The sequence below is a fragment of the Thermobia domestica genome, chromosome 17 (genome assembly GCF_964235325.1).
Source record: "Thermobia domestica chromosome 17, izTheDome1.hap1.1, whole genome shotgun sequence".
NCBI lineage: Eukaryota > Metazoa > Arthropoda > Insecta > Zygentoma > Lepismatidae > Thermobia > Thermobia domestica.
This window is the reverse complement of record NC_137470.1, coordinates 161,174,973-161,230,052: the sequence shown is the minus strand read 5'-3', so window position 1 is coordinate 161,230,052 and position 55,080 is coordinate 161,174,973. Positions and strand designations below refer to the sequence as shown.

Genomic DNA, 55,080 nt, shown 5'->3' with positions numbered 1-55,080 from the left:
ATTCCACTAATTATTTCAAAGTCATTCACTTCCATTAATCATTCATCTTCTTTGCCTTACGGGGTACTAACGTGGGGTTTTAAACAAAAATATTTCATTTAATTTTTTGTTCTAAAATTTCTTACATAGGAAGGAGATAAACTGAATTATATTTTCAGATAACGTACAAACTCTGGAGTTAATCCAAACGTAATTTAAAAATTGCCAGTAATGCTGCCTTATTATTTGGTTCAAGGTCAAAAGATTATGTTTTTTTTTCTCTCACTGTTATCTTAAATGATAGTCAACTTTTCAATAGAATTAACAACATTAAACAAATATATAACCAATGTGCTTTAAATTTAATTATTGAAAGCCAGTATCAATTAAGTGCTTGGCTGGACTAGAAGCTATTAAGACCATACTAGGAGTCAGTTTCTGAAGCTTTTAGCTTAGCATGAGAAATATCAGCTAAAGGTAAGTGTATTTTAATTCATAATATTCAAATACCGGTATTGGTATACTTATATTGAAGGTTCACTTAATCCAAATTATATCGATAAAATCCAAATTAATTGATCTAACCAGTGCTGTAGTCCTAAAATTTTTCAGAGGGTATACGCTGTTTTGTGATCATCTATGATTGTCATAAAAGATATCGAAGGCATTTTTAAAAAAAATGAAAACGCATGTATTAATTCAAAAAAATATACAGGGTACATTACTGTTTTATAATCTAAATCATTTCATGTCATCTTCTTGATGACGCTTCTTACTTAAATCATCACATCCAAAGACTCCCACCAACCATTCACGGCACCATTCGATCCACTCCATCTCGTGAAGGGCTAAATGGCCTTAGGTGCCGAAAGCCCAGAAATCTAAATCCTAAATCCTAAATCCTAATCGATCCATTCCATGCGCTTCACTCCTCCGTCCCATGTCTCCGGGTCCATGCGTCTTGAAATCACAAATCCATTTATCATGAACAGGCCATACCAAAGTTGGCATCCAAAAACAGCAGTCCACATCCGAGGCTTATCTTTCTATTGTACTCGATCCCAGGTTTTAAATGTCGGGTGATTGGCTCGGCACAAACCCCAACCTGGAGGATCAGGCTGACTGCAGTTCCGAAGAAGTGGGCGATGGAGGCGCTACATCCCGACACCGGGTTATCATATGGCTCAATTAATTAAATAAATAAAAACGAAACAAAAGTAGAAAGTACTATACGCTTTGAAGCAGAAGGTACACTCTAATGACTACGATTAAGCAGAGGATATAAGCCATGTACCGCCGTGTACCCAGGGCGGTAGACAGCCCAAAAATGTAGGGGAGGGGCCGGCTGAAGTTTAGGGGACGATTCAACATTATTATAGTTCATCACCATATTATAGTTCCTATGTATGCCTACCGTGTAAATTCTAGGGTGGAGCAAAAATTTAGGGGGTGTCGGAATCCCCTAGACCCCCTGGATACGGGCCTGCGTGTACCCTCGACTACAGCTCTGGAGCTAACTACTATCATTCAATTTTAAAACTTTCTGTGTGCTACCCATTCTAGTTTCGGAGCCACGTAGAGCTCGAACAAAAATAAATTCAGATCAAAGCAAGAATTCATTGTTATTAATCTGTGTAAACAATTTCGGTATGATATATATCATTGCCTTCATCACACACATCATCCAGTGACAAAGACAGGTATGTGTTGCCGAAACTTTGACACAGATTAGTAAATACTAGTAGAATACCTGTTCTGGACACAGGGAGAATACGTTTCATTTTGGACATAAAGGGCTGAATTTTGATTTAAATGGCATCGGAAGTGTCACTATTCGTCTCAATGGCCCCAAAAACTATGGATTCGGCACTAATATCGGTCATTTTCAATCATATTATGTATTTTTCCTTCCACTTCTCCAAGTTGTGGGGCTGAATTTGGATTTAAACGGCATCGGAAGTGTCACTGCTCATCTCTGCGACCTGGAAAACTATGGATTCGGTACTAATATCGGTTATTTTCAATCATTTTTATGTATCTCCCTTTCCCCCAAGTTGCAGGGATGAATTTTGATTTAAAAGGCATCGGAAGTGTCACTGTTCATCTCAGCGACTAGGAAAACTATGGATTCGACACTAATATCGGCGATTGCCGATTATTTTTTAAATATCTCCCCCTTGCTCTCCTCTAAGTTCTACCGTCAAAGTGAAATGACAAAAACTATTCCAGGCGCGAACCTCATCTGTGGTGAAAATTTGAACGAGATCGATCGGGTGGTTCAATAGTTATTAAGTCACAAACATAGTCAATTTCATTTATATATATATATATATATATATATATATATATATATATATATATATATATATATATATATATATATATATATATATAGAGAGAGAGAGAGAGAGAGAGAGAGAGAGAGAGAGAGTATGGGAAAAGTTCCAGAACGGTCCAAAAACACGTGTTAAATAGTTCTGAAAAAGCTATCTAATTATACCAAATGCAACCCGCTATCCCCATCCCCTTTTCGGAGGTACGAGGGTAACTTTAAAATTTTAAATGAGAACCCCCATTTCTTATTGCACATTTGGATTCTCCAGAAAACGGGACTGTGTATTTGACCCAGAATTGAGAACAGCGCATTCACGGATGGCGCTTGAATCGAGACAAAAAAAGGGGGGCACCAAAACGTTATGAAAATGCAAATTGTCAGTCCCATACTCTGTGGCCGCACGTTTAGCATACTTGACTACGGTATCAGGGATCTTGAGTTCGACCCCCACTAAAGGCAACCTTTTTTCTCTTTTGTTATTTCCCAAAATAATGTGTCCATACGTTTTAATTTCAATTAGTACTTTCTTCAAGTTACTTATAATACAAATTTCGATAATCGTTTTGCAAACTAGCTTTATGAAGTGTTTCTTAGTAATAGGGTTATTAGGGTAGAGTTCATAGGGTTATTTACAACAAAAAAAAAATTTCGTCGCGATTTGTATTTTCTTGCAGGTTAATAATTTATGGAAAAATAGATTATTATTATCGAAGTTAAAATGTATGAATTCATTATTTGGGTACAAAAATACACACAAAAATGTTACTCTACGTGGAAATCGAACTCAGGACATTTGACTCTGCAGTCCAGTACGCTAACCGCATGGTCATAAAGTATAGAACTGATAATTGACATTTTCATTATGTTTTTAATCTCTCTCCTTTTTTGTGTGTCGATTCAAGCGACATCCGTGAAGGTACTATTCTCAAATCAGGGTCAAATGACGATCCCTTTTTCCGGAGAATTCAAATGTGCAATAAGAAATTGGTGTTCTCATTTAAAATTTTAAGAGGCTGGGTATAGGGGCTTGTTTTTGGTATCATTAGATAGCTTTTTCAGAACTTTTTAACATGCGTTTTTGTTTGTTTTGCTGATTTATATATTTCGCGAGATATTGGACCGTACCGGGACTTTTTCTGCACCGTGTATAATGTATGTATATATGTGTGTGTGTGTGTTCCACCATAACTCTGGAATGCCTGGAGCAATTTTAACAAAACTTGGTACACAAATTACCTACAGCATGGTTTCTCAACCTGGGGTTGCGAGAGGGTTTCACGCGGGTTGCGAAGATAAGCAGAAGAAATAAATATAATTAGAATCCAATACCGGAAAATACTTTAAAATATTATTTTGAATTCTGTGTTCATGGGCATATTTTTATTTTTATAGATACTGTTAAGAACAAGAAAAATTACGTCTAAAAATTTTGAACAGGTGCAGAGTTGTTTAAAAATGAATTTAAATGAAAGAGGTACGATATGAAACAAATGAGAACTGCACATTGAAATACCAGAAAAATACATATGCAACAAAACTTGCATATTGAAATACAATTAAAATTTAAAGCTATATGAGGATGGTGTGATTTCACTAGTGCGGCAATGTCCTATTCAATCTTCGAGAAGCATTTTACCAAGTCATTCAAAATAGTGAATAACTTTTTTAACAACTGCCCAAGTTTTTTTAAAAAACTAAAGTTAGAAATCACTATTTTTTTTATCATATGATCCAAAATTAAGGGAATTATGAAGTTTTAAAATTTTCAAATGGCCTTTATTTTGAAACAGTATGACGGATCGGATTCAGTATTTGTAATATGAATGAATTGACGACATTTGGTTTTAATCTATTCACTTTTAGGGAAGTTACTGTATTCACTATATACAAAAAATCGATTCTACTATTATAGAAATATATGGATATTGTGAGATCTCCGCAATAGGTATATTTTTAAAAATCCCACACAAACTTATTGCAAACCAGAAATCATAAGAGGATCGCTGGCAAGAGGATCGTGAATTTAAGCTATTAATTGCACAAATATGGTCCGAAGTTTTGGGCTGATTGATGACCAGGGTTGGATCTACCATATGTGCAACACGTGCATTTGCAAGGAACGGCAAATTTCAAGAGGAGGCAAAATCAGTCGTAAATATATTATTTAAAATAAATATTCCTTTTTGGAATCAGACTTCGTGGCGATGGTAGTTAAATTTACTAAGCTGACCTATTTGAATATTACATTCATTACTCACGTTTAGGTCGCATTAGTTTAAGGTCACATGGACAGTGTTAAATCAAATGGCGAAACAAATCCCATCATGAATTGCTTGATTGTTGTCAAATGCAAGAACTCAATTCTCGAACAGCAGGGAACACATGTTTCATTTATTTAGTTGTCACAATTTTGATATGAAAACCTGTCTTGTCTTTGTCACAAACAACTTTCTTATCATTGAAGGTGGAAACGAGTATTTTTTTTAAAATAAAAGATGTAGAAGGAAAATCAAGAAATAAAGATAGAAGAGCTAGTTGTACTGGAATTGCAAATTGATATATTGAAATGGAAGCTCGAAATTGAATCCTATGAAAAGAATCCCTCTGCATATGTGTTTGCTTTATCTTTCATTAACATAATATATTATTATTTAAAAAAAAAAAGACACCACGAGATTGCATTTGTAGTCTTTAAAACTTTCTGAGTGCGAGTTCCGTTTCCCTTTGTTGTTTATGATAAGGTAGCATAATTAAGATAGTGACTTTTAAGATTTTTTTCTTTCTGGAGAAAGGAGGCAGCAAATGATGCCATTGCACGGGGCGACAATTGACTAGGGTCGGCCCTGTTTTTGAGAAAACTCAAAATAATAAATTTATTAAATGTACAAAAATTAAAACTTTTAATAGAGCACAATTTTAGCCTATAGTATACAGGAAGCCGAATGTTTAATCGGAACAACTATGATACGAGCAACTAATAATGATAAAAATAGTCTGCGAAACGAAGTGCTTTAATACAACGTAAATCGTAAACACCGTCAGAACTTATCATACTTACTTCTTATGATAAGTAAATCACGTAGCGTGAAGAGTTAATACACCAGTGACAACAAATTGTGAAAAATGGCCTGCTATTGCTGACCAAATCATTTGCTGGCTTTGCCTTGAAAAAAGAATATGTTGTTCTTTTCGAAAAGAAAACAGTGAAAGAATATTTCCCTAGCAGCAGAGACAACCTGCAAATCGCTTGCTGTAAGCTTGAAGTGCAAGTCGGCAAGCTTGCATCCAGCTTGATTGGAAAACCTACGCACACGGTGTTTGTCCATCACAAAGTTTACTTGGCACGATCTGGGATCAAACCAAGGACTCCATGCACCGGAAGTGAACGCTTTAGCACTGAGCCACAGCAGCCCATTTTGCTGTAACAAAATAATATTTATACTAATTTAATTTTGGATATGCATTGCCAATGAAATTTCAAAAAAAAAAAAAAAAAATACTGCTTTCAGAAATTGCATGGAAGTTACATTGCTTGGTTTAACCCTTACTGCCAACTCTTACAGAATTTGTTACTCAATAATTTCACCTACGTAACATTGTGAGATTTTAAGCAAATTCCTGATTATGTGTTGTTAATCACCTACTATATTTTGAATTATAGGCTATACTCCCTTCCGGACAATTGATTTTTAGAAATAACATCAAGAAGAAGAGGATAAAATATTTTAATTCTCATTATGTGTCCATACATGTAATACACAGGGCAAGTTGTATACACACAACGTAAGACGATATCATGTTTATATAATAAACATATGACGCGTTCAGTGCACAAGCGAATGAAGTCCATTTTGGAGTCATTTTGGACGTATTTTGTATTTAAGATCTCTACCTGAAGACCCTTTCATTGCTTAAACGATTCATGTCCAAATATTGTATAAAAAAAAAAAGCTTAAGGAAACCATACACTACCGTATTTTTTCGATGTAACCATAAAATTTTATACGCTAGTCTTGCTTAGCATCTGTCAATACGTTAGTGTATGGGACGTGTTGTCATTTTACGTTCTCAGTTTTTATACGCTGGAAAAATCTGGTTGGCTTTAACTTTTAGAGTAGAATCCGTGCGTAAAATGGGCTCAAATGAAAGAGTTTTCGAATAGCAAATGGTCTCTTGCCCTTTCCTTGGCCTTCTTTCTCGGAATGGTATATAATGTGAATAACAGTGTGTTCCTTTTTTTATATATTTAAACGAATCGTACAAATTTAATATATCTTCCTCTCACAACTTTGGTAATTGTACTAGATTTCCTTGTACTCTTAACACCCCATACACGCACTAGATATATCAGATCATACAAAAAAGTACATAAATTAAAACTAAGTTTAAAATTTACAATAAAACTGATCAGTAGATCAATTATGTATATGTTAGAGATCGGAAAAAACGGTTTTTAAAAAAACCGGGCACCGAATTCTAGAAAAATCGATATAAGAAAAACCGACATTTCAGTTTTCTACAAATTCGATTCGGTTTTTCATCGAAACAGCTTTCAGTTTTCTTCAAAATCGGTTCGGTTTAGGAAAAAACACAAAATTATTTCTGTGGAAACGGAATATGTTTCCGGAGAACAACGAAGTACTATTCTCGTCAGAAATAGAACTAGTTTTGGAAAAATTGAAACCGGTTTTGAAAAAATTCCGAACCGGGTTTGAAGAAAACAGAGCCAGTTTTGGAGAAAACCGAAACCGGTTTCGGTGAAAAACAGGTTTTATAAAAAATTCAAAAACCGGTTTCGGTTTTTCTAAAAACCGGCTTTTGTGCCCACTACTAGTATATGTATATACTATATAAAAATCTTGGCAACATATTGATAATTTTTTTATCTTCTACCACATGCTTGTTTATGATATTCGATAGACTGCTAAATAATTTAAGAATTTATTTACCCAATCCAATATTGTGTAAATATACTGACATGTTTAAAAGTACTGGCTATCCATCTCTTACAAAAGAACGTATTCCTATAGTAGTATGTAGAATGATTTTGTATTCTGGCTTGATATAAAAAATTAACAGCTAAAGAAAATTCACAACTGTTTGACAACTTCGTTTATACGTAATAGTACAGAGCTTTCGAAAGTGTGGTGGTTTACCAGATTATTGGACCCAGGCTGTACATCTTGCTTGTAGAATATCAAGTGAATTATACTTTGTATGAAGTACCATATACACAACAGATATCCTGATCAGAGTATTTTCATGTAACCATAATATTGCATTCAGCCTTTCTTGTGGGACATTCAATTAAATAACCTAATATTTTTCTTTTGTACTAAAAAAAATCACTTACCAAACTATAGCGAGTTCTTGTTAATTCCAACTTGAATAATTCGAAATACTCGATAATTCGTACAATAATTTATTCCCCTTGAAAACTGTATTGAAAACAATAATAAAAATCGTTGGTAAATCGAACTTTCGAACTTCCTCCTTGTATAATTTGAATGAATTACAGTACTTTTTTTTTTCGTGCTACATTGCAACCTGAAGAACGCAGTTTCAACTGATTTTCAGTTATTCAGAGACAGCCGTAGAAAAAAAGTGATAGAAAAGCACAATCCATATGATGATCTAGGCGATGAAGTAGAAATGAGAAAAAGAAAACTTTAAGTTTTACATCCCACGTTTATGCCAGCTAGGCTCAAGAATGAGAAATGAATTAAATACTGGAATGAAGAAAGTGAGAGGAAACGGAAGAATCGTGAGAAAACCCAGGCACACGGTGTTTGCCCACCACAAAACTCACTTGGCGCGAGCTGGAATCGAGACAAGGACCTCATGCGCCAGAGGTGAACGCTCTACCGCTAAGCCACCACGACCCTTCGATGAAGTAGAGGTAGTGGAGACGAGATAGCCGATAAAGTAGAGAAAGTGAAGATGAGATAGGCGATGAAGTAGAGAAAGTGAATGTGAGACAGGCGGTGACGTAGAGAAAGTGAAGATGAGATAGGCGATGAAGTAGACATAGTAGAGATGAGGTGGGCAATGAAGTAGGGAAAGTGGAGATGAGATAAGCGATGAAGTAGAGAAAGTGGATGTGAGATAGGCGATAAAGTAGAGAAAGTTGAAGTGAGATAAACGATGAATTAGAGAAAGTGAAGATAAGATAGGCGATGAAGTAGAGAAAGAGTATGTGGCAAACTCATCTGCAACTTGCCAACAAGAGATGAGATAGGCAATGAAGTAGAGAGGAGACGGTGATGGAATGAGGAAAGTGGGAGGAAACGGAAAACCCCGAGAAAACCCACGCACACGGTGTTTGTCCACCACAAAGCTCAATTGGCACGAGCTGAAATTGAACCAACGACCCCATGCACGAGAGATTAACGCTCTCTCACTGAGCCACCACGGTCCCGCGATGAGGTAGAGAAAGTGGAGATGAGATAGTCAATGAAGTAGAGAAAGTGAAGATGAGGTAAATGATGAAGTAGAGGAAGAGAAGATAAGATAGGCGATGAAGTAGAGAAAGAGTACGTGACAAACTTATCTGCAACTTACTAAATAGTTAAAAATTTAAGTGAGAACAGATAATCAAGATTGTAGCTCGTGTTTGCAGTACTGTACTTAAATGTGTTATCCATAGTACAGGTGGCTTAATTTATATGCGAGTAAATGCTTGTTTGTTGGCGATATTATTTCATATAAATAATACACTGTGCTAAATGTATAGTACATGTATATTTTTTCACATACAGTAAGTTTGTTCACTTGCTCTTTAGATAACTCAAAATGCACCTTTTTGGATCAATTTTTGAATAATTCAAATTTTTTCGTGTCCCCTTGGACTTCGAATTAAAGAGTTCGTTATACTGATACTTAAGAATGTGATCCAAGTGCTACAAAATATGTCGATATTACATAATTATACGGAACAAGTCTTTTTCACATCTTATTAAAAATACAATCCTAGATAATTCTACATAGACACACACCTTTATTTGTAAGACTCCCATAATAACTGTCTGCTCGAGCTGATATTCAGATCTAACGTTATTTGAATTATCACTGAAGTACTCGATTAATAGATACTTACCTTTCACCTGTAGACACATCAGAGCTACAAAGTTTTCCCGATCATAATGTTTGTTGACTGTCATCTCGAGGTATGACCATACTTTATTTTCAAGATCATTTTTTGATTAAACGATATTATGTAAGCTACAAAAGTGTTTACATATATTTTCTTTCTCTTCACAGATTCTTCAATATCTTAAAGATGGATACCTCTTCTTGTGCTTCAATAGCTGCAAATCCCTGTCCAGGACATTTAACGGGAATTTCTGCAGTACTATTTATGAACCTCATTCAGTCTATTACCAAGGCACAGTGTGATCTTGCTGATCCTGAGCTGAATCCTCCAGATGTTACAGAATTCCGAGAGGAATATGATTTCATCGTGGTAGGTGCTGGCTCTGCAGGTGCTGTAGTGGCTAACAGACTATCAGAAGTCAATCAGTGGAACATTTTATTATTAGAAGCAGGTGGAGATCCACCTGCAACTACAGAGATTCCTGCGTTGTTCTATAACCTTCAAGGGTCAGAAGTTGACTGGAAGTATTTAGCTGATGGAAATGGTAAATCAGTTCTTGGAATGAAAGGTGAAAAATCTCGATGGCCATGAGGTAAAGTTCTCGGAGGCACAAGTACTATTAACGGACTATTTTATGTTCGAGGAAACAAACGAGACTACGATCATTGGGAATCATTGGGTAACAAAGGATGGGGCTACAGAGATGTGTTACCATACTTTAAGAAGTCACAAGATATGAAAAGCAAGGATAACATTCAAAGCGAATATCACTCCTCTGGAGGTTATTTAACAGTTGATGATTTTGGGGAGGAGAAATATCTTGACAATATAATATTAGAAGCAGCGAAAGAGGTTGGATACGAAATAAGAGATTATAACGGTGAGAAACAAACCGGTTTTCGCATTTCTCAGGCGACAATTAGAAACGGAACGCGATGTAGTACGGCTAAGGCCTTTCTGAACCCTATTATTGGTAGAACAAATTTGCATGTTGCAAAATTCGCATTAGTACATAAGATTTTAATAAACGAGGAGACGAAGAAAGCATTTGGTGTAAAGTTTACCAAAGGTGGTAAAGCGTACGAGATTAGAGTAAGCAAGGAAGTTATAGTATCGGCTGGAACAGTAAACTCTCCACAACTTCTCATGTTGTCTGGTATTGGTCCAAAAACTCATTTAGAAGAATTTGGAATACCAGTCATTAAAGATTTGAATGTAGGTCATAATTTGCAAGATCATGTAGCTTATATAGGTCCAACATGTTTCTACAACGATCCATCTAAACCACAGTCACAGATCGATAATTACTACAATTTTCTTATGCACAGGAAGGGCCCATTAAGTACTGTAGGGTGTTCACAGCTTGTTGCATTTATCAATACAAAATACGTTGATCCCGCAGTTGATCATCCAGACATACAATTAGCTTTCCTAATCTTTCCCAAAGGTGACATACAAGGTAAAGAAACAATGAAAGAGAAGTTAGGACTCAAAGATGATGTATTCAAAGCTCTGTTTCAGCCAGAGGTAGATCGCGATTTGTTTATACCACTGGTGCAATTACTTCGTCCGAAAAGCAGAGGGTATATTAAGTTGAAAAGTTCGGAATTATCAGACCCCTTTATTTATCCAAATTATCTTGATGACCCTGATGATGTAAACCGAATTGTAGATGGGATTAAATTTACGTTAAATATGAGCAAAACACAGTCATTAAAAGCTTCTGAAGTTGAAGTCTGTACAGAAACTATTCCTAGTTGTTCCTCGTTCAGCTTTGGATCTGACAGTTACTGGGAATGTGCTGTTAGGCATGCAACTTATACTTTTTACCATATTGTAGGAACTTGCAAAATGGGACCAACTTCTGATCCTGACGCTGTTGTAGATCCTGAACTTAAAGTTCACGGGGTAACGAACCTTAGAGTAATTGATGCGTCAATTATGCCAACTGTTGTCAGTGGTAATACAAATGCAGCTACAATCATGATAGGCGAAAAAGGAGCTGAGTTAGTGAAACAAACGTGGTTGAGTTTAGTATGAAGATACACATATATATTTGGTATTACTACCAATTTCTATCACGCAGCGCTCAAGATTTCATACGTTACATTAAAGGATTATTTAAACTTGTCCTTATTCAAGTGACTACATTTAAGAAAACTCTCAATACAAAATGTTGACACATCAGTTAAAGGAATAATGTTTATATCTTATAGAACATAAAAGTTTTATAGAAAAATTGCAGTTACTCGATATAGTTAGTACTCTAAGTCTTTGTATGCAATGCAGCGTTGATAATATGATTTTTGAATTTTTTAATTTGTGAATTTTGTCAACATTTACTAGGACTACTTCATCTGTCCACACAGAAAAGAAAAAAATCCATTGGTTTCGAGCTCAACCTATTAGCACAGACTAGTACGATTCATGATGTCATCATTCAAGTATGTCAGACATATTGTCTTTAAACTAGGACAGCTTAAGGGTTGTGTGTGATACCACGTAATCACGATTGTTGGAGTTGAAAAGTTGATCACTTAATATACCATTATTACAAATGTTATATGCTCAGTGTTAAATGTACCACCATTAGGAAAAAACAAGCATCAATAAATACATTCTCCTCCTATTTAACAATATATTCTGTTTGCACATATATCACATAAATAAATAAACAACAAAATTAAAACTAACAGTTATTATTGGCAAGAAACGACAAATCTCCTAGAGCCATAAAGTTAATTTTATCGATTTTCTCAAATACTGCATATGAGAATTTATTCTTAAGAAACTCATATAATTTTCAGGTATATCTCATTAGCCAGTGTACTTTCCTCTTGCTAGTGCTATAATGTAATGCTTTATTAGGATATATAGGTAGTGGACATTGAAACTGAAACACTTGCGCAAATGGCATAGGATGCTCGCTTGATTCACCAGAGCCACCTGGTAGTTTATATCGTACTTTTGGACAATGAGTCACGTGTGCGGTCCTTGGAAGTCACTCCAGTAGAAGAGGTTCGTCAGTGAACATTAAATCGTGTATGTAGAGCGGCATTGTGGGAGACATATCCGACTTCAAAAGAGGGCACACCGTAGGGGGGCGTCTAGCAGGTGCATCTGTGTTCTAAACCGCAACACTTTGTGACGCCTCACAAGCTACAGTATCCAGGGTGGTGTGTGCATATGAACAGGAAGGACAAACCACATCCAAGAGAACCACGTAATCACGATTGAGGACCATGTAGTCACGATCGCTGCATGGGAAAACAGAAGTTGTCTGAAGGGATGTTAGGACGTTGACTGTATAAGGCCAATATCCATGTCAGGGTTGATACCGAAGCCGTTCATCAGTAGTACAAATGTCACAAAGCAGGTTCATTCGTGCCAGAAGCATAAAACCTGGACGTTAGATGACCTAAAACATGCCACATTCTCGGATGAGTCCAGCTACACTGTTTCCCAAACAAAAGGGAGAATCCCTTATGATGCATACAACCCAGACTGCTTGGTACCCACAAACATGGAGCCGGATCCGTGATGATTTGGGGTGCAATATCGTGGCAGAATTTGGTCCCCCTAATTGTACTACAGGATTGTGTCACTGTTAAGTACTACAGGACCATTCTGGAGGACGATTTACACCCTATGATTTGAACTTTCTTCCAAGACGGTGGTGCAGTGTACCAGGCTAATAACTGCTCCATTCACACCGCTAAACTTGTCACGGAGTGGTACGATGAGCATGACAGTGAGGTGAAAGATCAGCCATGGCCTGCTCAATCGACTTATATCAACATTGTTGAGGCTGAATGGGGTTTGTTAGAAGATCCAGTGAGGAAATATCTCCTTCCACCACTTACACGTGCTGAGCTTGTCATTGCGCTTCATAAGGAATGATTGAAAATCCCTCTGCAAACCGTGAAGGACCTGTATCAATGCTTCCCAAATCGTGTTGCTGCTGTACTGGTCACCAAAGGCTCCCAATACTTTATTGGATACAAAATAGGTCTTTCTACCAGGTGTTTCAGTTTCAATGTCCACTACTTGTATGTCAGTATCACTTTGATCTTAAAAGGTGACAAGATTATGGTACAGTATCAATATTTAGAGTTATAATAGAACTTGTTTCTGTCCGTTTTCTTGAAAATTACTCATGAGAATTTACGTCATACCATTATGTTCTGCTTGAAGATCTATTGACTGGTGCAAGTCTTAGCTTTGGATATACAGTACGTTTTTAATTTATACGCTAATAAAAATGATGCAATAACCTTGAATATTGATTTTTTAAAACCTTTAATGCAATGTAAATTTGTTATTATCGTGTTGAAATTTTAATAATAATACTAGTTACTATAAACGTTACTTCTTTTCTTTTACCAATGTACACATTAAAATTGGACTTCATTCTTTGGAAAGGAACCAATCCACAGGCATCATTTACTTTCAACTATCTATATTGTGACCAAAGATATGAAATATAGTATGGTGCCCTGTTCATGTTTATTTCCACAGCTTGTAAGTTATTGTTTATATTATGTGCATTGTTGCTTTCTGATGAATGTATGTTCAAGTTAATGTAATTCAGGTTCACTGATGTTTCAATATATGAGATCGGTTTCAGATTGCTTTTTAGTAACTGAACAATTACCACAATAATTTCGCATTTTATAATTTCTATAATTAAGTATTTCAATCAATGTTACTTTTTTCTACACCTAATATCATTTCAACATGTCTTATTATACCTAAAAGAAAAGAAAAAGCAAATATGCAATAATTTTCCCGATTGCGAAGGTTGGATTGGAGCCTCGAACCTGGCATCTTTGGTTAACTGTTTCCGAAGATAAGCAAAGTTGGTATTAGAAAAGTTTTGCCTCAAACCAACCATAATCAAAGCGAAATACAACTTACATCACCAAAGAAGAAACAAAACAAAGAAAGTAAATTGGTAAATAAGGTACACAAAATATCTGAAACAAAACACGTCTTTTCTTAAACGATAGTTACCCAAAAAATTAAAGGTCCCGCTCCAATAACAAGGTACAACTATATTTAAAAAATGACGCGTATACTGTTACTCACGATTTGTCGCATTTATGAAATTTTCCTTACATTTAGGGAAAAATTCTGTTATTAGTAAGTGGAGATAATAGAAAGCAATCCGTTTATCGAGATATTTCCAAAACATATAATAAAATAATAAAAATGTAAGCCAAAAACAAAATCATGCTTGGTTTTGTGTATCCTGGCAATCATGCTTTCGACGGATTCTTGCAGTAGCAAAGCACGATTGCGAAGGGAAATTGACAATTGCCAGTTTAAAAAAAAAACTAGAAGAAGGAACTAGAAAGCGGAGTAAAATATTGAATTTATTGGTTTAAACCTAGTGTCAAGATTGTCTGCCAAATATAATTCAGCGTCTGTAACCAAGAGTTCGTACGCAAATATAGAAACAAACAGGAAAACTCTTGTCTTGAGGTTGGAAGTGACACTCTCCATGGCTATAAAATAGCAAAAACCGAAAACAAAAGATAAACCTACGCAGTCTCCGTGATTAGGTGGGTAGAGTGGTGGACTAGAAGTTCTTCTACTATTTTGATGCCAGATCAAATCCCATCCCATCCCATTCTTTTTTTTTTTACAAATATTATGGAAAGTGTATAATTTTAATGTTAATAACAACCGAAACAATATAATAAGGAAGTAACTTATTGATATTTTCCTTTAATCGACGTATTTATTCAGGATTAGAGTACTATTGGTAACACTGGTTGTTTTCAGTTTATGGTCTTGTATGCTTACTACTCCCATCCCCGTCCTTAAACAGTAGACAATTTCAAGTAACTGCGGGTTTGTGCTGAGTCATTAACAGAAAAAAAAAATACTCAACATGTAGCCTTTCCAATCTTAGGACCAAGCATGACCTACAGCGAATGAAATAGGAAAGCTTGTTGTCATGAAGAAAGGAAAAGATGATGTCAAATTATTCTTTTCCTTCTTTAGAGTATTGAAAGTTCTTTGGTTTGGTAACAGTCATACTTACAAGTGCAAGAAATGCGATCATACTTATAAGTCTTGTAGGGAGTAAAGAATACTTTCTTTGAACAAAAATAAATTATAGAGATCGTGGTGTGGAAAATGAATAGTTCTAAAGAATAGATTGTGTATGAACGTTAATAACCCATTCGTCTAATATATACAGTAGCGTGAACAACTGATATTAAAAGGATACAACAAACAGGTATAAGCTATCAACTAACTTATTAAATTTTTGGAATGACAGATTATCACCTCACGTGTCGGTGTAGGTCTATTCGTTTTCACATTCGGGGCCGCGGTGGCTCAGTGGTAGAGCGTTCATCTCTGGTGTATGGAATCCTTGGTTCGATTCCAGATTGTGCCTAGTGAACTTTGTGGTGGAAAAACACCGTGTGTGTGAATTTGGTCGGGTTTCTGCCGTTTCCTCCCACTTTCTTCATTCCACCCTTTTTACTCATTTCTCATCATCACCGTCTTGTTGAGCCTGACCGTCGTATATTTGGGACGTAAAACTTAAAGATTTCATTTCATTTTATTTTCACATTCGAGCGACGAAAGAAGAAAGTGTGGTAATAGCGTTAAAAATTGAATTCGAGATTTCAATGAATTTAAGTATCATAGCCCCCAACATATCAGTAAAATGGGTTTTCGATATTTGTCCATCTGTTCGTCTCGCTTTTACATGCACTTAACTAGAGGCCATGCCAGTCAACGTATCTCGACCAATTTTAAACATAAGGTTTTTATAATATTCTATCATTTCAAACGTTCCTACTGCACCTAAAAATAAAGGTAGTTTATAGAAGAATGAAAATTTAAAATAATTCAATTTTCTCAAAAACAGCTGTAACAATTTTATTTATTTTTTATAAATTAATATTTTATTAACAATCCTACACCGTAGTATGAATCATCGCTCTGAAAAAAAATTAAAAAAAAGTGTAATTTACTCTATATATTGAGTTCTTTTCGTACAATTTTCTCAATCAGATTTCATAAATAAATATTTCACTAATAACCTAACAATATGGCATTACTCATTCGTCATGTAAACATTCAGAAGGATGAGTGAAGATAAGGTTTTACCCATACAGTGATTTTTTCCCTCGACGGTTTTCCCGTTAAGGCCTCAGAGTGTGTGGTTCATATTTCGTAAAGAAATGTTTCAATAATATAATATAACAATATTGTATAACTCGTTTGTCCCGAAAAAATTCAGAAGCACTGGTTCTTCTCAAGGGTGTTTTTTTTTTTTTTTTTTGACAATTTTCTCTCAAATAACTAAGACGAATGTATTCATAATTCATTAATAATCATTTCAGTAGTAACCCTACAATATCGCATAACTCGCTTGTCTCGGAAAAAACAATCCATAAGAGGTAGTTTATTTTAGGGTGATTTTTTCCCGACGGGGATTAAAATAAAAACTTTAAATGCAGAACTCCTTACGTGTTTGGTACCCGTGAAAATTCTGTGTTCAGATTGGATACTAGTATGTGTTATTTTTGATCATTTTTATATATCTCCTCTCCACCAAATTGCAGAACTGAATTTTAATTTTAATGGTATCGGAAGTGTCACTATTCATTTCAGCAACCCCGAAAACTATGGATACGACACTAATATGGATCATCTTCGATAATTTCTATATTTCTTCCCCTGTCCCTACGTAGCACCACCAATATTAATAGATACAATTCATCTCAGGCCGAACGTAATCTAAATGCTAAATTTGATCGAGGTCGGTTGGATGGTTCAAGAGTTATTAAGTCTGAAACGTAGTCTCTTCCATTTTTACCTTTCCCCTCTTCCAAGTTGGGTGGCTGAATTTAAATTTAAAGGCAATTGGAAGTGTCACTTCCTCTCAGCGACGAAGAAAACAAAGAAAATTATAGATTCGACACCACGTAATATGTCATTTTCCATCATGTATATATATATATATATATATATATATATATATATATATATATATATATATATATACAGCCGCAGATCCAGGATATGATCAAGGGAGGGGCTAAACCATAATTTACCGCTTTATCCAGTGTAAAGTAGGATTGAAGCCTATTTTATCCAGTGTACAGGGTGGCCCAAAAGTAGGTATACAGTCTCGTACTCAATTTTATATAATTTCTTATTGTTATCAAACAGGTAGACCTAGTTTCTTTATTATTTGTTCTTAACGTCTTTTTACTTATAACTTAAGCCCGGAACAGTCGAAGCAAATAAATCCATAAACTAGAATGTTATACTTGATCAATGCATGGGGGCATACCTACTTTGGGGCCACCCTGTATACCTGAGCGTCAAGGAGAGGTTCTAGCTTCCATAGTCCTCCCATTGGATCCACGCCTGTCTCCTGTCCCTGGCCCGAACCTCATATATGTTAAAAAATTTTATCGAGATTTGTCTGGTAGTTCAAGAGTTACGAGGTCACATAGTTACTTTCATTTATTTATATACTAACAGACAGGGACGCACGCAGGGGGTGGGTCCTGAGGGTCCGGACCCCCCTCCCCCCCGAAATTTCGACTTTTGTGTAAATTTAGCCTAATTTTAGGGGTAATTTTTAGGAATTTTAATATAAAATACCCTCATATTCAGTTTGGACCCCTCCCGAAATAAATTCCTGCGTACGCTACTGCTAACAGAATACCCATTCTTCGCATGGAGGGAATACGTTCCATTTTGGGCACAAAGGAGAGAATTTGGATTTATAGTACATCAGAAGTTTTACTGTTCGTCTCAGCAGCCCCGAAAACTGTGGATTCGGCAGTCATATAGATCATTTTCGTTTATATATATATATATATATATACACATCGGGTGTCAAAAATTCCAACGACAAACTTCGGGAGGTAAATCCTCTCATACGAAGAAACAAAAACGCTTAGTAAACATGGATCCGGAAACGCGTTGTGTCGGAGATATAAGGCGCCGAAACCGTGGGAAATGAATCTTCAAAGGCGTATATTTCAGAAACTATTCAACGTAGACGGTGCGGTTTGAAAACTCAACAACGAAGTCATACCTGCTCTTGTTAAACATGCATGTTTCATAATGTTGCAATGCCTGTGGAAGGGATTCCCCAAAGGAGCATAGGGAATTTCGGATAATCTGCCGAGTGAAGATGGCTCGAAAGTTGTATGAATGGACGACTTCCTCACCTGTTAACAGTACTTCCTTGTACCAAGACGATAACTCAAACGGATACAAAATGGTGGACACATATATACCTGCTGTATGTGGTTGCATAACCGCCACATACGGATGGTGCCCAATAATGAAGTTCGGAATATGAAGTACTGTGAATATGCAGTCGAAGGTTCGTAGTGAGGCACGTGCGGTGTTGCTACAGTATAACACATGAAGCAGAGTGATTGAAATTGTGAAAACACTTAATGCAAAGGAAAACCCCAAATAGCACGATAGAGAATACAGTCAGCACATTTCCAGATATGAGTAATGTTTAGCAATGGCTGCAAATATCGTTATTGAGTTGAGTTGATTTTGAGTTTAACGTCCCTTTTCAGCAGCGATGCTATATGAGACGTGGACCTACTGATTAACGTGGAATCCGAACCACATGAGATCCCGCCGGGAAGAAATATCGTTATGTCTAGTGAACTGAGTGAATGTCACTGATGAACGAGACTCAATATTAAGTACATTACATGAATGATCTGATTAAATGTATAAGAGATTTGTGATTTGAAGTCATATGCATTATCTTAATAAGTCTGCAACCGTCTACCTGATTTCAATGGTACTTGTTCCTTTCACTTGTTGCACCGTTACGTGGATAAGCAAGGAAGCAACAGAAAGCAAGGTTCCACGTTGACGCGCCGTGTCGCGGGGTCAATCCCCACTAAGAGTCCAAGCTTTGGACTCAACAACCAAGAGATGGATCGGATCGCATTTGAAACTTTAGGTCCCGTCTCCATATAGCGCCGCTGCTGAAAAGGGACGTTGAACATCTTAACAAATAAACAATCAAACAATAAACAATTGTTATAAACGTACAATTGAATGATACTGTAGTGCGCGAATGTGATATCTAAATGAATTGGTTTAGCTCGTTAAATTAAATGTAAGTCCTGCTACAGTTTCGTTTTCTCTTCGGGTACCCAAGCCGCTCGTGTTAACGGATTCCAAAATATGTAAACAGAACAACAAACCACCTTCATATTTTATACCTTGTCTTTATTCCTGCATTTAAAGTTACATCAAGATTGTCTTCGTGTCCATTTTGTTAAGTCTATAAGGCGAGGACGTTATTACAAAATAATAATCATAACGTCATACTCTTCTCATGTTTATTTTTGCTTACAATGCAACTGCTGGAGCCTCAAATCTATACGCCTATTCCAATTTAGCACACCAGAGTAGATTAAGTGTAGAGAGAACCGGGTACGATCCTTGTGTTCAGTAGCCGATCTTGAAAGTAAAAACTGGAGGGGAGGGGGTGTCAGTATTTTGCTATGTAAAATACGTAATTTGGACTGCGTTTTGGTATTTATGACATTAGTGATTTTCTAGTAACGCAGCAAAATTGGGGGACCAAGGCCCCCCGACCCCAGCCTAGATTCGCCACTCTTTGTTCAACCATTCTGAGTGGCTTTCTTTAGTTTCACAAGTTGAATGCTAAGATGGTACCTCTACAAACGCTCTGGCCGCAAGATCGCCTGCATTTGTGTCTGAACTTTAGTCGTCGGATGTAATTAACTCTCATAATATGAACAGATTTAGGCGGCATTCAAATGTACACGCAGTCTAACTCTGGAGGGTATTGTCGATCTTTAAAAACAAAAATAACATTGATTATCATTTTACTGTGTGTAAGGAAATTGGTTTCTGGTCTTCTTTAAATCTTAAAACATGTAAGAGGTATTTCAGTTTCACACGATAATTTTAACTGAGTCCAGAATATTCAACAAAAAGACATTGTCCTTGAAATGACAGTACATAGCGTTTTTCTTACGTCCAAAACTGTTTATAGGAACAAAAATACGATAGAAGAGATAAAATAAACATTGACTAACAGAGTCATGCTGTTAGTGGGATTCGACTCTAAGCCATATGACAGACGAGCACCTAAAGAAGCTAGTCTACCGAAGACTGACGTGTATTCTGGAAGCGACTGTGCTTGTGTGCAGTGCTTACTGTCTGTGCTTTATAAAACACCGTAGTGGGAAATGGAGTTTACTTGGGCAGAATTAAATGATATGCATCTGGCATATGGTGCAGCTTTGGGAAACGCAAGGGAGGCACAAAGACTATAGAGAACGTTTTCCAGAACGACGGTGCCCCAATCACACTACATTTACGTCAATTGATCGGCAGCTGCAAGAATCAGGTACCTTACATATTCACCGGCCTGATGCAGGAAGATCACGAACAGTGAGAACACCAGCATTTAAAGAGAATGTGTTGGACCAATTTGAACAAAATCCCTCAACAAGTACGCGGGTCGTTGGACATGTGTTGCATGTTCAGCACCAGCAAGTGTGGAACGTCCTATATGAAGAACATCTCTATCCATATCATCCTCAAAGAGTGCAAGTTTTGCGTCCTACAGACTATCCCAAACGATGGTACCTGCGGCAGTGTGTGGAGAATCCGCAGTTCGCGTGGCATGTTTTGTTCACGGATGAAAGTAGTTTTACTCGTGACGGATGTTACAATGCTCATAATAGGCATGTGTGGGCAGCAAACAATCCGCATGCAATGTTTCGCACACGAGGTCATCAAGAACGATTCACAGTTAATGTGTGGGCCGGTATAGTGGATAATGTCTTAGTAGGACCTTATGTATTACCTCCACGACTGAACATGCATACTTACAGTGTATTTCTTTCAGAGGTACTCCCGGAACTGCTAGAAAATGTCCCCCTTGCAGTCCGGCGACAAATGTGGTTCCAGCATGACGGAGCTCCACCCCATCGGCCGCGGCGTGTTCAAAATGTACTTTCTGATATGTTTGGGAATCGATGGATCGGGCATGGTGGTCCTGTAGCATGGCCTCCTAGATCACCGGATATGTCACCTATGGACTTTTACCTATGGGGACACATGAAGGAGTTGGCCTACCAGACACATGTGGAGAATGAATTGGACCTTGTGGGAAGCATTGTCGAGGCTTCCGCAAGAATTCGTGTTAACCGCGACGTTTTTCCTCGTGTGCGAGACGTAGTGTTTGGACGCTATCTCTTGTGCATTGAAGTCAATGGTTCACATTTTTAGTAGATTTCGTGACGTTGTAAGGTACAAGTGAATTACAAACACCATTTCCTGTATTCACTCGTCTTCTTCTGTTTTTGTGCTTTGTGTATTTTATTTGTGTGCCTGGAGGTTATGCTTTACAGCATTGCACGCCACCAACTATGCCACTAATATGCGAATCACATTATCGCTGTTCCCAGGAGGTCATTTGTCAGCTGCTTCTTACGTATGTTAATACTATACTCCACAATGTTAATACTATACTCCGCATATGTTAACATACATTTGTCCACGATAATTTATGTACATTTTGATAGCGGGTTTGCATCTAGTTTCAACAGCTCTCAATCACTCTGCTTTATGTGTTATGCTGTAGCAATACCGCACGTGCCTCACTACGAACCTTCGACTGCATATTCACAGTACTTCATATTCCGAACTTCGTTATTGGGCACCATCCGTATGTGGCGGTTATGCAACCACACACAGCAGGTATACAGGTGTCCACTATTTTGTATCCGTTTGAGTTATCGTCTTGGTACAAGGAAGTACTGTTAACAGGTGAGGAAGTCGTCCATTCATACAACTTTCGAGCCATCTTCACTCGGCAGATTATCCGGGAATCCCTATGCTCCTTTGGGGAATCCCTTCCTCCGACATTGCAAGATTATGAAACATGCATGTTTAACTAGAGCAGGTATGACTTCGCTGTTGAGTTTTCAAACCGCACCGTCTACGTTGAATAGTTTCTGAAATATACGCCTTTGAAGATTCATTTCCCACGGTTTCGGCGTCTTATATCCCCGACACAACGCGTTTTAGGACCCATGTTTACTGAGCTTTTTTGTTTCTTCGTATGAGAGGATTTACCTCCCGAAGTTTGTCGGTGGAATTTTTTGACACCCAGTATATTTGGATTTAATCGGCATTGGAAATGTCAATGTTCATCTCAATGACTAAGAAAACTATGGATTCGACACTAATGTCGGTCATTTTTATCATTTTTTTTTATTTTATTAATTTTATTTATTTTTATATATCTCACTTCTCGCCCTCCCCTAAGTTCTACCGTCAAAGTGAAATGACAAAAAACATCCCAGGCCCAAATCTCAATTATGTTGAAAAGGACTTCGCACAATCCTAATGGAAATTGTATTTCTTTGGAATTACTTGAAACCGTGATATATTGTAGATATTGTGTACCTGAGAAAAAAGTCTCAGTGGGCGCAACCACCAGTCACTGACCGTTTGGACACTACAGGGCAACTTTCTTGAAAACAGCCAAAGATACCGATATCCTGGATTTCGGTCAAAATGACTGAAACCGTGACATGTTGTAGATAATGTGATCCTGATTAAAAGTCTCAATGGGTACAACCACTCATCACTGACTGTTTGGCCACTACAGGGCAACTATTTTGAAAACAGCCGAAAATATCGATATTGGCGATTTTGATGAAAAGGTGATATTTTCTAGATATTGTGATCATGAGTAAAAGCATCACTGGGCACAATCACCAATCACTGACCGTTTAGGCACTACAGTGTCATTTTTTTGAAAACAGCAGAAAAAGTTATTCTGGATTTCTGTGAAAATGCCTTAAACTGTGATATGTTGTAGATAAGAAAAAGTCTCAATGGCCAAAATCACCAATCACCGACCATTTGGCCACTACGGGGTCATTTTTATTAAAAATAGCAGAATGTATAACGATATTATGGAATTTTGGGGATATTGTAAGAAACCCTGAAAATGTTAAGATATTAACAACCCAGAAAACCCTGGACAGGATGACCAGCTCGGGCCAAACCTTTCGAATGCGAACAAACTCTCCACCAACTGACGTCTCGTTACTCGGTAGCCACAAAATAACACTTTTTCTGATGATCACGACATCTACAACATACCAGTTTTGTTCATGTTCACCGAAATAAAATATCGTTATACCCAGTTGTTTTTAAAAAATCTGGACCTGTAGTAACCAAAAGGCCAATCACTGATATGCAAGGTTTTGTTGTTTTCAAGTGAAGACGTGTATCGGAATCGACTTTTCTAAAGATTACGAAAATGACCTTCAAAATTGTGTATCATGTTAGGTTTTTTTCACAAATCACGAAAATGTCAAAAAAATTTTTTTTTTAAAAAAAACGTCTTTTTAACCTGTAGACGCCTGCCAGGGAATTCATATCTTGACGTTGTCATCCCTGGTGCCCCTCCTAATCGTTGCAGAGACATGAGCAACCCCTTGTTAGAAAGCTAATAGAACAAGTAATGCAACGAGCTATGTTTGGTGCATCTGAGGTCCCATTCGTAGAAGAAGAAGAAGAAGGAATTCGAAATATTTGTAAAAAAAAAATGCAATTTTTTGAATTTCCGGCCACGCTGGTAACACTGTTAGTTTCTACATTGGTAAAAATTCACACGAGTTTCTTACATAGTCATATCAACCATATAGAAAAATGAAAGCCGTAGCTACAATAGGAAGCGAGGGAAAAAATCAAAGTGCAACCACCGTTCATAACACTTTTTAGTTCATAAACATTCATTTTGTTACCCCTGGCGCTTCCTAATTGTCACAGAGACATCATCGACATTTTGTTGGAAAGGTAATAGAGCAGGAAATCCAACTATGTATGTTTGGTACCCCTGAGTTCCCATTTGTAGAAGAAAAAGAAATTCGAAATGTTTGTAAAAAAAATGAATTTCCGGTTCGCTGACAACACTGTTATTAATCAAACGCTGATCAAAAAAAAATTAATACAAGTACCTTACATAGTAATACCAACCATATAGAAAATGAAAGCCGTAGCTACAATAGGAAGGTAGAAACAAAACGAACTGCAATCACCTGTATAAAAATTATAATTTGGTTTGTATGCATTCATATTGGCAACCCTGGTGTCTCCTCCACTCCTAATTGTCACACGGATATGAATGACATCTTGGTTGGAAAGCTCATGAAACAGGGAATGCAACGAAGTATGCTTCGCACCCATAGTCTAATAGTCATAGAAGAACGGTAAGAAGAAAGAGAAAAAAGAAGATAAATATAAATGCATATTTTAATACATACATACCTAACATTCGTCACCGGCCATCCCTTGAAACTTCCTCTTTTTGAATTTTCGTTGGTGTTCTTCCGTACAGTCTCTTTTTAACATCCAGCAATAGTCGGCCATCATATGGACAGTCCTTGGTTCTCTTTTCCATCACTTTAATGTCCTGATGGAAACGCTCGCCATGTTCTTTCGTAAAATCACCAAGATTGTCAGGAAAGTAATTGAGATGAGCATGAAGAAAGTGAACTTTGACGCTCATGTTGCAGCCAAGCAGTTTAAAAGATTCCAACATCTCGTCGATAAAAACGCTGTAATTTGCATCCTTCTTGTTCCCCAAAAGGTTTTGTACCGTTTTAATGCCCTCCGGTCCCTGTCTGACAGGGTTGTCTTTCGACCACTGTTGCGTTTTGCAGACGTTGTTTGCCCATGAATTGTGTATGCCTTCGTGACAGTGGACACAGTGCCATTCGATATCCCCACAATGTTCGCCACTGTTGCCACTGAAGCCACTGTGGTCACCAGACGGGCACCAACGATCATGCCTCTTTGGAAGTCTGTCAAGTCGCCCATTTTACTGCGCCACTTTCACACCACGACACTCACAGTTGAACTGGTTACTGCTGACAGGAGAGGAAGGTCTACATGACACATTGAAATAAAAAAAAACGATCGGCAACCGCAACACGTGTTGTACAGTCGAGGGCCAAACTTACGTGTCCTGTATGAAATGTTTTCAATTTTTTTTGTCTACCCCTGTATATTTCTATCTTTACGAGAGCTCCCTCGTGGCTAAGCGGTTAGCTTGCGCACCTTTGGCGTGGGAGACCCGGATTTCATGTGCTTCGGATTCCACGTTAAGCTTTAGTTCCACGTCTCATATAGCCTCACTGCTGAAGGGACGCTAAACTAAAAATCAAATCAAATCAATCTTTCTTTACGTCATGTTGACTGCCTAAAGTTGCCCATTTACGTAGATTTGGCGTTGGCTATGTAATATTTTACAGATGTATAACTTTCTCAGATCAATATTGATAATTTATATTTAGAGTAATCGGCTTATTTCTCACAGTTAACATAAAGAACAACTCCAAAAATGATGAAGATACTCAAATGTTAATAAACAAATACACTATAATGCTTTCTCACGTCAGTGAAGCATCACATCCGTAATTTTTATCCAGAAATCTGGCAAACATAACAGCAATGTTTCACACTCATCTATAGTAGGTCAAGATCTATCATTATACCAAACTTTAGTAGGGAGCAAAACTTCAAAGTGAATCCAGATTTTGTCCGTTGCTTTCGAACCGTCAAATGGTCCGTAATGAATCTAGGCAGAAGTGTAGTTACTTCACCTGCATCTTATAAATAATGGAATATATTAAGGTTTATTTATCTATTTGTAAATATTTCTGGGCATTATGAATATCTAGATGAGGGATGGCGTCTCTCGGCGAGCACACTATCCCGGGAAGAGGAGAAAGGAATGGGAAGGAATTAAACACTCTGGGACCTGTACACTTGGTATCATCCCGGCATTTGCCTGGTGTGAATGAGGAAAACAGAGGAAACCTCACTCAATATGACTGTCCTGGAATATGGTAAGGCTGACGAATCACCGTCTTTAGTAATCAGCTTTGATAACATGGCTGTTAAGAACTCACAAACTCACAATAAGTAGAGATTGCAGAATCCGACGTTTTGAAATGGGTTCTAATGACTTAGGCTTTCTTCTGTTTTCATAAAAATTAAGAATGCTCATTATGAAAATGAACTTCGTTTTACGCTAACACATCAGGTTTCTTCAGAAAAAGCGCCCAAACATTGGAAAACTACGAAATTTGTGTATTTAATATATATATATAAAAGTTTGAAACTCGAGATAAATAGAATGTTCAGGGTGATTTAAAATCGGAAATTTACATAGATTTCCAAAATATAACTACATTTTCTGTAGCATACTTATTATTTTTAATCTACAGCTAAATTAGACATGTAAGTGTTGATATCTACATACATATATTTATTTTTTTAAAAAATAATGGAAACCGCTATGTATCAATACTTTAATTTTTTCTGTTAAATATCTAAACATATTTCCGCAATGCTTTAATCGCCACTGGTGTTGTTTGTAATATTTATAGTAATTATATTAGTCTATGGTAAAAATAGAGAATGTAATCTTAAATCAATAAATATTAAAATTGAGAAGATATATTTGTCGCTCCATATTTCCTAAATATTGAAGTCAGTGGCGTACGCAAGGGCGTTTTGAGGCTTATCCCCCTTTGAGGATAATATGAGAAAAAATTACTATATTAAGATATACTGTTTAGTCACGTTTGTCCTAAAAGGAAATTAAATTGAGTAATTCAACCTCCTTTAATGAAATTCTGCGCACGCCACTGATTGAAGTCAAAGGCGGGAGTAGAAAGCATAAATGCCGTTTTTGTTGCAGCCATCATGAATCCCTATTGCAGCCCTAGGTAATTTCCCGCCGCGTGCACTAGCATCATTTGCAGCTCCTCCCCTTTATTCAGAAATAATAAATCTTAAAACCAACGATTTTGATTGATTGATTGATTTTGAGTTTAACGGCCCGTTCAGCAGCGAGGCTATATGAGACGTGGACCTACTGATTAATGTGGAATCCGAACCACATGAGCTCCCGCCGGGAATCGAATCCGGGTCTCCCACGCCACAGGCGCGTACGCTAACCGCTTAGCCACGGAGGAGCTCACCCACGATTTTGAGTCTGCTACCCCATTACCAACAACGAAGGGGAGGGAAATTAACTCGAACTTAGAAAGGCCTAAACACTACAAATACAATCTTCTTGTGCTTGTTTTTTTTTTCTTTAAATAACAATGTATTATGTTACTGAAAGATAAAGCAAACAAACCTGCAGAGAAAAGATGGTAATCCTTTTTATAGAATTCAATATCGAGCCTCAATCTCAATATATTAGTTTGCAATTCCAGTGCAACGAGCTCTTTTATCTCTATTTCTTCATTTTCCTTCTACATCTCTTATTATTATTATTATTTTTTTTTAAAAAAACTTATTTCCACCTTCAATGATAAGGAACTTGTTTGTGACAAAGACAAGACTAGTTTTCATATTAGAACTGTGATAAAAAGCTAAATGGAACAGGTGTTCGCTACTGTTCGAGAATTGAGTTCTTGTATTTGACAACAATCAAGGGATTTCTTTGACTAGTTGCTTTAGCACTGCCCATGTGAACTTAAACTAATGGAACCTAAACATGATTTTTGAATATAGTATTCAAAAAAGAAGGTCGATCTCCTTCGTGGCTAAGCGGATAATGTACGCGCCTTCGGCGTGGAAGATCCGGGTTCGGTACCCGGCGGGAGCTCATGTGGTTCGCTTTCCACTTTAATCAGTAGGTTCCGTCTCATATAGCTTAGCTGCTGAAAGGGATGATAAACTCACAATCAACTCATGTCAAGTAGAAGATCAGCTTAATAAATTTAACTACACTATCATTAACATCATTAAATCTGTTTCTAACCAGACATATTTATTTTCAATAATATAGTGAAAACAGATTTTGCCGCCCCTCGAAACTTGACGCCCAGTGCAAATGCACGTGTTACACATATGGTAGAGCCGGCCCTGATTGCAGCCGCTGCTTTTAAAGGCCACCTTCCCCTGTTAATATTTGCTATTTTACCCTAACGTGAGATTTTCAATTTACGAATAACTACTGATAAGCTTATCGTTCAGGCGTGCTATCAAAGGTCAAAAGACTAGTTACGTTATGATTACGATGTCTGGAAGTCAAAGCTATTAACTTTTTATCTTCACTATTATTATATAATACGGATCTAAACATTACTGTGTAAAGTTGAGTTGAATAAAAATGTTAAAAATGTGCTATGAGCAACACACAGATCTGAAAGAAGAAATTTGAGATATTAAGGAAATCTTGCCACTTCTTGAACAGTTTCTTTGGACATTCAAACGTGGTAAATATTTTCAGATTCTGTTTATACGTTAATGAAGTGTTACACAGTTGAGGCTTGCGGCCGGAGAACTAGACAAGCTCCAAATTCAGTAAAGCTGGGATTTTCAGTGGAACATTAAGTTGTTTGTCATAAATGGGATTTTCAGTAATTACTGTAACTTTTATGTATGTGTGAAATTAAGTGGAACAACGTAATTAATGCACAGACCTTCCTAGGTGAGTGGGGAATAAACTGAATCCAGTCTGATTTCCATGGAGACGCTTGTCCCGCTGAAACCTTCCACGCCTCAATTGTTGACATGCTAGAAATAGTTGACGAAGTGATTTACCTATTGTTCGGTTTGTCTGAAGTTTAATATGTACACTCATGTCCAAAATTATTGTGGCATGTCTATAAATATGTTGTTGTAGGAATATTATTTTGATAACGAATTCGCCTGGTATTTCTTGTAATGTTAGTATGTGTATAATCGGCAAAGACATTTATGTGGCAAGTTTCATGTCAAAAGAGCAGTAAATAAGAACAATAAAACGAAAATAAAACTTTCTTGTCCATTTAGCAACATTTTGTTTTACTCATTCTAATTTTCGTATTTATAATTCTTTTCCTGTGAAATTTACCACAAATATACATTTCCCCATTATACACATAGTATCAGTATTAAAAGCACCCTGCAAAATCATTATCAAATTATATTCTTACAAGAAAACAGTTATAGGTATACGACAATCATTTTGGACATGACTGTACGTGTACGTTCAGCTTCAAAACTGTATAAGCTTAAGTCTAACATTAGTAAGCCAGTATTATCTTCTGTTCTGTAAAGTAACTAACTATAGACGCGGCGTTAAACCTCCAGGTTCTCAAGGCCATAGAGTTATTATTATTATTATTATTATTATTATTATTATTATTATTATTATTATTATTATTATTATTATTATTATTATTATTATTATTATTATTATTGAGCCAGCTGAGGATCCATGTCCTTTATGCAAGAAGCCAATATTTGGTAAACATTTCATTTTATCTTGTGTATGCAAAAGCCGGTTTCATTTTAAAATATTGTTTGAAGTTCGGACATGTTTAGCATGAAATACACGACGACAAAAGATATTTCAACATATAAATGTCATGATTGGTATCGAGAAGAAGCATGACAACGCAGTAGTGGCCCCAAGTATTTTGAAGACAACAAAAGTTTCGAAACTTTTTTCTACAACGATAACTCATTAATAGAGTATGAAGAAGAATTGGAAACAATTCAATTAGTGACTCGAAAACTGAAAATAAAAAAAAATCAGAACTTCAGCAAATGTTGTAGTGTTGAGTTGAGTTCAGTTGATTTTGAGTTTAACGTCCCTTTCAGCAGCAAGGCTATATGAGACGGGACCTATTGATTAACGTGGAATCCGAACCACATGAGCTCCCGGCGGGACTCGAACCCGTGTTGTAGTGTTGTGTCTGTATATTTCAAAGAAGTGCTTGTAGCTTTACAAACTGTTAGAAATAATTATGAAACTCTTAAGGCGGAAATAATTTATCTCAAGCAATAAAACTTGAGGTTAGTCATATTGTTAGAAGAAACCACTGAAATAACACATGCAAAGTACGCTCAAATCGTAAACAAACCATCTTACGATGCAGCAAGAGGTGCAAGGACGCAGTCCCACCGCAATAGCAATAGTGTGCAGGTTAGCAACGCCAAGGCCAGTTCCCCCGAGGCAAGACACACACAGTGATTTGCAACTTGTGCGAAAAGCAACAGTTAGTAGTGGAAAGCATTTTGTTTCTCACAACACGAAGGTATGTCAGCCTGTCAAAACTAGATCAGCATTAGTACGAGGGAAAAAGGTAAGTTTTAAACAAATTCAGTACAAAATAAGTTAAATGAAATGAAATCTTTGCGTTTTACGTCCTACGGATATGCCGGTTAGGCTAAAGAAGACAGTGATGATGAGAAATGAATGAAATGGTGGAATGAATAAAGTGGGAGGAAACGGGAAAACCTCGAGGAAACCCACGCACACGGTGTTTGTCCACCACAAAGTTCACTTGGCGTGATCTGGGAGCGAACCAGGAACCCCATGCACCATGGGTGAACGCTCTACCACTGAGCCCCACAGTAAATTAAAACCACACAAACAAAAGCAGTTTTCGTTACAGGGCTTGACCCGACTGTTACATGTCAAGAATTAGCGAATTTTGTTGGTAAGGTTCTGGAACACAGGTCCCCCTTTTTTAAATTTATGAAATATATTTTACGTATCTTGGTTTGGTTCCTTTTCGTTCCTCATTCTTTTATGTCTGTTGTCTTACAGTTTTCAGACTTTTTTATCGTTGAAATATATTATTACCGAAACTAAGAACAATGAACTTTAATCTTTGGACAGTCCACTACCATGTTTACTTAATCACACTAGTCATATGTAGGTCTATTGTTTTATACATAAAGTAATAATAATGTTTTAATTAGTTATAATTTTAGATAAATGAAGTTTTTGTTATTTCTTTGATTTTATGTGCATAAATTTTTATTTTAGTTTGCTTTTTATTTTATTCGAAATTCCATTCAGTTTAGTTTCCGTCTTCGGAGTCGACGTTGAATTGTCCTTTGGCGGTAGACGTGACATGTGATTGTATTGTGTGAATCTGTGGAAGTATTTATATATTGCAACATTATTGTTTTCACTTCGTGTGTTCTGTGAACATTTTGTAGTTTCCTTTATAGTGTTCTGTTTCTCGATTCTATCATGTTTGTATGTATGTATGTTTCGGTTTTATGGGTCTACAAAATGTTTTTGTGGCATAGAGTATGGCGTTCTTTGAAATTCATTTGTTCGAAATTCATCGAAATTATTAATTAACCAAATTTCACTTGCATTGAAAGATTTCTTCTAATAACATATATTGTAAAATAATATACTTCTAGGGGTGTATTCGGGGGGCTCTGCCCCCACTGTTATTTTGTAATGTACATTATTGGAAGAAATCCTTTTATGCAAGTGGTATTTTGGTTAGTTAATAGTTTGAAATAGTTTACTTTGTCCTAATTCATCTAACTTGGCCCCTGGGTGGTGGACCTGAAAAGGAGACCTTTTTCTATAACCTTGCCTATTTTGTTACAGTACTGATAAGACGTATGAAAATATCTGAAACTAAAAGCAAAATAATATAGCTACTACAGGGTCTGTCCCGAAATTAATGCGCCCCATTTTCTTCTGCCGCGACTATCCGTCGCACAGCATTGCCGCTTGCACGGAAGGGTGGGTGGAGTCTTGGAAGCACAGCGTCACCAGCGCCAGTCGGCTCCGAACTCCTGGAGAGTTACAGTGCCTGTTTCAGTGAACCCTTGTGTGAGTGCTCGGTCGAAATCAGGATGGAAAAAACTCTCGAGCAGCGATACGCGATAACATTTTGTTTTATCTCAACGCACCCCAGCCGCCTTACAGTCCTGATTTGTCCCCGCCCGACTTTTTTTTGTTCCCAAAGATTAAAAAATCCATCAAAGGACAGCATTTAAGGACCCTGGAGAATGTCAAGGCTTCTACGACGACGTTACTAAAGGACATCCCTGTGACGGACTTCCAGGACGCATATAAAGCATGGAAATCGAATTTGAACAAGTCTGTTGACGCAGGAGTGATGTATTTCCAAGAATATTAAGTAATTGTACGAATCGATTCAATAAATTTCTTAAAATAAAAATGGGCACATTGTATTTTCGGGACGGACCTTGTATTCTTGTTATGTTTCTGTCTCGTTAGATAACTTCGATGAAATCTTGAATTCTAATGTATGACCGGAAGGAGTACTTTTTACTGAATTCTGTAGTAGACTGGAGGATGATATTGTGTGTGTGAATACCGAATAAAGTAAATAGAAACATAATGAGCAATTAACAAGATAAGCCAATTAAGTTGTTTATCAAAAGATAAATGACTTAAAATCTAATATAAATAAAATAAAGAGTTTGTTTATCTATCTGCCTGTGTGCGGCCTGATGACCAGACGAGTGGACCGAGAGTTACCAAATTAGGATCACTGGTACCTTGTTCCAGGCTCCAGACCAAGACGAAGCGTTTTTATTTATTTATTTTTTTTAACGCTGGGGGTCTCAGGGCGGGCGTTTACCGGGACATGTAAAAGTAGTATAAAATGGCTGATATTAGTGTCGAATTTATAGTTTTTCCAGCCGCTAAGATCAATGGAGAAACTCCGATCGCATTAACTACCAAATTTACCCATTCGGCTGCGGGCCAGGGGTCATGGGGAGGATAACGAGACATGTAAAAATAATCCAAAATGACATATATTAGTGCAAAATCCATACTTTTCGCGGTCCCTGAGATCAATGGTGACACTTCCATTAGCAATGACTTTCAGCTAGTAGTGAGATTTAGCTACCATTTTATGCGGGTCGGGGGTTACCTGCGGGGGAAGTTATCGAGACATGTAAAAATAATCCAAAATGACCTATATCAGTGTCAAATTCATAGTTTTTGCGGTCGCTGAGATGAATGGCTATACTATCACAGGCATTGACTTCCAAATAGAGCTCCCCATGCGAAGAATGGGTATTTCAGATAGTAGTAAATAATTAAGATTTATTGACGAATTTAATTGCACCAATTATGACTTAATATGCACATCTGTGAGTTGGTTTAAACATGACAAAATTTATTTTGAACAACTTATTGAGCAATCTACCGTTATACTCAAAAATACAAACTTTCAACTGACAAATAATGACACACATGGAGGTTGTATTATTGTTGATAAATAAAAGACGTACTATAGGTACCATGTTCAAGCTTACATGTGATAATTGTAAAATTATATGTACCGAATAATCCCCCAATATTATTAAGGTTTGCATTATCTTTGACCTAACTTGCAACCCAAAGAATTTATAGATTATATGATTGGCTCATATTTATTGATTATATGATAAGTTACTAATTGAGAAAGACTTGAAAATGTACCTTTGGGGACTTCAATTCTGTAGGTATTGATAGACATAATGGATAGACAAATACAAGAACTCAATTCTCGAACATTAGGGAACACCTGTTCCATTTAGTTAGTTATCACACTTCTGATATGACAACTAGTCTTGTCTTTGTCACAAACAAGTTCCTTTATCATTGAAGGTGGAAACGAGTTTTTTTTTTAATTTTTTAACAGATGTAGAAGGAAAATCAAGAAATAAAGGTAAAAGAGCTACTTGCACTGAAATTGCAAACTAATATATTGAGATTTTGGCTCGATATTGAATTCTATAAAAAGTATTACAATTTTTCCTCTGAAGCTGTGTTTGCTTTATCTTTCACTAACATAATAGATTATTATTTAAGGAAAAAAAGAGATGCAATGAGATTGTATTTGTAGTGTTTAGGTCTGTCTGAGTGTGAGTGCACTTTCCCTCCCCTTCGTTGTTCATGATGGAGTACATTACTTAAAATCATAGCTTTTGAGATTTGTTCTTTTTGGGAAAAGGAAGAATCAAATGATGCCATTGCACGGGGCGTCAAATTGCCTAGGGCCAGCCCTGGGGTTTGTTGTTTAATGCTGTTTTTTTTATCTAAATTGCAATCTGAACTACTACTTATTCGAAATCAAGAAATTTCCCTGTGCGTAATTTAATTCTGCTCTACATCTTTATAGATTCAAAAAGCTGTCATATAATTTATTTCTCTCATGTAATAGAATAAGACAATCTCAAATGATACCCTACTTCCTTAGAAGCAAAAGTAGCAGTTAAAAAACCTCAATTTTGGAAAATCTGTTCGGAAGTCTCACCAGTTACTGATGTTGATTTCGCTTCTAATGCAGAAACATATCACTTGTTACATATACAGTAAAAAAAAAAGTACACGTGCTTACGGGTCCAAATTGATAGTTAGTAATTTATCTTTGAATTTCTAACCTTAATACAAGTAATTATGTAATCCCAACTATGGACAAGTGAAGCACTATCCTGATTAAGTTGAGATTCTTTATTCCTTTGAAGTAGGATTTGTAAGTAGATCTTTCAATTTTCAAGTTAGTCTTACTAACCAATTTGAACCTTTCTAATGATGTTATTATATGTGGATAAATGTTTAGTAAAGCCTAACAATGCAAGATCGTAATCTTTTGAGACTCTGAAATGAAATGAAATTTTAAAGTTTTACGTCCCACGGTTATGCCGGCTAGGCTAAAGGAGACGGTGATGATGAGTAATGAATGAAATGGTGGAATGAAGAAAGTGGGAGGAAACGGGAGAACCCCGAGAAAACCCACGCACACGGTGTTTGTCCACCACAAAGTTCACTTGGCGGGAGTAGGGTTTGAACCCAGGACCCCATGCACCAGAGGTGAACGCTCTACCACTGAGCCACCGCGGCCCCCTTTTGAGACTCTGGTCTGAGAGATCGTAAGCGGTAAGTGAATTAGCTGCCCTGTGCAGAATTTTTTTAAAAAAAACAACCTCAAATACATGTTATTAGTTATAACTTGATTATCGATCGTATTTATTTCGAATCTCTGTATTGAACCACGGTGGTTCAGTGGTACAGCAAAGCTAACTAGATAACAAATCGTTTGTAACAAATTTGATTCGGCATCTTTTGAGTTTGTATCTGGAATAATTGAATATTGTACACAGTGAAGGGAACCAATAACTAATATGGTAACGCAAGTTTAAGCATTCTCTGTAATCATAAAGTAGGAGACCAAGTTAAACTTTTGAGAACAAAAATGGCTTTGCTTTACCTAGGTGTAAGGAAGCAAGTTATTGTATTTTTAATTTTACAATATAGTCTCAATTAAAAAAAAAAAAAAAAAAAAAGTCAAACTCTCTCTATTTGCTCTGTAACCAGGTACCCACCTGACGCTTTCGATAGACTCTTGGATACCACTTACGGCATTTACGCAAAAAACATGTTGTTGGGTCGTTTTCAGTGGGTGAAGTTTAAAGAACCTTTTAAAGTCTATTCACTTCGTTAATGCTTCATATATAAAAGACATATACATTTATTTATTAAGCACACTGTTCTTTTAAATTAGAACTAACTGAACCTGCGCTCTCTACACAGTGCATCATTCACATATGAGCATGAATCTTTTTGTCATTCCTTACTACAGCTGTACATGTCCCTTTACAGACACAAGTGAAAGACATCTTGTTAAAAATCGGCAAGGAGTACCGTAAAACTTAGATTTTTTTCGATTATTTTTTTCAATATCTCGCACCGTTTGCAACATTTCAACTTCCAGTTATTGTTCCTAATTCATGTGTAATCAGTATTTTATTTCTGCTTGCATGCAGTATGTAATAAGCAAATACATTACACACACATCATTCATGTTTCATCTTTGAGTTTTACATCCGACGTTTATGCCGGTTAGACTAAAGGAGACGATAATGGGGAGTAATGAATGAAATGGTAGAATGAAGGAAGTAGGAGGAAACGGGAGAACCCACGCACACGGTGTTAGTCCACCACAAAGTTCACTTGGCGGGGGCTGGGATCGAACGGGACCCTAAGCACCAGAGGTGAACATTCTACCACTGAGCCACCGCGGTCCCACATTACACACACAATTAATTATAATGTTAGTGATATATGGTGTTCATTGGGCAAAACATTCCACACAATAAAGATTCATCTTACAGTCAAACTAAAGAAATTGTTATCCTTTGTTTTTAATTATCATCTGGCCATGAAACAAACGCCGGAGAAATGTACTAACTCCGTATACAAATGAATGGTGTTGGAATGTATAACTCGTAGGATATGATGCTTTACTTTTTAAAATTCCAATACGTCCAGTGTACCCCTAAAAATTGCAATAAAGAAATAAAGGCTATTTTTTTAAAAAATATATATTTTCAATTAGAACTGAACAATCTAAGCTAAGTTTGCAATCGATCAGTGAAAACGGTATCTTTCTAGAGCTTGTGATTTCCGAAATATCATTGTCAAAACAATTGGCCACAAACATATAAACGTCCTCAAATATATAAACTTTTCTTGACCACAAACATATAAACCTAGATTTTAATACATAGATAAATTAAAAACAAATAGTGGATATTTCCATTTTCAGGTGCCTCTACTGAAATAAATAAATCTATATTTGAAAATAAAGATACACCAAAACTTTTTTCAATAAGGTTTACCAGCCAGAAAACTCGAAGCATTGTTTTCTAGAAACATCTCTGTGCGGAGTAATTTTTATAAATCCCTTTCTTCTGTAAGCTCTCTATTTGCAAAAGTAAACATGGAACAATGGCTTCGAAGAGATTAAAAGCGTATGTCAATATATCTATATTCGAAGAGATTAAAAGCGTATGTCAATATATCTATGTTGTTCTACTGCATAAACATGGAACAATGGCTTCGAAGAGATTAAAAGCGTATGTCAATATATCTATATTCGAAGAGATTAAAAGCGTATGTCAATATATCTATATTGTTCTACTGCATAAACATGGAACAATGGCTTCGAAGAGATTAAAAACGTATGTCAATATATCTATATTTGAAGGAGAGCATGGTGTTCAAGTTCTTTCTTTATGTGTACGATAGAATAATTTTGTCCTTATATTGTTTCATATTTATGTTAATATAATGTTATATTTAAGTAAATGACAGTGTAAAATTCTTTGCTCTACGACTAATATACTTATATTATTTCAGATTGATTTGGGAAGATATTGAAACATGGAATCCACACCCTGTGCTAATATTCTCCAAAACCAGTGTCCTGGACACGTTACAGGTGCCAGTGCTGCTCTATTCATGAACTTGGTAAATCTTCTGGCGCATAAAGTGTGTACCCTGGGTGACCCTGAAATATACCCACCAAATGTCAAAGTGTTCTTGGAAGAGTATGATTTCATTGTTATCGGAGCTGGTTCAGCTGGAGCTGTTGTTGCAAACAGATTGTCCGAAATACCCGATTGGAATGTACTGTTACTAGAAGCAGGTGGGGATCCCCCTATTTCAAGTGAAATTCCTGCTTTGGCTTTTACTTTACTAGGAACTGAGGTGGATTGGCAGTACCTTGCTGAGTCGAATGGTAAATCTTGTTTGGGTTTGGTGGATCAAAAATCAAGATGGCCACGAGGGAAAGTACTTGGAGGAAGCAGTACGATCAACTATATGTATTATGTAAGGGGAAATAAAAATGATTTTGTTCAGTGGGAATCAAACGGAAATGAAGGTTGGAGCTACAAAGACGTGCTACCGTACTTCAAAAAATCTATTGATAACAAGAACCTTTCTTTAATGCATTCAGAATACCATTCTACTGGTGGGTATCTGACCATAAGTGATTTTCCTGACAAACATTTTCTTGATAGTATATTAATTGAAAGTGCAAGGCAAATGGGGTATGAAATTAGGGACTTCAACGGGGAAAAACAAACTGGATTCAATATTGGACAAGGCTATATTCGGGATGGCACAAGATGTAGTACAGCTAAAGCTTTCTTGAGCCCCATACGGGACAGACCTAATTTTCACGTTGCTAAATTCGCTATTGCTGAGAAGGTTTTAATAGATGAAGTCAGCAAACAAGCGTACGGTGTACAATTTACACAAAATGGTAATATTCATCAAGTAAGCAAAGAAATCATCTTATCTGCCGGTAGTATCAATTCACCGCAACTATTAATGCTATCTGGTGTTGGCCCCGAAGAACATCTACAAGAGTTAGGAATACCAGTAATCCAAAACCTAAAAGTAGGACATAACTTACAAGATCATGTCGCTTTCATTGGGCCTACTTTCTTTTATGATAACCCTGAGAAAACAAAAGCTTCAGAACTAGATCATTATTACAATTACTTAATGCATAGAAAAGGCCCATTGTCTTTTATAGGAGGGGCCCTTACTGCAGGTTTTATTAACACAAAATATGCAGATCATTCTAAAGATTATCCAGACATTCAACTGCTGTTCTTTGGAGATAACAAAGGATCTGAGTTAGTCAAAGAGAAAGTTGGATTAACAGAAGAAGTACACAAGACTGTTTTCCAACCCGATTCTAAACGCGATGTATTCACACCTTTGGTCAAGCTTATACGACCTAAAAGTAGAGGTTTTATTAAGCTTTCGAGCTCGAAATTGTCACCACCAATTATTTATCCAAACTATCTTGATGACCCAGATGATGTGAATAGGATTATTGAAGGAATAAAATTCATGTTAAATATGAGCAAAACAGAAGCTATGCAGTCTATTGGAGCAGAACTCTGCACGGATGCTATACCTTCTTGCTCACATATAGAATTTGGATCTGATGAATACTGGGAATGTGCCATGAGACATGTCACCTTCACATTTTACCATCCTGTGGGAACATGTAAAATGGGCCCTGCTTCTGATTCAGAAGCCGTAGTTGGGCCAGACCTTAAAGTTCATGGTGTAAAAGGAGTTAGAGTTATTGATGCTTCAATCATGCCGTCAATTGTGAGCGGAAACACAAACGCGGCTACTATCATGATAGGAGAGAAGGGTTCTGATTTAGTGAAGAAAGATTGGTTGTAAATATCACTATGTTTGATTTACATTTAACCCCTTGCGTTCCAGGTGTCATTTCCTATGTGCGTGCTGTAATACCGGTTTCATTTACTGTTAAAAGACGGTCTAAACCGTTACATAGAGCATAGTTGTGCGCGCGTCAGGAGAGCATTCACATTACTGATAAAAACAATTATTTGCATTGTGGAACATTTGGACTGAGAAAGGGAAATTCTGATGTTCTAAAGTGATTTTATACTGCTTCAGATTGGCAACACTGTATGGAGATCAAAGATAAAGGTTTTCATTTTCCGATCTCAAAATAGATCTCCAAGTTGCTGATTGTTTATCGTCAAAATAAACACACGTGTGTTGTAATTGAATGCTCCCTTAGGCCTGTCATCTACTAAAACAACACATTTTTTTTTGTTTTTTTCTGTCAGTAAGGTGTTGTTACCTATGGAGAAATAGTAGAACTAACTTGTGCCTTGCATCCACTAACAAATTTCATCATCTCCAGGATTAATACGACCTTTAATAAGGAATACGTTTTCATGACATCCGCATGGATATCAATGGTACGCTAGTCATCTAAGGAGAAATAGTATAACTAACTTGTGCCTTGCATCCACTAACAAATTTCATCATCTCCAGGATTAATACGACCCTTAATAAGGGATACGTTTTCATGACATCCACATGGATATCAATGGTACGCTAGTCATCTAAGGAGAAATAGTAGAACTAACTTGTGCCTTGCATCCACTAACAAATTTCATCATCTCCAGGATTAATACGACCCTTAATAAGGGATACGTTTTCATGACATCCACATGGATATCAATGGTACGCTAGTCATCTAAGGAGAAATAGTAGAACTAACTTGTGCCTTGCATCCACTAACAAATTTCATCATCTCCAGGATTAATACGACCTTTAATAAGGAATACGTTTTCATGACATCCGCATGGATATCAATGGTACGCTAGTCATCTAAGGAGAAATAGTAGAACTAACTTGTGCCTTGCATCCACTAACAAATTTCATCATCTCCAGGATTAATACGACCCTTAATAAGGGATACGTTTTCATGACATCCACATGGATATCAATGGTACGCTAGTCATCTAAGGAGAAATAGTAGAACTAACTTGTGCCTTGCATCCACTAACAAATTTCATCATCTCCAGGATTAATACGACCCTTAATAAGGGATACGTTTTCATGACATCCGCATGGATATCAATGGTACGCTAGTCATCTAAGGAGAAATAGTAGAACTAACTTGTGCCTTGCATCCACTAACAAATTTCATCATCTCCAGGATTAATACGACCCTTAATAAGGGATACGTTTTCATGACATCCACATGGATATCAATGGTACGCAAGGGGTTAAGAAAGGGTGTTTGCCCAAATTTTGATTTGTTAACTCACGAAAAGCTGAAGCTGTATGTTAACGGCAGTTGAAGCACACTAATGATAAATTGAAAAAAATCTGGTACAATTAGAATTGTAACACAAGGTACGGGACACCACACTAAACTTTCTCGCTACAATTTCTTGAACTAAATCGCGTTATAGTGCGGTTATATCTGAAATTTTTATTAGTCAAATATGAATAAAATTACAGGCATTTTCGAAGAAAACACATCCCCAAAAGGAAACTACCCCTTATGGATATTTTCATAGTAAATAATTTACGCAACATTATAGGTTATTACTGATACCTGAAGATAATCGTCTGAATAGTTTTTCAAAAAAAAACGTCCGAAAATAAGCACACCCCAAAAGTAAACTACCCCTTGTTGATTGCTTCATGATAAACGACATATCGTATATTGTGAGGTTGTTAAAGAAATGTTTATTAAAAAATGTGAACATAATTGACAAAGATTTTGAGAAACTCGAACTAAAAAAAAAAACTCACCCTCAAGGGTTTACTATTTCTTGTGGATATTATCGGGAGAAATGAGTAATGCCATATTATCAGGTTATCAATTACAATATTTAAATAAGAAGTATGAATAAAATTGCCTGAGTTGCCATTGAGAAAATCGTTAGAAAATGAACTAATCTCCAAAATAAAGTACCCCTTGTGTATTTTTCCGAGATAAATGATTTCTGTCGTTTTTTAGAAAACAATCAGAAAAATCTCAACTTCAAGAGTAAACTACCCTTTGTACTTTCACTTTTTTAAAAGGAGAAATGCATTCTTCGATATTGTCAAATTAGCAATGAAATATTTATTTGTGAAATATAATCAAAATTACCTGTAATCATTTTTGAGAAGATCGTCCGGAAGAAACTCACCTTCAACAATAAACCAGAGCTGGATGAATCCATCTAGAGACCCGGGACTAGAATATGTGACCCCTGCTCACTGCGCCTAATACATTTATGTGAAACTACAGTAGGAAAGTTAAGGGAATATGTTTCATATTTTTGGTCATATTTTTATCTTATCATGATGATTGTATTTTGTATGATTCTTTTTAGACAGTAAGTTGGGGTTTTGATCAGAGTGGAGACCCCCGTCCACCTGAAGGCCCAGAGCTACAGCTTCCGTAAGCCCTCCCCTTAATCCGGCCCTGCAGTAAACTGACCCTTTTGAAGTTTTTCACAATAAATTATATTTACCATATTTTAAGGTTAGTAATGAATTATTTATTTATGAAATATGAACAAAACCACTTGAGTCGTTTTTGAGAAAATAGCAAGGAAAAACCTTACCCCCAAAAGTATACTGTCCCTTGTCTGTTTTTCCCAATGAATGATTTATTCCATATTGTCAGATTAGTAATGAAATATTTATTTATGAAATAGGAACAAAATCGTTCGAATTTCCTCTGAAAACCAAACTTGTCTTATATACAGGATGTCTCAAAAATCCCCTGACATAGTACCAAGGCGCTGTACACTCCTTATGCGCCCAATGTTAAATAAAAACGCAACGTTGCCCTTTATCTGAACCCACAATATAAGTCAGTGAAGTTACTGTTTGAAATGAGGGTTGGCCATCGACACAGCATAAAACACCATAACTTAATTCACTTATGTTGTGGAACCAGGTAAATGGTAACGTTGCATTTTCATTTAACATTGGGTGCATAAGGAGTGCACAGCCCAAACGGCTTGTCCCATTTTTTTAAAAAAAAAAATCCTCCACATTAGATTGAAAACATCATATTTGGAAATGGTTTCCCCTCTTACATTTTGTTCTAACTCCGGTAATAACAGAGTTATCCTATGTCAGGGGACTTTTGAGTCACCTGTATATAATTTAATATTTAACACTAACTTAAGTGAACCTTAACTATAGTAAATCAATTACATTTTAACTTTTAAGTTTATAAAGCTTCTTATTTGTTATCAAGTATTGCTTTCTTACCTCAATGCAGTGCTTAAAAGTGAGCCGGTATGAGCCGGTTTTGCATCCGAAAGTTTAAAAATCGGCCGGTATGGCATACCGGTAAAAATAACTGATGTAAATTGTAATTTGTGTGTTAAAAATACACATAGAAGTAAGTACGACGTTGTCATTGAGTCAACAAATATATATTTGTATTATCAAAGATTTTGTTGCTGCTGCTTCGAAAGTAAATACAGTACCCTATCACCCTTTCAATGTCAGAATCTGTACTCCTGATTTTTTTTTCAGCATTTGTGATATCAATTCCACCCCCACCCTCTTAAAAAATTCTAACTACCGTACCGCCCGCCAAAAATGTTTTACCTGGATCCGCCCCTGACATTGACACGACTTTTTTTTAAAATTCAAAATTAATATTTTCACGTCGTGTGGACTTCTGTGTTTACAACTATAAGAAAATTAGTGTCGACCACGAGACGAGACTAGACCAGAAAAAGCTTTTGAAAATGGAAAATAGATGGGAAAGAATCATTAACTACTAGAGACGAGAGTGCCTACAAAGCCTTGAAATCAAAACGCAAAAGCATATTAGGCCGCTCTAGATCACTATGTTATTGCAAATGCAATATTTAAGTTAACGTATCATCCTTGTTCTTCCATATTTAGATCGCCGATATGCTCAAGCAAAATCATTTTATAAATATTTATTTCTGTTAGGCCAAGGATAGTTGGTAAAACATTTAAATATGAGTCCTATATATCTCTCTCTTTCTATGGATTTTCACGTCAAAAATGGTGCAAAAATTAGGGATGGGCACGAGCAAGTTCGAGCGAGTTTTCATTGAAACTCGACTCGACTCGAAACAGACACCTTTGAGCTCGACTCGAGAACTCGGCTCGAAAGATTTCCTCCAACTCGACTCGAATTTGACTCTAGTTTCGAGTCGAGTCGAGCCAAAACGAGCTAAATGCTGTGTGTAGTTTTAAGTACTTTCTTCAAGTAACCTACATATAATAATTATCAATGATACTTACTACAATTATTATTATTATTATTATTATTATTATTATTATTTTTATTATTATTATTATTATTATTATTATTATTATTATTATTATTATTATTATTATTATTATTATTCAGGGTGCCTCATTTCAACCGAGCCGGCTCGAGCTGCTCGCCCAGTTGAACCGAACTGAGCCAGTTAACATCACTACCCGGCTTGGGCTTCTGTTTCGGGTCAAAAGTTGTACCGTGCAAGTCTCAGCCTTGGTGGTAAGAACTACAGTGTATACCGGTACTTATATTTGTGCTCACGATATTTGAGGCTGTCTCGTTATAAAAATCCATTATAGTCTTGTTAATCGAGACGAGACAAGATGCGAGCAGTGTCCCATCTTGCGAGCAACACTAAAAATATCCCATATTACTGCTTACATTTCTCATAGATTTCGCTTTCCAGTGTACTCAGGCAATGATTTCAAACCGAGCTAAAACGAGCTAAACGAGCGAGCCATTTATCAAACTCGACTCGACTCGAAATTATACCTCAAAACAGTGGCTCGGCTCGAAACTCGACTCGAGAATATTACCTTTGACTCGACTCGAGAATATTGCCCTTAACTCGACTCGAATTTGCTTCGAGTTTCGAGTCGAGTCGAGTTTCAGCTCGACTCGCGCCCATCCCTAGCAAAAATGTCAGAAGTAGAGATGCTCTTTAGAGTTCTGTCAAAATTACTGCTTTAAGTGGTAATATTTGTTCCATACCGTCACCTCATCTGATGTCACTTTAAGCACTGCCTCAATGTATGACGTATTAATAACCAACTTCTCATGTATACTTATAACATATCAAATAAGAATTGTACACGTAAAACCAGCACTAAAATACAAACCAACTGGTCACTATGTATCTCCCATAATGGTTGATTGAAGTAGTGATAAAAATCAGAAAAATATTTAAAATGTTTAGAATTTTTAATGCAATTAAACACATATCGCCTTATGCAGAGTCGTTTCGATGTATGATTAGGGTCATACTAAACGACCGACTACTGCAGGAGACTTATGTTAGTTGAACTCTTTAGTATAGCACTAATCACGTTTCAAAACGACTCTGCATAAGGCCCATACTGCCTTGTAATATTTCATAATGTAAACTTGACAACTTTTAGATAGTATTTATATAGTAATTCAGATTAGACTGGTAGGATCAGAAATTCATGTAAAGTAAATTTATTTGAACTGAATGAAGTCATCAGAAGTTGTTTTGTTGTATTGTAATTATTGATCCTTCAGAAATCCTAGGAAAAATTGTGTTCAAGAAAAGGAGAAATCAAACAACATATAAAAATGTCACTCATTTTAGTTTGTATCAAAAATAAATTAAAATTCTTAAAATATCTTGTTGCATAATGTAAATAAATTATTTTCGCTCTTATTCACATTTTTGTTTGATTTTTTTTTTTGTTTGTTTGTTTGTTTGTTGAGGAACATGTGGGTTTCTTCAGCATGATTATCAGGATTGCAGCAATGTTCAAAGTATCGTACACTTGAAAAAAATCTCTGCTCAAACCTGTATGAAGCATGTTTTCACACACATGTTTTGAAATAAGTCTTCAAGAATTTAGACCTTGATTAATTCTCACGCTGCCTGATGCAAATTCCTGGAAGAATGTATCATGCTCATTGGATAGTCAACTTTTATATATTCTCAATCTGTACCATTTTAAACATAAGGGTTTTTTTTTCATCTTACAAATAAAGAAAAAGTTATTTTAGAAAGATTTATCAAATTTGTATGAAAGAAAAAACTGGTTAGAGGCACCAGTCACTGCGAATGCATTCATCAAAGACTTGCTCCTTTGAAAAGATCTGGGTAATATAGTGTTTTGATAAAGAGGTAGGTATAACAACAACAAACGTTCTCCAGTTTGACCTATAATACCTCTCAGATAAGTTGGTTGACATCTCTCTGTATTTCTCACAAAGTATCGGAAGAAGTAAACGTTAGTAAACGAATGACAATTGTTCCACCACTTCGTATTGTAAGAGGAAATCCTCATCTACTCCATAACAACTGTGATCTATCTGATTTTGCTCACTCAAGAACTAATGTCCAAATTGACGATTGACCAATCATTTCTCACATTACATCCGAGTAATTGGATTCAAAATCTCGAGTACATGAAAGGTGGAGGAAAAAAAACGTAAAATATCTCAAAGTTGTAAATGATAGAACTGAAAGAAGTGTCAAATTATTTCATAATTTCAACAACTTAATGATGAATGATGAAGAGAAACAATTGTCACTCTAAATAGTGGACACAAACTGAAAATTTCTAAACTAACCAAGGTCTACCACCAAATCAAAACTGACGAGGGTCGGACAATGTAATCTGAGGACGTTAATTTTTTGAGAGGTCAAAGTATCACAAATTCATTAACTTCAAATGTCAAATTTGATTGTTGATAACTTTGGAACTAAAACTCTGAATATGAATAAGTTTAACATGCTTAGTAAGCAGGTCAAAATCTACCATTGTTCTACGTTTGGTGATCAGATGGATAAGTTTACAAATTTGACAAACTCAAAGTCCTAAATTTTTTGACCCCAACTCGACACCCAATATTCTGCGAAGTAAAATCCTTCTCATACATACTAAACTAGTCAAATAATAATGTCCTACATTTCATAAAAATTGGTAATTGCACCAGGGCACTTTGGTAGAAAACTTTTGCGACAAGAAGGGTAGATTTCTCGAATTCCAAATCCTAAATTTACTTGCCCATAACACTGAAACTGCAGCTGTAAACAGTAAAATATTGCTATGATTGCTAGGCAGGTAAAATTTATTCACTATGCCAACCTTGATCAAGGTGAGATCATGCAATCAACTGAGTATGTTTTAAAATATCTTTTTTCAAATATGTAACCAAATTCAAACCTCAAATTATGTGGCAAATAACTCAAGAGCCAAAATTTTCTGCACGGGAAAATGTTTTACATGCCTACAAAACAAGTCAATTTCTACGAGTATCCTGTGGTTGGTGATGATTAAATTAATTGATCTGAGAATGGTTAGTGAATATTATTGTCAAAAGGAAGTTCAAAAATTTAGTTAACTACAAGCACTAAATTTGATGGCTCATTACCTGGGAATAAAAATTTGTAGAAAAAATTCACATACTTACTACCCAAGTCCACCTCTACAGTATGCAAGATTTGAGGAAGGACGCTTGAGTTATCCGGAGGAAACTTAAAATTTTATTGCGTGAATCATAACTCCAAGCCTAAAATTTGTTGGTAACATACCAGGAAACCATAGAACAAGCAAACCAGAAAACTATAGAACCACACAGAAGAATGATTCGCTTGCGCACTAAACAGCTCAAAGTTTATTTTAATGCCAACGTCAATGAAGATCTAAAAAGTTCATCTGAAATATTTAGAAATTACTTTTCCACTAAAATTTGACTATCACAAATTCCAAATTTGAAGGTACATTCATGTCCAAAATTATTGTCGCATATCTATAAATATGTTATTGTAGGAATATAATTTGATAACGATTTCGCGCGGTATTTCTTATAATGTTAGTATGTGTATAATCGGCAAAGACATGTATGTGGCAAATTTCATGTCAAAAGAGCAGGAAATAAGTACAATAAAACGAAAATAAAACTTTCTTGTCTATTTAACATTTTGTTTTACTCATTCTAATTTTCGTATTTATAATTCTTCTCCCATGAAATTTACCACAAATATACATTTCCCGATTATACACATGGTATGAGTATTAAAAGTACCCTGCAAAATCATTATAAAATTATATTCGTACAAGAAGACAGTTATAGATATGCGACAATCATTTTGGACATGAGTGTACATAACGTGGGAACCAAAGGTCTGATCAAATGTTTTACATGGTATCAAGCAGAGCAAAAACTTTTCACTATACTGTTTGATGCAGATCAAGCAAAGGTCAAAAGGACCATTTGAAGTAACTTTTGCTAAAAGTTTCGTAAATTCAAAGTCGAAATTCGTAAACCCATGATCCAGAGACCTCTAGATCATAAAATTTGCAGATAAAATTATTTCATATAGGTCCCAAGAGGATATTTTCAAGTCAAGATGGTGGCAGTAAGCTTGAAGTGCGATTAAAAAAAAACTGGGAAATGATATATAAAATCTTAAAAAGCACACTCTCACGTTTCTTTTATAACTTACTTATATTACCAGAAAAAACATTTTCTGTTTGCATAATTGTAAACTCTTATAGTTTCGTTAACAATGAAATTAATTATTGTTTTAAAGAACATTGTTTTTGTGTAGGTATTTCCAATGCTCAGAATCAACATGCCAGGCACAAGAAACTTTAAGGGAAGTAATACCCTCTCGAGGATTACGTAGAGCAGGTGGAAGCCAGGATTTCAGATATCCTCGAAGTAAAAATAGCGCAACACACTGTTGAAATGGGAAGTCGATGTCAAATGAAATTCAAAGATGTGAAGCTTGAGCTTTCCAAGCTAAAGGAACTAATACAAAATCCTTGAAATGATGTAAGCACATTACAAGAGTCAGTGACTGGTCAGGAAAAAGCATTGAAGATATAGTACCAACAATACTATGCTAGGCGTAATTGCATTGCTGCATGGTATTCGGAAGGAATTTGGTGAGAACATCTCAACCAAGATTCTGAATGTTTTCAATCATAAGCTTGGTTTAAGTATTGATCTCATTAGCCTGGACAGAATGCACCACATTAAGATTAACCGTAAAAGGTCATCAAAGGTGCACAGGCCGATCAGCATAAAGTTAATTTCTTATCAACAGAAGCAGGAAATTTAGCTTCCCAAGAAGCTCAAAAGAATTCGAATAATTCTTACTGAACTTTTAACAGCTTCTTCGTTTGGTAAGTAGAACTAATGGACACAGGATGGACGAATAAGAATAATCCTCTAAGCTTGCCGAGGATATTACGTGAATTACACAGACGGAATGCCACAGGTAATATCTTCAGATTGTTCTTCTTATGTATTTTCTGAACCGTATTATTATGAAACTACATAATAAACATTTCTGCTATCACTAAAAAAGTTACGAGATATCTGTAAAAAAAATAAATCAAGTAAAGTTAGAGATTATGATGAAATACCAACTTATATGTTTAAGGCATATGATGAAGTTCTTCGTATTCCTCTTATATATATATATATATATATATATATATATATATATATATATATATATATATATATATATATATATATAATCTTGAAATCTCAAATATTTCCAGATATTCGGAAAAAGAGTAAAATTGTACCTATTCACAAGTCCACCGATTTCACTTATATCTGTACCTTCGAAATATTTGACAAATTTTATGTAAGAAAATTTTTGAGCAGCTTAATCCTTATATATCAACTTATGAACATGGTTTTTATCCGAAAAGATGCACTGTTACAAACATAGTCACATTTACAAAATGTGTATCTTTTTTTTTTTCAATCATGGTTACTTTGTGGACACAATATGCATTGATTTTGCAAAATTATTTGAAAAATGAAATGAAATTTTGAGTTTTACGTCCCACGGTTATGCCGGTTAGGCTAAAGGAGACGGTGATAATGAGTAATGAATGAAACGGTGGAATGAAGAAAGTGGGAGGAAACGGGAGAACCCCGAGAAAACCCACGCACACGGTGTTTGTCCACCACAAAGTTCACTTGGCGGGAGCAGGGTTTGAACCCGAGACCCCTAGCACCAGAGGTGAACGCTCTACCACTGAGCCACCGCGGCCCCCAAAATTATTTGAAGAATTACATCATACAACTTTGCTTCAAATGTTAAATTTTGGTTTTTCTTATGGTTTGATTAAAATTAATTTCTTCTTATTTAAGCAATCGGAAGCAGTTTGTAACATATAAGCAACTGCATTCTTTTATCTTCAATGTGAATTCAGGTATACCACAAGGATCTAATTCAAGACCATTGTTTTTTTTTATTTTTTTATAAATAACTTACCACGAGCCAATAACTTTTCAAACTGACTTTTATTTGCTCGCGATCTTAAAATTTATAAGAAGAAAACTAACCTATTAGATTGTACTGAGCTACAACAAGATATAAATAGTTTCTACAGATGGTTGTTGAAAAACAAAATTAGCTTAAAATAAAGACATTTCTGTGTGTACATTTTTAAGCCAATATCCACCACACGCCCATGAATATATTATGAATCGTGAACCATAAATAAATTGATTGAAGTTAATTTTTATAAACATGCTCCTCTTTACTTGAAATTTGCTCAAGAAAGAGAATTAAGCTAATGGTGAAATTGCTTTTAAATGAAATTAGTTTTGAATTGATTTAATGAGCACATTTGCCCCTAAATAGTAAATGTGATTAAGAATTTAGTGGTTTGATTCCCGCAGTGTTCGAAGTTGGAAAAAAAGCAGAGGCGGTATGTTTTTTTTTTTTTTTTTTTTTTTTTTTGCTATTTTGATTTAACATACCGGCTATCTAAATGTTGTAATACAGTGATGGTATGTTGCCTAAAAGATTGCATTTCTACTTACATAATGACTGGAAACCTTGGAAAGCTTCTCTGTAGTAACGAGGGGGGGGGATATGGAGAGATTTTGATCCCCTGCCAACAACTTCCTAAAACAATATATATAGAAATATCCTCTTATGTTGTATTACAGAGAATTATATAGGAAAGTGCTCGATAACCGAATGAGAATATTAAGTATTTCCTGCAAGAAAACTTCCGGACTCCCCTCTCGATTGTGGGATATTCGAAATCCCCGGAGGGTACGTCCCACAGCAGACGACCCATAATCCGCCCATGCTCAAAATACGGTATTTATATACATTAAAGCAAGAAGACATTAAACATACATATATAAGAAAGAAACAATTCGATATGGCAAATAAAATATAAACTAGGTGAACTTCATTTGAAGACATCTCATTTTAAAAACAAAAGATAGGGAAAAGAACAAAAGTGTTGGTGTTGTCAACTTAGAAATTATTTCTACATAAGAAATACAATCTTCTTACGAGCAAACCTATTCGTCAATTACTATGTATAAAAATAGCTTTCTTAAAGGTACCTACTTTCCAATGACGGTATGTCTTGATCACTGAAAAACCAGAGGCGGTATGGTTTCATATCTGAAAAACCAGAGGCGGTATGGCATACCGCCGCATAACGTCTCACTTCGACCACTGGATTCCCGGGTTGAATTATGTGCTACATGTTCCGCGTTGAACTCCATGACTAATAAGGAAAGCTAATCTGTAGTGGGAATGATCCCAAGTTTGATCCCGTGATATATCCAGGGTGTTACTAAAATTTGGAGTTATATTTGATAGCAAATTAACCTTTACTCAACACATTGACGCGATAACGAGTAATGCATATAGAAACCTAGGTCTAATTTATAGGATAGGACAGGATTTCTGCAAACAATCAACATTTATAAATTTATATTTTTCATATGTGAGGTCAAAATTAGAATACTGTTGTACTGTTTGGACACCAAATGTCACTAAATATACTGATGCAATAGAAAATATACAATTTAAATTCTTAAAAATGCTTGCATACAAGAAAACCGGTTTCTATCCAAAGTATGTCTCCTATGAAGACTTGGTAAGGAGTTTTAATTTTCAAACATTAGAAAAAAAGGAGATGTGTTTTTGATTTGTTGTTCTTACATAAATTATTAAATGGTAAAATTGATTGTCCAGAATTAGTTTCAGAAGTATTATTACGTGTCCCAACAGGTAAGACTAGAACAGCAAACGCTGGGACATTCTATTGTAGAAAAGCAAGAACAAAAATATTACATAAGTCTCCTGTGTGGAGAATGTGTGCTTCATATAATGAAATGATTAGACTTCATGTAATAGATGTGTTTAGTATGTCAGAGAACAAGTTCAAAAGAATTATGTATAACTAGATAACGTATATTTGTGTATGTATAATAGTGTATGTTAAATATTTCTGTATACGACACTATAACTGGGCATTAAGCCTGTTGTGTTGTCCTTATGAAATAAATAAATAAATAAATAAATAAATAAACATCAAAATAAGAAACAAAAGTTCATATGAACCTGTGGTTGGGAGTGCATATTTTGATACTAATAGAGTGCCATAAACGTGAAAAATGAATTTTAAGGTCCATATTACCACTACTATAGGACCGATCGTATTTGGGTCAAGACATCACTGAGAAAGTGGTATGTGATCTATTCAAATATCCATCTTTCAGAAACTCCGGTACTCGTAAAAATCATTTTTAGAAAGGCTGTTTGGGAGTACTTGATCACTCTCCACCTACCTCTCTAAAAACAAATTGTTGTGCAAGTACTGGAGCATTCTTAAACATGATTATTTGGGTAGTTCGCATACCCGTTCCACAGTGATAGCTTGAACCGACTACGATAGGTCCCATAGTAGTGGAGCTATGAACTTTTAAAGTTTACTTGTTTCACGTTTTCGGCAGCCTATAACTCCGAAACCATCAACTTTTGAGTACAAGTCCATATGGACTTTATGGATTTTGTTTCTTATTTTTATGTGAGAAATCTGTTCCCAAAATATTGTGACATAATTTTCTAACACCCTGTATTGTATTTGTTATTGACTTATTCGAACTTCTCCCTTTCTTTGATGCGCCAATCATCTGAATTTTTTTTTATCTTCTCTAACATATGAGATACAAACAGATGAAATTTAAAAAAAAAAGCTTTTATTGAATTATTTATAGAGGTGTTCTGGTGGCGAAAAGACTGATCAAATTTGAAACGATTTAAAACGGAGATACATATCGATTATGGGCGTTAGAAAAAGAATTTTCAAGGAAGTGTTTTTTTTTTCTAAGGAAGGGTAAATCCTTACAAGCAGTATGATTGTGGTAGCAGTTTAAAAATGAAATCTGTGAGTTTTACGTCCCACGGTTATGCCGGTTAGGCTAAAGGAGACGGTGATAATGAGAAATGAATGAAATGAAGAAAGTGGGAGGAAACGGGAGAATCCCGAGAAAACCCACGAGCACGGTGTTTGTCCACCACAAAGTCCACACGGTGCCAGCTGGGATCGAACCAGGGACCCCAAGCACCGGAGGTGAACGCTCTACCGCTGAGCCACCGCGGTCCTGATAGCAGTTTATATATCCTGTTTACACACATATACAAATAAATTGTTTTGTAAAGAGTGTGTTTTTTTATAGTGTTTCAAAATCACAGGGGATAAAGGCTTGTTTCTGCCTCCTTTTTGAGCTACATAGACCCAGATTTCACTCACTTTCAACAAGGAGAGCTTATCATTATTTTAAACAGAAAGTGAAGCAATAAAAATATTCAATGCATTCACATTGCACTAATAGCTTCAATTTCAAGTATTGATAGAACTATTAAGTTCTAGTGCATCTAGAACATGGGTGGTATTATTTTATAGAAACTTTGAATACTCTAAAGATAAGAATAAAGAAAAAAGCAATTATTGTTTATACAGGGTGGCCTAAAAGTAGGTATACACCCTGCATTGATCAAGTATAACGTTCTAGTTTATGGATTTATTTACTTTGGTTCTCCCAAGCTTAAGATGTAAGTAAAACCACATTAAGAACAAGTAATAAAGAAGCTTAGTCTACCTGATGGATAACAAAAAGAAATGATATAAAATGCAATGTGCTGATCAGTACGGTACTGTATACCTACTTTTGGACCATCCTGTATTTTAATCACTGGCCTAGTACCTTACGAATGGATTCAATGTCATAAACTAACAGAAACAAGAATGTAAAATAGATAAAATGAAACCACTAAATAGTTGTTCTCACATTTCAATAAACATCACTCACATTACAAGAACAAAATAATATAAAATGCTTTCGTAACTGCTTTATCTTTTAAAACTAATAATCTACTTAGTAAATATATTTGAGACAATCTACGTTTATCACCAGAACGAGGCCAAAAAGGTTAGAAACGAACAAGTAAAAAAGTACATTAGGTTGTACAGGGTGATTCAAAGAAACGGGAAATTTTGAAAATTGTGTTAGCAACAGTGGGCGTTTGGTAACACTGAATAACGTACGCCAGCCTGTCAACCACACTCTGCCATTTAGTTATCATGAATGCTTGGAGTGGTGCGCAACATGCTTTCGCGATTTAAATTTTAGATATTGGTCATATGACAATCTCATCCTACACCAGCATCCATTGCACAGCAACAAAGTTACTGTGTGGTGTGTTATGTCATCATACGATGTGATGGGCTTTTCTTTAGGGCAAGAATGGCCATGCGATTTCAGTCACATCGAATCATTACATCGCCATGCTTGAAAACCTTTGTTGTGCAACAACTACAGAGATTTCCACGCATTATTCACACAGCCTCACAGCCTGGTTGCAACAAGATGGAGCGACGTCCCTTACAGCAGGAAGATCGGTCTGAGGCCAATTGTTTGGGGAACGTGTAATTTCGAAAAATGGTGACATTCAATGGCCTTCCAGATCCCCTGATTTGTCAGCTTGTGATTGTTTTTGTGGGGTCATCTCAGAAGCAAAGTGTTCCTTAGTCGAACTGCTAGAATGGAAGAATTGAAACCCAAAATCCGAGAAGCAATTGCCGAAAGTCCACTTATGTTACGTGAAACCATGAACAATGCAACGAAGAGACTGAAGGAATGTTTACGTACAGAAGAAGCTCACTTATTAGATGTCATGTTAAAAATATAAATTGTACTGTACATATTCTAAAATGGCATTATTTTTACTATTAAATGAGATAAACATTTTTTTAGCAGAAATTGTTTTCATGATATTATTTAATTTTCAAAATTCCCTCTTTCTTTTGAATCACCCTGTATTAGATGCACAAATGAATAACTTAATACATAAAACATGCAATCATTGTAAATTGGCTGCCTCAATCGCCCTGCCTAGAATGTTCAATGTAAGAATATATTACTCGTATATATTTGTTGAGTAAGAAAACCAATTTGTAATGAGTAAGAAATCCAATTTTATTTGTAAAGCCTCATGAATCATGAACAACTTGGTGAATTAATACACGTTATTTGACATGTAAATTATTCACACCATCACTAAGCGGTGAATTATTTCTTTTAATAAAAGAATCTTTAAAACTGTCTTACCTATGTGAAATTTTGAATGGCTTATTATCTTTACATCCTGAATTTCAGAGTTATGGAAGTATAGCTTGTAAGAGGAATATTCACATATATTTAATTAGTTCTCAGCCAGGATATAATTTTAATTTGTATTTAAAATGAGCAGTTATCCTGCATTTCGTGATGGTGTACGTGGCTTATAATCGACCGTTGTGAATGCAAACAAAATACACATTTTAATAGAACATGAACAAATTAAATGATAATGTGCTATCTAAAAAATGTTTGAAATAAAACAACTTACGTTA

The 55,080-nt window shown here is 35.9% G+C and overlaps 3 pseudogenes across 4 annotated transcripts; all 3 read left to right on the top strand.

Annotated features, from left to right (window-relative positions):
* Nucleotides 1-302: 302 nt before the first annotated feature.
* LOC145674448 (glucose dehydrogenase [FAD, quinone] pseudogene) lies at nt 303-14,033 on the top strand (annotated as a pseudogene). Its single transcript, XR_014128935.1, has 2 exons — nt 303-456; nt 9,575-14,033. The product of XR_014128935.1 is annotated as a glucose dehydrogenase [FAD, quinone] pseudogene (transcript).
* Nucleotides 10,143-11,447, top strand: LOC145674225 (glucose dehydrogenase [FAD, quinone] pseudogene; annotated as a pseudogene).
* A 14,551-nt stretch (nt 14,034-28,584) lies between the features above and the next one.
* LOC145674447 (glucose dehydrogenase [FAD, quinone] pseudogene) lies at nt 28,585-45,060 on the top strand (annotated as a pseudogene). Of its 3 annotated transcripts, none has more exons than XR_014128932.1 (2): nt 28,585-28,726; nt 37,417-45,060. The product of XR_014128932.1 is annotated as a glucose dehydrogenase [FAD, quinone] pseudogene, transcript variant X1 (transcript). The 3 variants fall into 3 exon arrangements; XR_014128934.1 differs by lacking the exon at nt 28,585-28,726 and adding an exon at nt 28,757-28,941; XR_014128933.1 differs by lacking the exon at nt 28,585-28,726 and adding an exon at nt 30,455-30,583.
* The last annotated feature ends 10,020 nt before the right edge of the window (nt 45,061-55,080 follow it).